The sequence below is a fragment of the Suncus etruscus genome, chromosome 3 (genome assembly GCF_024139225.1).
Source record: "Suncus etruscus isolate mSunEtr1 chromosome 3, mSunEtr1.pri.cur, whole genome shotgun sequence".
NCBI classification, from domain to species: domain Eukaryota; kingdom Metazoa; phylum Chordata; class Mammalia; order Eulipotyphla; family Soricidae; genus Suncus; species Suncus etruscus.
Genome location: NC_064850.1, coordinates 74,950,049 through 75,022,137, shown reverse-complemented (window position 1 = coordinate 75,022,137; position 72,089 = coordinate 74,950,049). Strand labels below are relative to the sequence as shown.

Sequence of the window (72,089 nt, the reverse complement as noted above, 5' to 3'; positions counted from 1 at the left end):
CTATGTATTACAAACTTAATATTGCCTGGTATGGGCAATGGAGGAAGAGAGCCAATATTAACTATCAATATATATTAACATAGATCAGGAGATGTATATTTCAGAGAACAGTCAACCAAGAGCTAATGTAGAGAAAATTTCAGGCCAAGAACAAAGAAAAAGACAAATGTCATGAAGATAAAAGATTGTGGTGATATCAAGATAAGTTCCCTTTGTTAATTTCTACTTGTCACTTATTTGCATAAAGGCTGAAATAGTATTGGATAATGTATTAAAAACACTTATTGCTCTAATCATCCATATAATTTATTCTGTCATTTTATCATATAAAATCTTGATTTCAATGATATATAATAATTTCATCTATTTACACAAGATTAAATAAAGAAGTATGCTAAATTTTCACTTTATTCTGTTGTATTATGTATAGTACCTGAGTACTATTAAAATGATTATTTATATTAGTTGTCATAACTCATATCAGATCAAGGCAAATAACTATGTTAACTAATTTGACAGGTAAGGAACAATGGATAGTTGGTGGACTATAGGTTTACAGCTAATTTGGCAATAAAATATCCCTTTATTGTTTTTATTTAAACACTGTGATTACAAACTTGTTCATGATTGAGTTTCAATCTTACTATGTACACCACCCTTCACCCATGAGCTTTTCCCACAACCAATGTACCTGATTTCCATCCTTCCTATCCTCCTGTCTGCCTTTTGGACAAGCATTTTGGTCCTCTTTGTCTTTTTCTTTCTCCCTTTCTTCCTTCTTTTTCCTTTTAGACACTGATATTTGAATTATAGTTAGTGAAAAAATACTGTGCATATCACTTTATCTCCATCTAACATCAAGTTATTGACCTGAGTGGTCAGTTCAAATTATCAGTGTCATATGGACCCTTCTCTGTCCTATATTTATGCTCCACTGTTTGTGGCAAGCTTCCTCCCATGGACAGGTCCTCATGGTCCACCTCTTTATTATCTCTGGATAGTATTATCACATTATCTTTTATGTTTTCTTATATCCCATAAATGAGTGATATGTTATATGTCTATCCCTCTCCCTCTGACTCATTTCCCTCAGCATAGTATTCTCCATATCCATCAATGTATAAAAAAATTTTATGACTTCATTCTTCCTAACAGCTGTATAGTATACCATTGTATAGATGTACCATAGTTTTTTCAGCCACTCATCTGGAATAGACTGGAATATTCTGAGAGATACAATAAATTCATCTTTGATAAAAGGGCAAGAAACACAAAGGGGAGCAAGGAAAGCTTCCAACAAGTTGTATTGGGAAAACTGATTAGCTACATGCAGAAAAGCGAGCTAAGATCACAAATTAATTCCCTGAATAAAAGCCAATTTAGAATGAATTAAAGACCTTGATATTAAACTTTAAACCGTAAGGTACATAGTGGAAACTGTAGGCAGAACATCTGTGACATTAAAACTAAAGAAATTATCTTCCAGAAGTATCTTCTAGAAATATAACAAATCTGGCCAATAAATTAAAAGCAAAAATAAACAGATGAGAAAACATTAAGCTGAAAAGATTCTTCACCTCAAAGAAAATGATGGCTAGAGTACAAATACTACCCACTATATCAAAGAAGCTATTAACCCAATACCCATCTGATAAGTAATCAATATCTAAGATGTACAATGAACTGGTAGAATTCAGTAAGAAAAAAAATATAACCCCACCCAAAAATGGTGAGAAGAAACAGACATTTTCTTAAAGAAAAAATATAGATGGTAAAAGGGTACTTTAAAAATGATCCACATCTCTAATCATCAGAGAAATGCAAATCTAAACAACAATGAGATATCATCTCACATCACACAGGCTCACATACATCACAAAGACCAATAACAACCAGTGTTGGTGTAGATGTAGGGAGAAAGGGGCCCTCACTGCTGGTGGAATGTTGATTTGTCCAGTTCTTTTGTAAAACAATATGGATATTTCTCAAAAACTAGAAATTGAGTTTGATCCGATCGAGCAATACCTCTTCTAGTTATTTACCCTAGAAACAAAAAAAATCACAATACAAAAATGTCATCTGCATCCTATGTTTTTCGCAACACTATTTACAATACTGAGAATTTGAAAACAACTCAAGAGCCCCCTAACAGATGAGTGGCTAAATGAAAAACCCTTTATGGTTTCTTTTCTGAGTCACTGTTTCCTAAACAAACCTCTGAACTAAGAACTAGATACCTATTATGCTTCTTCATCTTTCATGTGAGATGAAATTTTCAAATGAAAATACTATGCAATAAAAAATTCAGGAGCAATCCTTGAGAGAAAATGATGTAGTTTATACATATAAACGCACCTGTATATATGTATATACATGTATGTCTGTATGTGTATAAGAGAACCTTTCTCAGGTTACAGAAAACACTATTGGAGGAGGCAGTTTTTTAACTTGAGCACTTGATGTTTTGAAGATACTCCCTGAAAGAGCAACCCTGAATTTTTTTCAGTGCAGATCTGTCAAAATCCAACTCTGTTCTGGGGCTTTTCTGTTCTTTATGAAGAGTCATTCAGATTTTTTTGAACATAAATCAGTAAACATCACTTAATTCAGTTCTTTTCCCTTTAGTAATTGTTTTCCCTCCTTTTGAGAGAGTTCTTCAAAAGAGAAGCCAGAATTCAACAGTACACAAACCTTATTAATGCCCATTGTTAAAAGAGATACGTGAAACTGCTTTATTTACTTCAGAAATCTTTGCCAAGAAGAAAGTACTTTATTAAACTTTAGTTTCTGGATATTCGATTCATTATATAAAACCGACTTGGCCATACACCTGAGCTGATTCTTACCTGAATATGAATTATGACTTTTCAGTTTGTGACTTTAGGAATAGATATTACTTATAAAATCCTCCTATATGATTTCAGATTGTTTTGTTTCAATTATCATATCTTCAAACTTTTTTGGAGATTCAAAAAATTTATAACTGGCCGATAAGTTCATAAAAATTTTGTTTTATAAAACATTTGAATAAAATATATATTCTCCCTTTTGGGAGCATAAGAGAAGTGTGATACTATCTTAAGGGATAGGGATCAGCTATGCAGCTATATTCAAAGTATTTGTAAGCAGATAATGAAAACCAGCCTTATTCATTTATATTTATATTTCATACAAATTGCTCTAGTGCTTTTGTTGTGAATTTATGGTAAAACTTTCCATATTTTAACTAATCCTAACACTGTCTGTATAAGACATATGGATAAAGATTAGCATGATGGAGAGGGACCTATCTTCTAGGAATCAAAATCATAGCAAAACTAAGAAAAAGGATAGATAGAAACAGTGAGGAAAAAAGCAAGAATGTTATTGGGATTTTCCACTAGCCTAAACATTTATTATTTTCAGGTAAACCTAATTTATTTTTATTTTTCTTCTTCCTACCACATACTCCATTTTACTTTGTCAAAACTGTCAAGGTTTAAGGTTTAAGGGTCAGGTTTAAGTCTCAATGAAGTATGAGACCCTGATTTTTCCTGAGTACTGCATGGCTACCTCCCTTTATTCCTTTACTCAGTAATCTGAAGATATAAACACTGCTGAAAGCATATTTTTTCCTGGGGCTGGAGAAATAGTGCAGTGTTAGGGAATTTTCCTTACATGTAGCTGACCCGTGTCCAATTTCTAGCACCCCATATGGTCCTCTGAGAATCACTCGAGTGATCCCAGAGAGCAGAGCCAGGAGTAAGTCATAAATACTGCTAGGAGTGGCCCCCCAAACAAAACAAGCATATATTTTTCTTTTTTCTATTTTTTTAATGTCTGTTCTCTTTTTACTTTTATGAAACCATTGTCACTTACAAAGTCCTACATAGTTGGGTTTCAGACAGAAAATGAATTAGGACCAATTCCACCATCAGTGTTAGCCTCCCTAAATGCATTCCATGCTATCCTTAATCCCTGATGTCTAAGAACCTTTTGTTTTTCAAGCCCTTTCTCAATATTGTCCTCCTTACTCAAGAAATGTTCCCTCCCCTGCATAGAACACCATAGAAATTGATGTTTCACCGTTGTAACTAAGACTATTGCATTCTAGCTAACACGATACATTTTTGTGGCTTGTTTGGCCTTGTCCATAGTCTGTAGATTTCTTGTGGGTAGATCATAATTCATGTCCTTCATCCAAAGAGAATTTGGCATAGGTCCATACATACCATATTTTCCAGTCCAAAGAAAAAAAGATAAAAATTTATTTGTTAATTGAATCAAAGAAAATGTTTGATCCCAAAGGTATGTTTCTTTGCAGAAAAAATCTACAGCAAACATTTTCCTAATCTTTCCTCCTCATTTTTTAGTCAATTGTAATTTTCTACTCCTCTTTCCTATAGTTTACATTCCATTGTTTGTTTCTTTACTATTGTTTTATTTTAAATTTTCAGTATAGCCCACCTGCAATATTTTTTCCACTTTACTCTTTTTTCTATCATCTTCCTGTCCACTTCACTTTCCTATGTTTTAGATAATTACCTGCTACTAATATTAGTTGTCATTTTACTCCTACCTCAAAGGTAGATCATCCATGAAAACTTCCCTTTTTTCCCAACTTTTAATGGCAAGAACTTTTCTTTACTAGGTATTTATCTGTATATAATTTGGATTATATTCTAACCAGGATAATTCAACTTTTATTGGTTTTGAGGCCACAACCCAGTGGTGCTCAGGGATCACTCCTGAATCTGCACTCAGAAATTGTCCCTGGCATGCTGGGGGACCATATGGGATTCTAGGAATGGAACAGGGTCTCTCGGGTCGACTCCATGCAAGGGAAATGCCCTACTACTGTGCTATCTCTCCAGCCCCTGGGGTAATTATTTTATATATCATATTAAATTGTGCACTAAAGTTGTTATAATGTCCCAGTTACTATAAATATTACAATAATACTGTATATTCCAATGTTGTTAAAAATTAAATGAAAATACTTTGAAAAATTTTTATTGCCACTTTAAATTTTTGTCTATTTTTCAATTTGGGAAGATGCTAACAGACTAAGAAAGTATGGGAAAGTATGAAGGAGAGCAGAAGAGTTAATGCTGATATCCAAGATATTTTTGAAGTAGTTTCAAGCTATAATTAGAAATAAGTAAGGGAATAAGAGGAACAGGAATTAATTGAGTTGTCTTCCTTCACAAAAAAAAAATTAGCTGGCAGTAACCAGGGTGTAATGTAAATGAAAATAACAAAATAAAATAAAATATACATATAAAAATCTATCAAATGACAAAATTTAAGTGATTGAGAAACTAATGAAAACTATATTCATTCATTACTACCAATCATTATAGTATACAACTATATATTATATAAAAATACATATTGATATTGTATCACAATTATTAGTCCAATTAATCTGCTTTCAGAAATCCATTATGATATGAGTCATGGGTAAATAAATCTCCTAGCAATACTGAGATAATAAGCAATATATCCTCTCTTCATATTTCTGTCCTATCATTAATCCATGGGCTACATAATTAGTCTATAAGAATGAAATAGCAGAGACCGAGAACTGAATTTTCTTTGATATACAATCATGTTCCCAGTGTTTCAGTTGCTCTGCAAAAGGAATTTTATGTTCTTTCTTCTATGATTTATAATATATTTGTTTCATAAATTTTCTTAGTATTTTTATGAAACAAATAAAAGACATTTTATTTATCATACCTGGATAGATAAACTAAGAGGCACAATGTGAATTAAAGGAAAAGGGTCATATATTTTAGGTCATCTGAATCGACCTAGACATTGGGTATTTAATTGCAAGGAGTAAAGTTTACTTTCTTCATTCTGTATTTGAAGCTATACTTAGTACATATCTAAAATTTTATTGTTAAATATCAATGAGAATGTACTTCTATATATATAAACACACAGCCATACAAATATCATTACTGGCACATTATAAGTGTTCATTAAATGTACCTATGTTGCACCCCCAGTTTTACATCTCCAGTTCTCACCCCTGCTTAGCAGAGAGAATGTGATGTTAGTCCTGCATCTCTTGCCCCCATCCTTGCTCAGTAAAAGAATATGCTCTGATAAAACTTGACCATTATAAGGGAAAGGCAAAGTCTGTGTGTCTAATCCTGACATTTTCACAAAAACAGTATGTTAGCCAACTGCACCAACCGCTTAGAAAAAAAGGATACAGAAAGTATGCTATTCCCCTTAAAATATAGCAAGCTCAGCTGACATTGTCCTTTTATGGAATTACCCCTTTTGGCCAGCTTCAGCCACATGCACTCTATATAAACCCCTGATTTTCTCAATAAATATAGGACTGCTCTGACAGAACCCCTGTGGTGTCTTTGTGAGTTCTTTCACATTGAGGATCTTTCCCTCCTTCTAAGCTCTTTTAGGAGCAGTATTTCCAGAGAGGCTTTCGGGCCCCCTGAATTCCTGATCTCTCCTTGCTGGCCAAGTTGGTGTCAGAGCTCTCCAGGAAGGCAGTCTACATGCCTAGTGCTTTCATCATTATTTTTCTCTATTTTTCTTAGATTTTTTAATGTTGTAATGTCAAATTCTCTAAATTTCTTTAGCTGGTACTAGACTCCAGTACCTTTAAAACACAAAACACTGGACTATTATATATCTAACACCAACCTTTCAGATATAGCTTTAGCTTAATTATGTTTGTACTGTGGCCAAGTTTTTTTTGTTTCTTTGTTTGTTTTTGGCCAAAAACAACTATGCACCCAACTGTGCTCATGACTGACCTCTGGCTGTTGGATAACTATTCCAGAAGGATAACTTCTGGAAGAGTTCAGAAGACCATATTTGGTACCAGGCAAATCCTGTACTATTACTATTCAGATATAATCAAGATGTTCATAAGGAAGTTATAATCTAATATTTATTTCTAAACACACCCAATTTAGCTGTCAGGCCATTTTTTGTATGAAGAAAATTAAAACTGTAAAAAGTATCTGATGTACCATGAGCCCAATTAATTGCATCACCATTTTCAGAGCCTAATTAGCCTTTAATTTTTCCAATACATAAATGCATTTTTCATTATTATTATTTTATTATTTTTTGTTATTTTATAACATAATTCTAAAATTATAGAACAGATGCAAGGACAGTACAAAAAATCACCTATTAAAATCACTCAGCTTCTCCTTGCATCTCTATCTGTTCCTCTTCTCTGTGTGTGTGTGTGTATATATATATATATATATTGTTCACCTCAGAACATTTTCAGTACTGTAGCCAATTCCAGGATAAATGTAATACTATTGTACATAAATATGTTTATTTTATTTATTTTATTTTTTTTTTTGGTTTTTTTTTTTTTTTTTGGTTTTTGGGCCACACCCATTTGACGCTCAGGGGTTACTCCTGGCTATGCGCTCAGAAATCGCCCCTGGCTTGGGGGGACCATATGGGATGCCGGGGGATTGAACCGCGGTCTGTCCTACGCTAGCACTTGCAAGGCAGACACCTTACCTCTAGCGCCACCTTCCCGGCCCCACATAAATATGTTTATTAAAATTTCATGGGCTGGAGCCATAGCACAGTGGTAAGACATTTGCCTTGCCCATGGCCAATACAGGAAGGACCCTGGTTCCAACCCCAGCATCTCATATGGTCCCCCCAGCCTGCCAGGAGCGACTTCTGAGAGCAGATCTCGAAGTAACTCTTAAGCGCCACTGGGTGTGACCCAAAAAGCAAAACAAAAAAGTAATTTCAGTATTTCTAAACATATAATTATAGTATTTATTTTTCCTAATTCTATATCTAAGTCTTTAGTTTCCTGTGTTTTTTACTTTCTAACTAGAGTTCATCTTACTGTTCTGAGATCTTTGTGAAGGTTTAGTGCGAAAACGGAAGCAACTTTTATTTTACTTTCTCTCTATTGAAAAAAAATTTTTTTGTTATTAAGATAACATTACTTACAAATAATGCCAACACTTTTGCCTCAAGGTAAATTTTTGCAAAGCAAAATATTTTATAAAATAAAACAGAGACTTTGCAAATAATTTTAACCACCAAAATATACAAAAATACTGATATGCTTTAAGAAAACTTTATCAGGACTACTTAAGACTAATCCTGTTTTGATTTTTCTACAAGATTTAAATGCAATTGGAGTCCCTACTAAATGCCACTATGTAAACAGGGTTTACAATTTTATACATACATATACATACACATACCGATATATATATATATATATATATATATATATATATATATATATATATATATTTAAAACCACAACTACTTGTTATAAGGTATTGCTCTTATGAGGAATTTAGAGCTGGAAACACTATAGAAATAAAAAGCAGATTAGAAACTAATCAAAGCTGTAGGTTGGTGTTGAAAGAGGTATTGATTGCAATCACATTATTAGCATAGGATAATCTTTGGTAATAAAATATTTTGAAACTTTGGAGAGGTAGTAAAACTGTGTTTATAAAAATACAGAATTATACTATGAAAATAAGTGATAATTATGCTAAACTGTTCCTCAATGTAAAGGAATGGAAGGAAGGGACGGAAGGAAGGGAAGGAAGGAAGGAAAGAAGGAAGGAAGGAGGGGCCGGAGAGATAGCATGGAGGTAAGGCGTTTGCCTTTCATGCAGAAGGTCATCAGTTCGAATCCCGGCGTCCCATATGGTCCCCCGTGCCTGCCAGGAGCAATTTCTGAGCATGGAGCCAGGAATAACCCCTGAGCATCGCCGGGTGTGACCCAAAAACCAAAAAAAAAAAAAAAAAAAAGAGGGAGGGAAGGAAGGAAGGAAGGAAGGAAGGAAGGACGGAAGGACGGAAGGAGGGAAGGAAGGAAGGAAGGAAGGAAGGAAGGAAGGAAGGAAGGAGTCAAAATAAATCTGAAGACAGAAATACATTCAGAGAGCAGTGTAGGTAAGTTTCTAGGACTCAAGAACTCCTAGTAAAAGAGGAAAGAAGATACTAAATTTATTTGGCCACTTTCTTTACTTTCAGTATCTTTTGAGGAATGAACAAATCCTATGAATTACGAATTCTTGTTAGGTATAGAGAGAGCATTTAACGGAAAGTGAAAATTGAGACCTATACACTGTTTTTCTGTGTAAACTTTTCATGTAAAAATTTGAGCACAGGTTGATTCATAGTAAAAAAGAATTAAAGGGAAGATTTCATGAAATTTGAAATTTTCTGAAGAAAAAAGTCAATTTAATTAGCTAGACTTATCTTTCTGACAGATCTCTGAATAAAAATAGAGGAAACAGGTTCACATTCATGTCTTTATGTATAAATATATTTATGATGATATAGCTTGCCAAACAAAAGTATGTCATGCATGTTTCATTGAAGCAAAACTAAAATAATTAAGAGACTTTTGGTAATTTTTCTCCAAAAAATCAGACATCAACTCTCAGATAGTCTTCCTGTGTTCTGGATACCTATCTTCCATAAAAAGCATAAAATGAACTTCAATGAAGCAACAAAGCTGTAACACTGGGGGAAATTATTGGTTTCACATGAACAGCACTACCAACAAAAATGTTTAAAAACAGTTTCACGGCTCAACTTTCTCCTTCCTTTTTTTTCCTTCCTCTTATAGTTGGAATGTATTTTATCGTCTGTCAGTTTTGCCCTATGATATGTCCTCTTAAATTGGATCTGTAAGCCCTTCATAAAGTTTAATAAATCTTCAGCATTTCACCCTAAGGAAATTATATTAAAAATCTTCAAATGTGAAGTTGGGCCCGCAGACACACAGCGCTGGGAATTTTATCACCATAATCAGCGTGTAATGAAAGCCTCTGTCGCTGTTCCTTCCCAATCATAATCTGCCTGTCTTTATGAAAAAAGGGGGGTTTGTCTGGGTTCATCTGCAAGCTTTAATTGGAAGATGTCTTCATTTCATTCCAGCCTACTGGGATAATAACTCAGCCCCATGTTTAAACACAGGCCCTTGCCGCTGATATTTTTTCATTTAGTAAAGCATGTCTCTTTAAATGATTTAGCAAATCATCATGAATGCCAAGCCAGGGTGATTGGCAGCTCATTGCTGGTGCACCATTTGCATGACATTTGTTCTTCAGCTAAGAAAGCTGCGCAGGTAAACAAGCAGGCCCTGTAGTGACTCCCTTTGAGTCCCTTCCTGTTTATTTTCTCATAATCAAATGACATTTATGGAGAGGCAAATGCAGCTGCACATATATGAGGGAAATGCAATCAGGCTAAACATGATGACTTCATTCAGGTGATATTTTGATTAGGAAAAGGATATTTTTATGACATAGGGGGCTTTTTATTGAGAAATCTGGCAAATTCCCTTTTGTGTAACTAACAGTTTATATTTTATCTATATTTTAATGCAAATCTGGGACTCGGTTGGTTGAGCGAGAATTCACTGATAAGGATTATATTAAAACCTGGAGAGGCATCAAACAAGGAATGAAAAACAACCATTTTTGACCAACTCAGAAGAAAATAGCCTTTTCTTGCTTTAAATAAAAAGAAAAGAAAGAAAACAAGGCTACATGATAGAAAGCTATTTTATGGCATTAATGAATGTAGTTTTTACTATAAGAGATTTCAGAAAGAGAACTATTTTGGGATTTAGATTTCCACAAGTATTTTCTGACTCATCCTGCGAATGGGGTACAGGTAATAGAGAATCAGCTCTTTTGCTTAAAAATGAGTAATGATAACATGAATCTCTACATATAATTCTCTTGGATGCAAAGCAAAAACAAAGCTAAAGTTTAAGAGCCTTGTTAGAAATTCAGGCATATGGGGACTATTCCTTCATATCTAGAAAATGTATCTTTGGCAGCCAGGGTAGACATATTCTTCCAACTTCCTCAGTTTCTAGAGTTGGAAGCTCAGACCAGGATTGTGATACCATTTTAACTCTAAAACAAGGATGCATTTTCGCAATCAACTGCCAAATCCCTGATAAAGAATATATTTCTATCAAATAGAGACCCCAGATTGTCCATGATCTAGATTTAGCACTCTAGGAGAAACGTCTTTGTCCCTTGATTCTATCCAATAGTGAAATGAAGAAATATGCTTATTTTAATGATTAAAAATGGGTTTCTAATGAATCCAATTGTTTTCCTTATTGTGATGTGGGTTTTATTTCTTGAGGGTAGAAAATATCTGGCATCACTTTCTATCAGTTTAAAGGGACATGACCCTTAAGGATGCAAGATAATTCATTTGACTCATAAGACCTAAATCATAGAGTGACCCCAGTTCATCATGACTAAAAAGAAAAATGCAGCTTTAATACAGTACTTAGAACTGCACCCTATCCCCACCCATCCCACCTCACCCTAACCCCAACACCCTCCCCCAGCTGTTGTGGGAAAGTTTGGGAAGCTTTAAGAGCTCAGGAAGTGAGGGAAAGCTAGCAATCAGTTAAAGATGGAATTATAGCTGAAGCAAACGCGTCTAACATAGCTATAGTCCATACTGGGTTTTTATTTTTTATTATATTTGAATATATGAAACATTCTATCAGCAAACATCACCCAACCTCAAGATCAATCATGTCAAAAACTAACGATATGTAATGTACTTCTCTATAACTTCTAGAATGTTACAGCATCTGATAAATCATGTCTAACATAAGCTCTACATCAAGAAGATGATGAATGTTTACTGATTGAAGACGTTTTAGCATTATTCTTTCAATGCAGATGTTAATAAGTGACTTTTACTTTGACAGAGTAGATTGTGTACAATACAGGATATAATCCTGTGGATCTATTCATGTTCTTCTTATACAGTGTGTAGAAAATGGTGTTTTAGTCCCCTTTTTATTGTATTAATTAAAGCATTTCATGTCTTTTTTTAATGAATTCTTATGCTTTGCTTTATTCTAAAATTAAAACCTAAATATTATGCAAAAAAATCTGATGTAGATCAAGTGATAAAATAATTTAATGTTTATAATATATAGACTGCTTTTGATGAATGAAGATATTATCATGAAGTATTTCTGAATGATGTTATAGACAATATTATTGAAGGATCATCCTAAATCCATTTACTTTAATTGGTTTTTATGGAGGCTATTTACTCCTCACAAATCTCTGATCAATGAAATAAATTTGAAGGGAATGTTTGAGGTTGATCCTCACTCCCATTCTCCATATGGAAAGACTGAATTAGTATCTTTCTTGTATCTTTCTTTAGAAAGCTATATTATTATGTAATTTATATTATTATGTATTTGCCATATTATTGACTAATTGGCCACCAGTTGCCTGTGGTCCATGTTAACATAATAAGCAGAAATTTTGTTTTATTTACCTGCATGACCATGATCAATTTACCTTTTATTTATTTTTTTTTTTTCAAACTGCACAGCGACATTTATTGGTTCAGCCTGGAAAAACAACCCTTTTAAAATTTCACACAGTAAAGCAAGTTGAAAACTTCACTCATCAAATAAATGATAATTTAAACAAGAACTTGCTAAAGAAACCTCATCACAACAACGCTTTAGGGCCTGATCACTTTAAGTCCATGGGGCCATTAATGAACATTGACCAAGTGTCTCTTTATAATCTGCAAGCCGTTTTTCCTACAAGGAGTGACATGTTTCCTTGACTCAGGTGATACATTTAGAAAAGAAATCATGATTTTTCTGTTGCTGTAACAGGCAGACACTGCAGTTCTTGTTGTGATCAGGAAAGATGGAATGACTGCTGCCCTTCTCGTGCTGCTATCAACAGTTTCTCACGCATTATCTCAATGCTTGAATAGTCCGGCAACTTAAGATAGTTCACACAAGTCATTACAGAGGGCAGGAAGTCATCTGGGTTTTCTGTGGATTCAAATGTCTTCCGGACTATTGTCAAAGGTGGATTCAAACTCCGGAAGCCTCCAACAGGCAATCTTGGGCTACCTGTCACAAACTGGAGAAATAACCTCTGCTGTTCGTTATCAAAACTACTGAGAATCTCAAACAAGAACTTCACAGCCCGACTATCATGAGTATAACCGTGATCAGGCCTGCAGCATTCCATCAATGTCTTTGCATCCCATGTGTCTGCTTTGCTGCCACACAGCAGCTGATCCAGTTCTTCTGGGTAGAAGTACTGAAGATGACTGAGTGGGAAGACTGATTCAAATCCATCTCGGAATGAGTCAAATTGCCTGGAAACACCTTCATTTAGTGCCCAGAATATAACCAGTCTCAAATATTCCTCTAAGTTGTGGATTGTAACTGGTGTATCCTTTCCTCCTTTCTTCAGTTCAATGTTGGGAAATCCTGGTAGGGTAAAATCCAAGCCTAGATCTTCAACTGAGCAGCCATTCATAGTAAGGGTTTCTAATGCATACTGTAGACTCTCTTTGGTCTGGGATTTATCTTGTTCAAGTCTTTTCTTCTGTCGGACAATGTCTTCTAAGTGATACACTGATCTGGCTACAACTGGGTCAATGTCAAACAAATCGTGCGATGTCAGTGAAGTTTCTTGCCTCAACATCCACTTATAAAAGGGTAAGCCAAGGGGAAGATCCACCAATCTAAAATCCATGATAGCCTTAGCCATTAATTTTCCTAAAAAACGAAATTTCATCTTGACCTTTGCAATATGAGCTGGCTTAGCTGTCCTACCAAAAGGAAGTGCAAACAGGCCCTGGAGGTTTTGAATATACTTGGTCCCTTCTTGGCTTCCTTTTGGATTGCTAATAGTTACTTCTTCACCTCTCCAGAGACCCAAGTCAGCTCTCTGCAGTTCCTGAGATACAAGTGCATAAAACTCCAGTGTAGGCCCAAGACCGGTACCAACCTCATTTTCATACTGGATTTCCAACATGGCCCGGGAGCTGCCAAGATCCTGCATCACAGACTCATCTTGCTTCAATAGCTCCTCTCTGTTCACAGTGCGTTTTTTCCTATCCAATCTAGGTGCAACTCTGCTATCTTGAGAATCAGACTGGTTGATTTCTGGATTGGTATCAAGTAATCTTTGCATTGCTCGGTCTCGATCAAATGCAGTTACATAAAAAAGCATTTGTCGAGTATCAAAAGGGAAAAAAAAGGGGCAGGTTTTTCCTAGTTCAGTAAGCCATGTTGGGATGTTTCCTGTCATGATTACTAAAGGATCTTGAAGCTGCCTATTTGCCTTTGCTGTCAATTTACTATTAATAAATTCATTAGTTGGAATAATTTCCTTACATACTGCATTATCATACAAATAATACCAGTATCGACTGATGGCATGTAAAACTCTTAAGAGAAGAATCACATCTAATGATGGGTCTTCAAAAGTTATGTTTTCTGGTGGTGTGGGTATGAGATAAACTTCTAAAGGATTTGACACTGATGGACACACTCCATCATGCCAAAGTTCATCATGTTTTTTTGCATTTCTTGGGGAAGTTTTTGTGGGAGCTGTTTGGGCTCTTCCTCGTTTACCACCAACACAATCTTTATTACTTTCTTCATCCTCTCTCACGGGCTTGTACCATATCGTATGTGTCTTTGTCCAAATACCGGCTCTTCCGAGAGGATTGCTCTCATCATCTGTAGACTCCCTTTCATCCTCAGCCTGAATACTGAACTGCCGCACTGCCTGGTACACAGTCATATTGTATGGTAGCAAATGTTCTCCAATGTAAAACTGAAGCCTGTGTCTTACATTTCCTGAATTTAAGAACTGAGCAGCCAGAGACTCATCAATTTCTTCATCGTAGCCATTTACCTTTTAACTTCATATGCTTTATTCAACTTACCTTTTATTCAATTTACCTTTTAACTTCATATGCTTTATTCAACTTATATATTCCATGATAAAACACAAAAGTAAGAATTCAAAATGAACATGACCCTATATTTCCAAAGAAAACAGACTAAAAATAAAAAAAAACACTGAAGGAGGCAGAGAGCTCCTATAATTTCTGGTGCTAGAGTAAGAGAAGACACTCTTATCTCTACTGACAGATTCTGGGTCACCCCAATCATCCTACAATCTCTGTCTGCAGATTGTTTGTTCTGAACACTATTTTATAACCAATATCCTGTAATCAGTCTCAGGTAGCCGGCCTGTTCTGAACAGTTGTTGATGCTCTGTTTCCCACATGCATTTTGCTGTTGTCTAATTAATGTAGACCTATTCCTTCTTAGAAAATCAACCAAATTACACCTTTAATTGGATATCTATGTATGTTCTTCCTTGGTCCTTACTTAACCTCAGTGTACCATATATAGTCTTCTCATATATGCTATAGTTAATTATCCTTGTATTAAAATTCCCTTATAAAATCTGTTGTCTGAAGTCTAGCTCCTATTGCTACAATAGGGGTATTTCAGTGAAAAGTATTCTGGTTGACACCAAACAATATTCATTAAATATTTATAGAAAATAATGATTATAAATGACTAAGTATATAGATATATAGTGCAATGGGTAAATAAGAGGAGAAATGAGAAAATTAAGAAATTAACAACGTTTGCCTATTTTATCTCTAGCTAGCAAGCAAACATAAACTCTGTTTTAGATATCCTTAGTCATTCAGTAATCATAGTACTTGGGATTTTGGTGACCATAATTATTCATTTAGAGCCCTATTTTTATTAATTTTCAAATCCCAGAAAGGAAATAATATAGATTAATAAATAGGCATGAGATAAAAGAATGACAGAGAGCAAGAGAGGAGAGAATCATTATTTGGGAATGCGTACTGCTTTTCCTAACCGATAGTCTCAGATAATCTAAAGAAAGCTTTCTTGGTCTCCATAGGAATTTTTTTCTCAGACAGTCTTTCTTTTTTTATTATTTTATTTTGTTTTGTTTGTGACCACACCTGGCAGGGCTAAGTGTTACTCCTGAATCTGCACATAGAAATCACTTCTAGCAGGCTCTGAGAGTAAGGCTGAGGGGAATGGTGACTCTATGGGATGTCTGGGATCGAACACAGGTTAACTGCATGCTATGTAATGCCCTATCCACTGAATTATCTCTCCAGCCCCTGATTTGCTTATTTTCATAAAAATGTATCATTCCGTCTTAATGCTTCCTCAAACAGTGAAATAGGCACTTGAGTAAACTGTAAGTTATTCCAGTAAAAATGGACAAGTATTTTCAGATTTCTGAGATTTATTGCATGCCAATAAATAATCATTTAGTAGTCCCATCTTGAAGGAAAATTGATATGAATTATGATAATTTAATAGAATTAATGTTGTTTCTTCTATATCAAAAACTGTAAGTACTGACAACTATAGACAAGGATTTTATTCCCTCAGCTGATTTTTAGGCTATATTTCAAAAGAATAGACAAGATAATCCTTTTTTTCATTACTGCTAAGATACTAGTTATATTTAAAATTTTAGATTAGTCAAAATTCAACCTGTAACAAATATGTTTTGCAGGAAGTATTTCCAAGTCATTAAAATTTTGAAGTTGTATTAAAGAAAGAGATTGTTTGATCCTTTGTCTTTTTCTAACACTACAAGTAAAACATTTGTTCCTCAAGCCTATGCTGAAAATAAAATTGTGATTTATTTTAATACATTTTTTCTATTGTCAGTAAAATTCTGTTAAGTCTAATGTGGAACTAAATCACATCTATTTTGTATGTTTTTCCACTGTTTCCCAAATTTATATTGTGTCTGCCTATTCTTCTGTACCACTTTTTTATCAGCAAAATTAAAATGAGACAGAACTTGTATCATGAGAGCAATGTCAATTCTATATATAGCAACAAGAGAAGATAACCTTTGTAATGTATTAATTTAAATACATAATTTTACATTGATCAGCCATAAATTTCATCTAAATGAGACATTTTTCTGTTTATTTATTCTCTTTAAATCTAGAATTCCCTGCTCAAGTATTTCTGAATTAAGATAGTCAGTTTTTGAAGGATAATAATAATACAGTAGAGAATAAAAATCTTGATTTTATTATACAAATGCTTTTCTCCAGGACTATTTCTGTGATTCTTTTGATAAATTAAAATAAAAATTTTCTCAAAATTAAGTATTAATTTTAAAATTTTCTAGCAAATGTTTTCTGTAAAATAGATTAAAGAAGCTCTATGGACTTAATCCTCTGAGATCATCGTAAAGACACATTTTTCCATTAAAATTTAAAGATGCTCTTGTGGTGCTGAGGGCCTCCAGAGATGCACCAAAGATTCTCAGAGAACTGTTCTGCCAGGGATCTCGCCAGTTCCAATCACATGCGAAGTATGTAACTTAACCTTTTCTCTGACCCATGTCTTATGTCTTAATAGTTGTTCTGAAGCTGACAAAACACATACAAAATTTATGATCTCTGCCTTCATCATTACCAATTATTCAAATCTACCACTTTATTCCGTTTGCAATAACAATCAGTAACATACTTTAATTATCTTTTCTTTTTCATTATTCTATTGTTATACTTTTTGTTTCTATACTTTTCTTTCTATAATAGCTATTTCTGATTTTTACTTAAATTACCCTGAGATACTGAGCTAAAAGCTGTTGATAGTTGAGTTTTGATCAATGTTCCAACACTTATCCATTCAATTGTGTCCATTATCTGCCACCGATTTCCCGGTTACCTTCCTGTCATTCCATCCTCACCACCCCCTCCAGTTTGTTTCTATGGCAGACACTTTTCTTCAATCTCTTTCTCTGTATCGCTCTCTTTTCTTTTCCCTTTTAGGCACTGTAGTTTGCAATATTGTTACTGAAGAGGTATCATTCACATGACTTTACTTTCAGATGCCTTTTCTGAATTGACATTTTAGGACCCAATGGTATAATCCTAGGAAGTGAAGCTAGGTCAAATGGAGGCTCAATTAATACTTTTTTGAAGAAAGTCAATATTGTTTTCAAAAAAGTCTGGATCATTTTGCATCCTCACCAGTGAAAAAAAGTCTCTTTTCATCATATCATCACCAGCGCTGGTTATTCTTGTTTTTGATATATGACAGTCTCTGTGATATGAAGTGATATCACTTTGTTGTTTTGATTTGCATCTCCCTGATGCTTAATGATGTCGAGGATTTTTATGCCATTAGTATTTCTTCTTTGAGAAAATTTCAGTTCAACTCTTCCACCCATTTTTTGATGGAGTTGAATTGCTAAACTCTATCAGTAACATATCTTATATATTCACCCTGAATCTGATAGGCATTGCATAAATAATTTCTACCAATTCTTAGGCTGTCTTTATATCTTCATCATACTTTCCTTTGAGGTTCAAAAGCTTCTTAATTCTATATAGTACCATTTGTTTATCTTTGACCACTTGCTTAGTCAGTGGTGCTTCATCCTTGAAGATGCCTTTAACTTCAGTCTCATGAAGACATATGTAACTTAGGGTTTTAAGTTTCTTTTTATCAAAGCCTTTAATCCATTTTGATTTAACCTTTATGCATGTTGTTAGAAAGAGGTAACTTCATTTTCTTTTCTTACATGGAGCTGTTCTGTTTTCTTATTATCACTTGTTTAAGAAGCTTTCCTTGCTATAAGGAATATTTTATTCCCTTATCAAAAATTAACTTATTTTATACCTGGTATCTGCCAAAAGATAGTTAAGTCTATTCTGCTTATCTGAGTCAGTATTTATTCCAATATCATGCTATTTAATTACTACTGCTTTGTAGAACAATTTGAAGTTGAGAAAGATAATGTCTCCAATCTTCTTTCTCCCAAGAATTATTTTGCCTATTCATAAAATTTTACCATTCCATATGAATTTCAGAGGTGTTTTACCTATCTCTTTTTGGAAAACATGATAGGTATCTTTATAATAACTACATTGAATTTGTACAGTGCTTTACAGAATGTTGTCATTTAATGATGTGAATCCTCCCAATCCACGAGCAGGAGATGTGTTTCCATTTCCTTGTGTCTTGTCTTATTTCTTAAAGTAGTATGTTGTAGTTCTCTTTTCACATCTTCAGTTAAGTTGATTTTAAGGTAATTGATTTTCTGAGGCACAATTGTGAGTGAGACTGATTTTTTTTAATATCTCTTTATTCTTTTTCATATGTGAATACAGGAAAGCCATGGATTTGTGTATGAATTTTTTACCCTGCCACTATACACTAAAACCTATTGTATCTAGAAGCTTTTCTGTAGAGTCCTTAGGATTTTCTAATATATAATATCATATCACCTGCAAATAGTGAGAGCTTGATTTCTCCCCTTCATATCTGGATGACCTTGCTATAATTTTTTGGCTTAAATACTATGGCAAGTACTTTCAGTATTACATTGAATAGAAGAAGTAAGAGTAGGAAACCATATTGCGCCAGATCTAGAAGAAAGGATTTTAGTTTTTCCCTATTGAGCATAATGTTTGCTATAGGGTTATGGTAAATGGTTTTGACTATGTTGAGAAAAGTTCCTTCAATTCCCATTTTCTTGAGAGTTTTCATCAGGATATGGTTTTATATTTATTTTCTTTTATTAAAATCGTGTATTATATTGATTGGCTTGTCTATGTTAAACCATTGATGCATTCATGGGATAAGTCATATTTTGTTGTGGTGTATGATCATTCTAATACATTGTTGGATACAATTTGCTGGTATTTTGTTAAGCACATTTGCATTGTTAGTCTAGGATATTAGCCTGTATTTCTTTCTGTATTTTTTGATGATGTCTGCTTTAGTTTTAAAAGGGTGATATTCTCTCATAGATACATTTTGAAAGTTCTTCTGTTTCTTCAATTTTCTGGAAAATCCTGAAAAGAATTTGCAGTAGGTCCCCTTTAAAAGTTTGAAAGAAATCAATACTGAATCCATCTGGTCATGGATTTTGTTTTGGGAAGAATTTTGATTACCATTTCAATATCATCAATAGTGATGTCTGTTCTAGTACTCCAACTCAGCGTGGTTCTGCTTAAGAAGTTATGAGTCCAATAATTTAGCCATTTCTTTGTGAATGAGGTTCTCAAAGTATTTCCTGTTGATCCTTTGGATTTCTAAGGTGTCTTTTATGATTTAAACCCTTGCTAGTAATTTATTGATCTTGTTTATTTTTCCAAAGAGCCAACTCTTGGTTTCATTGATCCGCTGGTTTATTTTGGGGGACTACAGTTCAAAAAATTTTGATCTAAATTTTATTGTTTTCTTCCTCCTGTCTAATTTGTGGTCTTGTTGGTCATTTTCCGTTTCTTAACTTGTGGCATCAGGTTTTTTAGGGTGGCAATTTCTTCCTTTCTGATAAATGCTTGCAAATCTGTAAATATTCCTCTTAACATTGCTATTGCTATATCCCACAAGTTCTGGTATCTTGTTTCCTTTTACTCAATGATTTCCAGTAACCTATTGATTTTTCTCTCTTATCCACTGGTTATTCAGTAATCCAGTTGTTTGCATTATTTTTCTCTTCCTGTTTGTGATTAACATGTATTTTCATGCTTTATGGGCTAAGGAGGTGTTTGTTATGCATTTTTTTCTCTTTAGTCTGTAGAGGTATGAATTGTATTCCAATACATGCTGAATAATGAGAATGGCCCATGCACAAAAGAAAAATAATGTCCATTTGGCTTTGTGGTGATGAAAAGCCATGCCCTTCTCTCTCCCTCCCTCCCTCTCTCCTTCCTTCCCTCCCTCCCTCCCTCCCTCTCTCTCTTTATATATATATATATATATATATAAAGGAGCTTTCTTACATTTCTCCCTTTAAATCAAGTCATTTTTACTAAGCTTTGATTAATTGATCTAGTGACAGGTTGCATAGAAATTTCTGTGTTTCTTCTGACCCTTCAAATATGTTTCTTGTAGGCACCAGAAAATTTTGGGTTCAATTTTCTAATCCATCCTCCAATCTATGTCACTTAATTAGTGTGTATAGATTATTGCTATGGAGTTTTGTGTCTATCACTGCTTTTTGAAGAGGCTTTCCTTGGTCCACTTTGGATTTCTTATTCCTTTATCAAAAATTAATTGTTTGGAAACCTGTGGGTCTGAATCTGTATATTCAAGTCTATGCCATTGATCTGAGGTCTGTCTTTATTCCAATACCATGCTGTTTTAAGACTACTTCTTTATAGTACAGTTTAAAGTTAAGTAGAGTGATGTTTCAGATTTTTTGCCAAGTATTGCTTTAGTGATTTTGTGGATTACTCCATGTAAATTATATTAATCCATATGAATTTATTCCTTGTATGAATTTCAGGAGCATCTGATACACTTTGAAAAATGTCATGTGGATTTATTATAACAATTGCATTAAATCTGTACAATATTTTAGGAAGTATTGACAGTTTGATGATGTTATTCCTCACAATCCATGAGCAGGTTATGTGTCTCCTTGTGTCCACTTTTATTTTATAAATCAGTATTTTGTAGTTTTTTTCATATAGCTATTTCATTTCTTTAGTTAATTTGACTCCCAGGTACTTTATTTTCTGAGGCAAAATTTTGAACAAATTTTAAATAGCTTTTTTTCTATTTTGTAATTTGTGTATAGAAAGTCATAGATTATTGCATATTAACTTTGTAAACTGCCAGTTTCCTATAAAGACTATTGTTTCTGGGAGCTTTTTTGTGGAGTATTTAAGATTTTCTAGATAAAGTATCACGTCATCTGCAAACAACAACAGCTTCACTACTTCCTTTCCTAGGTGTCTTTATGTATTTTTCTTGGCAAATTGCTATGCTAACATTTCTATTACTATATTAAATAGAAGGAATTTATTTGTAATTGCCTTGTTCTGGATCTTAGTGAAAACACTATTAGTTTTTCTCCAGTGAGTAAAAGGTTTCAATGGGGTTGTGATAAATAGCTTTGACAATATTTAGGAAAGTTTCTTCAGTGAGCCTAATATTGAGAGTTTTTATTATGAATGGATGTGCTAGAACTTGTCAAATGGTTTCTCTGCATCTATTTATGTGATGATGTAGTTTTTATTTATTTTACTGATATGATGTATTATATTGATTTATTTAGGTAATTAACCCATCAGTGCATCTCTGGAATGAAACCTACTTGGTCATGGTGTACAAGCTTCTTGATGAGTCATTGAATTCTATTTGTTGAGAATCATTGCATCTGTGTACATTAATATATGGGCCTATAATTCTCATTTTTTGTGATATCTTTATCTGCTTTTGGTATTAGGGTGATGTTAGCTTCATAAATATATTTAGGAATGTATCTATTTCTTCAGCTTCCTTAATGAGCTTAAAGAGTATTGGCATAAATCTTGAAGGTTTAAAACCTCACTGAATCTATCCATGGGCATTTGATTTGGGGGAAAATTTTGATTACTGTTTTAATTTCTTCAATAGTGACCTGTGTGTTGTGGTATTGCAAATCATCTTTGATCATGCCTGAAGTGTTGTAGGATTCCAAAATTTTATTTATTTAGTTCAGGTTTTCTTGTTTTGTGGCTTAAAGATCCTCAAAGTAATCTCTGATTGCCCTTTCAGTTTTGATAGTACCTATAATGACAAACCTTTTCATTTCTCATCCTGCTTATTAAGTTTTTCTACTCATATTTTTTGTGAGTCTTGCTAATGATTTGTTGATCTTGTTTATTTTTTTAAATAACTTATTCTTGTTTTCACTGATATTTTCTATTTTTGGATGTCCAATTAATTAATTTCTGCCCCAAGTTTTAGTATGTTCTTATATCTGTCCATGTTCAGCTCATTTTGTTGCTCTATTTTCCAATTCCTCAAGCTGTGCCAGAAAGAAATTTATTAGACCTTTTCTGACTTTCTGATAAATGCTAGTAAAGCTGTAAAATTTCCTCTTAATACTGCTTTTGCTGTGTCCCACAGAATCTGATAATTTGTGTTTTCTTTCTAATTTCCTTCCAAGAATCTTTTGATTTGCTCTTTGATTTTGTCTCTAATCTGCTGGTTCTTCAGCAGTGAGCTGTTAATTTCCAGGTTTAAAGTTATTTGTCTATACCTGCTTGTAGTTCACCTCTATTTTCAGTGCATTAATGTTTGGGAAGATAACAGAAATTATTTGTATCCTCTTCACTTTATGGTCCATCATGTAGTATATATACAAAGACACTCTTCTCTATTTCTTTATTCAGAGTCAGTATATCATTTTTTAAGTATTTTTCCTAGAAAAGTGCAACTTTATTTGCAAATATTTCTTTTTTAAATTTTTTTAAATTTCTTTAAACACAGTGATTAAAACATGACTTTTGTTGGGTTTCAGTCATAAAAAAGAGTATTCTCCTTCACCAGTACAAGATTCCCATCACCAATGCCCTCATCTCCCACGCCCTGTATTCCAGACAGGCTTTCTACTTCCCTTACTCATTGACATTGTTATGATAGTTCTCAGTGTAGTTTTTTCTCTAATAGCACTCACCGTTCTTTGTAGTGAGGTTGGTGGACATATCAAGGTTGTGAAGGCAGTGTTAAATTCTCCCACTATTATCGTGATGTTACTGATGTCTTCAAATTTATCAACAGTTGTTTGAAGTATTTTGCTAGCCCCTCATTGGGTGCATATATTTTAGAAATAAAATTTCTTCTTGGTATACACATCTCTTGATTAGTTAGAAATGTATATCTATGATTCTTATAAACTTTTTATTCCTAAAATCAGTGTTATCCAATATTAGTATCACCATCCCAGCCTTTGTAAAGAATTGTTTGCTTGATCTCCAGTCTTTGACTTTGAGCCTCTGTTTGCTTTGCTTTATCAATTATGTTTCTTGCAGGCAGAAAAATGTTGGATTTGGTTTTTGATTCATTTTGTCATTCTGTTTCTCTTAATAGATGCATTTAGCCCATTGATATTGAAAGAGATGACTTTCATATAATTAGGTGTCACCATTTTGTAGGAGTTTGGTGTGTCTCTTGGGTCTTCCTTGCCTTAAAATAGACTTTTCAGGTCTTCTTTCTTCTCTGAAGTCCTTATCTGAGAGGCTATATATGTAGTTGGTTCTTGTTGGATCATCAGAGCTACCATTTTTCATTGTTTATGCATGGTTGAGGTCTGCATTGTTTCCCCATTGTTACCTTTTCAGTGTGGTAAATTTTATTTGTGCTGGGTTAATTGACCAGGAGAAGTACTAAAGCAGGAAGCAAAGCATATATCTCTGGTATTGTCCCTTCTTTCAGGGACATGCTCCCCTGCATATCAAGGCCCAAGTGACAAGTGGAAGCTCAGGATTTTCTCCAGTTCTGCCCCTCTGGGAGGAGCCATGCTTATCTGCACAGTGGAGTCTGAGCTCCAAGTTAAAAATAGCTAAGACCTGGAATCAACATAGATGCCCAACAATAGAAGAGTAGATCTTTAAAAATGTGGTACAATGGAATACTACGTAGCTGTAAGGATTGAAGCAATTTGCTGCAACATGGATGGAATTGGAAGATATTATATTAAATTAAATAATCCAGAATAGGAGGATAAGTACAGAATTATATCACTTATGAGATTTAGAATAACTACATTAAGAAATGCAGTGATTTAAATGGGAGTTGTTTCGAACAGCCTTGGCCCCTAATTATAGTTAGGAGAAGGAACAAAATTGAGTGGAACAGAAGAAGCACAAATATGAAAAGATGGTGGTGTTTAAAAAAAAGAGCACAACTAAATATCCAAGCCAAAGTCACAATCATGTAATCAGGATACCCAAACTTTAACAATCTAAACTTAAAATGGGCCTTTTATACTGTCATGCTAGGTGACTGGGTGTGGTGGTATGGAATGCACATTGGTAAAGGAAGGTTACTGTTGGTGATGGGATGACCTTGATTCATTGTTTGTCTGAAACCCATCAAAGAATGACTTTGTAAATCACTATAATTTCAATAAAATAAAATAAAATTTAATATATATATATTTAAAACTTTATCTTCTCTCCATTTATTTTTTATGGGAAATAAGATCCTTTCAAAATAATGATGGAGCTTGAAAAATGAATATTTGTTTCCTGGTTACTATAGATTACAATGTTATTAGATAATTTATATCAGGTATTCTCTTGCCACTCTAAAAATTACAAGTAAGCTTGAGAAAATATTTCTATTAAATAAAAGTTAAAGCTTTTACCAAGATTTATATATAAAAAAATCAACTCCCTGTTAGAATGGCTGGTAAGTCAATAACGAATCAATAGGACAATCAATAATGTAGTCATATTATCAGTTGGCAAGGCTAAAAGAGTAGATGACCTACATGACAAGAACTTTTTTTGTTTTTTTTTGGGGGGGGCACACCCGTTTGATGCTCAGGGGTTACTCCTGGCTAAGCGCTCAGAAATCGCCCCTGGCTTGGTTGGACCATATGGATGCCAGGGGATCGAACTGCGGTCCTTCCTTGGCTAGCGCTTGCAAGGCAGATACACTTTACCTCTAGTGCCACCTCTCCGGCCCCAGATAAGAACTTTTTTTTCTATTTCTTTTCCCATAAAATAGACACATGTCTCCAAAATGGAGAAGGGGAACAGAAGCCAATTTGGCACCTGCAAGATAAAAATGCTCTACAGTGACATTCCAACTGCTAATCCTCATTTTCCTTTCCACGCAGAAGAAAAATCTAAGAAAATCTAAGCCAAGAATTTTATCTCGTCTTGCTCTTTCACTAGATCTGGCAAAAGTTTTCTGGCTTATAGCTTATAGGTGCTTTTCAAAATGTTAATATCAGGTACACATTAAATTTTAATGATTTAGCACATAATATTGACTGTGTCCACCAATCAGAATCCAGAAGGATTTGATGGCTTAAGTTACCAGGCTATATTGATAGTTATTAACTGGTATTCCAATAAGTCCTATGAATTTCATGATAATTCTTTAAAATCCAAAATCAGAGGCAAAAGTGCAGTTTATTATACCACAGAGAAAGACTTCATGGATAGAAAATTTAGTATGCTCATAGCCTATAATTAATCTTATGCAAGGATGCTTCATGGGTAAGGTCTCCCTGTTTTTAGGCCAGAGTTTTACCTTTCTATTTTCTCCATATTTTTCTGTTCCTATGAAAAACAAAACAAAACAAAAACACCTGCCACATACACCTTATTTGTTAATATTTATTGTATTTTTTATCTCTTATCTTTTAAATTAGGGCTCCCGCCTTTTCCTTAGAATCAGGACACAGATTACTTTATATTACCACATATTACCACTTTTTTTTTTTATAAAAGTACCAAGAAAGGAATAAAGAAAGGCTGGGGGCCAGGGAACAAGTGGTCTCAGATGCATTGGTGGGGAAACAAATAAGGACAGAACTAAATATCCAAGCCAAAGTCAACAATAATAGAATCAAGGGACCTACTAAACTTTAACAATCTTAAACTCAAAAGGGCCTGTTACTCGAGCAGGCCACAGGGTAATGAGTGGTGGAATAGGATGCACTCTGGGTCTATTGGTGGAGGGAGATTGACTCTAGTGGGGGAAGCGCCCTGAATCATTGTATATCTTAAATTCAACTATGAAGAACTCTGTAGATCAGTTTCAATATAATAATTCTTTAAGAAAGTGCAGTTTAATAAGTAGTATTTTAGGTTCCACTTCACTCTTGGCTGCATTAATTTCAAAGAACTTCCAATTTTGTCCTGTTATCTTAATTCAGAGTTCAGATAATTTTTTGAAGGGAAGAAATTATGAACACACACAAACACAATAATTTTAGTAGCAACATCATTTAAACAACTTAATATTTCCTATAGAACTTAAATGGGTTTTGATGAGTATTGGTCATTCAGTGCCTCTGAGTCTGTGAAATTCCCATGATATATGGATCAAGGGACATTACTTTTTCCTTACAGGTATCCATTAATTCCTCTGTGGAACAATATTTCTCCAGGATTTAAGAATTAGAGAGAGAGAGAAAGAGAGACAGAGAGAGACAGATTGTGTGATAGTTCAATATTTCCCTTAGGAAAAACAATATTCTCAAATTTCCACTGGTTATCAGAAATACCTAGGAGTCAGTAAAAATAAATAAGAAACATAATTCCAACCCTAAACCTGTTCTTCTATGTCATTTATTATCTTTCCAGATGACACTGGTGCAAAATTCCTTTTGAGAGGAACTATTCTAAAGGAAAAGTTTTATTGATCATCCCTTTTTTGCTGATGTTGCCATATACCATAATCATCCTCGTTTGGTTGGATCTGAGGAAATAGTAGAGCTTTGTTAAAAAAAAAAGTATATATGGAAGAAAATATACATAAAATTATGAAACATCATTGGACAAACTTATAGTCAAGAACCAGATATAAAGTAGGATAAGCAAATTTTTATTTACTTTGAGAAAGCATCAACTACAACATTGTTAGTACTTATTATTGATTCTCTGAAGACATGTTTAATGATGGGATGTAGGGAAATTAACTATTACAGAACAATAAGTGACTGAAGATAATAGAGGCAGGGGCCACAGAAATAGCACAGTAAGTAGAATACTTGAGTTAGAACAGTTTGGGTTCAATCCCTGGCAACTCATATGGTAGCTGTTGAGTGAGTGTGCGACCTACTTAAGTTTTACTTTGTAATTCAAGAAATTCTTTATAATGTAAAATAATGTTCAAATTTGCTTTATAATTTTGATAGAATCAGAATATATGAAGTTTATGGTTATTTCTTGGTCAATATATCCTATATCATACTAGCATTATTAAAAATAAAATCTCGCATTTCCTATTTTAATTGTTTATTTATAATTTGCATATAATTTAAAGCACTTGAAATCTAGAAAAGTAATCATATAAAAATTATATTTCAGGGGCCTGAGAGATAGCATGGAGGTAAGGTATTTGCCTTGCATGCAGAAGGATGGTGGTTCGAATCCCAAACATCCCATATGGTCCCCTGAGCCTTCCAGGAGTGACTTCTAAGCATAGAGCCAGGAGTAGCTCCTGAGTGCTGCCAGGTGTGACCCCAAAACAAAAAAGCAAACAAAAAAACAAAATTATATTTCAAGTAAGTGTTGTTCCTCTATTTGTCAGTTTAGAAATTGCCTATTCTCTATGATAGTACATATTCTATTTTTGAAACAACTTTGGAGCCAAACCAAGTAGCTCACTATTGTAGTGATGAAATTGTGCCTAAAATATCACAATTATAACAAATTCATTCATATCTATCTGATGTTAACTAAAAGTATACTTCAAAATAAATTTTGAGATTATAGCAGTGCTTTAAATTTCAGGTGTGCTTTGGCAATAAGATACCATTATTAATTATAATGCCTGCATCAATAGCCTTTAGCCCTATTTCATGTTACCACCAACCACAGGTTTCCTTATCCCTTATGTGCCTATGGAAATGCAAATTTGACTTGAATAAAAATGCAAACAATGGAAGGATTAGTTATAGTATTAAGACTTAGACAAAAATCATTCTGAGTGCTCTTCTCTTCTAGTCTGAGTACTTTTTCATATTGCAACAAAGAAAATGGAGCCTAAAGATACAATACAGTGAAAAAGCCTTTGCTTGGCATGCAGCCTATCCAGGTTAAATGTTGACATTGACATCTTATGTCCTTTCCCCCATTACCTTGTCAAGAATGATCCCTGAGCACAGCCATGAGAAAACCTTGAGCACAGTTAGGTATCACACACACACACACACACACACACACACACACACAAATCAACAACAAAACATAAATTTGAATTTTTTGTAAATAAATTCTTAAATGAGTTTGAAGTATCAAATATTATGAAGTATACAAAGAATACAATTAATTGATTATCCTAACTAAATTAGAGCACATTTGAGTAGAGTTAATGAATGACTAGGCTTGAATCAAAAGACCTATATATACATATATATATATTTGTATATATATATATTTGTATATGTATATATATTTGTTTATGTATATCCCTATTTTTCTATTTATTATGTTACCTAAACAAGTAAGTAAGCCTTTTTTTGTATTGCTTATCTTCCTTCTTTGTAATTATTTCTATGTAAATATCCTTCATAGTTATTAGGAAGATCAAGTTATATAACATATGTGAAATCACTTAGCACATACTAGAAACCTTTTGAATTATTATCAAAAGTAAATTAATTTTACAGCAATTTATATAAAATAAAATATAACATCTTTCAAAAAGTTACATAGGAAATGAGAGATAATTTTTAATTATCTATTGTGAAAGAATGAAGCATAACTAACTTGCTTATTCAACAAATTTTTACTGTGCCTTTTATGTAACAGGAGTTTTTCTAAGTACTTAGACTTTGTAAATAATTTTTTTTAAATTCCTCCTGTAATCATAAACTTTATATTCTTATGAGAAGTAATATGGTCATCTTGAAAATCCATCTCAAGTCAATTCAGTATATACACATCACATACATTGTGATTATTTTCTCTTCATCTAACCAGAAAAAACAAGAGCCATATTCCACAAAATGTCAAATGCATTGAAATAATTTGAGTAATTTTCTTAAGTAAATCCTAATATATGCATTAAATACCATAGTGTTCTTCATAGACAGTTTTCCAAGTTTTTTGTTTTTGTTGATTGCCTATCAAGAATCTCTGAAGCTTATCCTAAAATGCTCCAGCCACTATATAATCCTGAAACCTTTATTTAGCGAAGACCACCCCCGTCAGTGATGAAGAGCCTCCAAAGTGAAAAACCCTCCAATACCTATGTACTGGCTCAATTCTTTAACTTATTTTTACCGTATTTACTTATTCGACTTTTTTTCTTCTCTCTTATCTTTTGTTTTTCCCTCCTTTCTCTCCTAAGCCATATCTTAACTAATTATTTATCTTTTCTTAACTCAATCATATCTTAAGAGCTCAGACCCAGCCTATGAGTTTCAGGCTTCCAACAACAGCCTAAGAATAGAATACTAATGTCTGTCTTTATGTGGGCAAGAGTTTGTAGACAGTGGACAAATTGCCAAACCTAAATTCTAAACAAGCCATGCCTAAATTGCATATAGCCCCTCTTATATATTAACCCTCCTCCTTGCTTCAGAAATCCTTTTAGCCTCTCATCCCTCAATCCTGATATTATCCTTCCTTATTTAATCCTATTTACCTTCAGTTATTAACCAGTAGGTTAATAACCTCCTGCTCCAATAAACTACCACCAAGCTTCCAAACCAAAAGGACACCCTCCCAGCCCCACATCACATGCCTCTGCAAGAAATTACAACCAACACACCTACTGACTCATGCTTTATGGCCTTCTCACCCTCCTAATCGTGGACTGTTGCATGCTACCCATTCAGCCCCAGAAGGACCCCAACCCAAGGACACTTCCCACATGGTTACAAATAATTTTGCAAACCCAACAAGACATGATGTGTGATGTAAAACTGCCCTGGATTCCACCCCCTCCACAAGAATATATCAAAAGACTCAATGGGAAGCCTATAATTTCTTTATGTGTTTAATACCTCTATAATAATACTTCCTAGTCTTGTTATTCCCAAAAGTAAGTTAGCCTTGTAAACAGCACTTTTTCTTTAATGCTTTTGAATTCTTTATTATAATAAATTCATTTAATCACAAATAGTATAATTAATGGTCATTACTATTTAATAAAATATATTTATTACATGCTATGCATGTAATAAATATGTTTTATTCAGAATGCTTCTCAACTAAAATATAATAAAACTTAAAACTATATATGTTACTGCTTCTTCTATAGTTTGTATTATTATTAAAGATTTTTATAAAGTAGTTTGTAAGATTCACATTTTTGGAATACTCAATAAGAAAAGGAAATATAGTCAAACTAAAATAAATACTTTGCAAAGAACAGCTTTTCTAAAGATATTTACTGTAGGTTAGTAATCTCTAAAAAAATTAGCAGTGCATATGGTTGATAGGTGAACAATGCTGACATTCTACCATAAGACTCCTCTGAGTCTTATTTTATCTTGAAAAGCTGGATATTATAGACTAATGAGAGTTGTGACATTACAGGCAAATGAACTGGGACATTCCCAAGAAATCTTTTCAACCGGAATGGAAGATAATATTCTTCCTGTATTTACTTCAATATATTTTATAAAATCTGGTACAATATAATGATCTTCAATCCATTTTTATTCATTTTTGTGTAAAGTATTTGATATAGATACAGTTTTATTTTTTGAATGTAGGTATTCAGTTTTCCAAACACCATTTATTGAAGAGAAAACTTTATGGATTTGGTTCTTTTGTCATAAATCTGCTGTCATGTATCTGAGGATATGAGTTCTCAATTCTAAACTATTAATATGACAGTCTTTATTATTATACCAAGCTGTATTGATGACTTTAACTTCATAGTATAGTGTAGTAAAACAAATTATTAAATGCTAGATGAACGTGGATGATGGTGAGATGGATGGAGGGTGAGGTCTTTCTCCTCCAGCTCAAACCATGCACCTGCAACTCCCTCCAGCCTGCTGGTCTTAGTGTGGCTGTGAGAAAAGACTCACAGCTATCAGGTTTCAGGAGACATCAGCTTTATTCAAGGCCCTAGCTACCTAGGCTAACCATTTAAGCAGCCTATTCCAGCTACCCTGTCATCTTAACATATTTCTTCTACCTCCATCCTGCCAGTCCTCCCATTTTCTTCTCTCTTAATCAATCCTCCAGATACTCTTCTTGCCCCTGAGGTAATCCTCTTGATACTTCCCAAAGACCCTCCCCAAAATGGGCAGGTTTTACTATCAGGTAAGATTACACAGGAAGAATGGAGGATGGGGTAACAGTATAGTTTCAAGCTAAGAAACACAATACCTCCAATTTCAGTTCTCCAAATGTCTTTGCTTTGGGAGAATTTTACACACAATTTTTATCAGGGACCCTTCTAAGTCATTGAAGAATGTTATTAAAATTTTGATGGGGATTTATTGAATCTATATAATAATGTTGGTAGGATGATCATTTTGAAATTATACCCAGTCTTTGAAGTCATTAACATATATTTTTTCTTTTAGCAAAATCCTTATCTATTTCTTTAAATGATTTGTAATTTTTCACATTATTTGCTTCTTATATCAATTTTTGGCAATTGACTTTTTACACTATTTCAAATGGAAGTCTTTTTAAAATTAATTTTCAATTTTTTATAAAGGAATAAAACAAACTTTGTGTTGATTGTGAAGTTTGCTGGTTTGTTATACTGGATTATTGTTTTCAAAAATATTTTAGTGGAATCCTTAGATCCTCTTTCTCTATATATACATATATGTATATATGTATGTATATTGCATGTAATCCTAAAACAATAACAATATTTCATCCTATTGCTCCAATTCCTAGTAGCTGAAGCAAGGAATTCCAGTAGTATCATGAAAAATAGTAGGCAAAGTGTATATTTCTGTCTTTTACCTGATTTTAGAGGGAGCTCTGTGCTGTGGTATACAGGTGTATCTGTGTATATCTAAAATGTAAGATCCAACACTATTGAAACTATGGGACACAGATGACAATTATTAAACTTAAAAATGTAAAACATATCTCTTTAATAGTATTGGGGAAGACTGGTGGAAGGAGTTGAAATTATAGTAAGATTGATGTTGAAATATTATTTGCTTAAAACTAAACTATAATTAACTTTGTAAATCACAGTTAGTTAATAAAAAAATTTAATGTGAAATAACAATCTGTCAGAGTCATGTTGAGAAAATTAAGGGAGCTTTGAGTCAGTGTATAGATGGGGTCCCAGAGAGGGAGAATCAAAGAAGACAATACAATACATCTAAATTTCTATTTTAAACAACTTTGAAAATCATGGAAACAAAAATAAATGTAAGTAAAAGGAAAATGCTAAGTATTAATGGTCAGTCACCTTGAGACAAGAATCAGGAATATGAAAAATAAAATAAGAAAATTTTTGTGAACTTTGTAAACCTAAAAGAAGCATATGTAGTTTAGTTTGGGACTAAACCAGAGGCTTACTCACAACTCTACACTCCTAAATAATTCCTGGCAGTGACTGGGGAACATGGGTGCCTATGTCTGCTGTGTGCAATTAAAACACTCTTCCTGCCTTATTGAAATATTTTGTATAAAGTCTGTATTTCAGAATACAATTAATGGGGCCAGAGAGACAGTACTGAAGTTAGGGCTATTTATAAACTACCTTTCATATGGAATCCTCTTTACAAGGATCTGCCATGTGATTAAATTGGTTTTTCTAGGTAATTATATTATTTCAGCATGTAGAAGACATAAAGAGGCTAAGTAATTGACAAACTGTTAAATATTTTAAACCAAAGCTCTTCATACTAATATAAAAATGCTGCATAGTACCTAATTGTGAGGGAAAGAGATTCCAGTTAGACTATTAAATTAATCCAGTCTTCTTGTAAAGAACTGTCTTTTAATTAATTTACTTAATTTTTGTAATTTGGGAGCCACTCCTAGTGGTGCTCAGGGATTCCCAGTTTAATGTTCAGAGTTTACTCTTGGTGGTGCTCAGGAGGACTGTATAATGCCTGGACTGAACCCAGGTCTCCGCAAAAAAATTATACACTCAATCTATTAAATTCTATCCAAACCAGAAACTGTCATTTAAAATAAGTTATGAAGACTTCCATTGGCCCCATGTGTCCAACTAGACATGCATAGACTGAAGAACCATGTACAGGTACAGGTCCAGTTCAGTGTGTTATTTCCTGTTAATACATGTTGGAAGTTAGTTGTTGTTGTTGTTGTTGTTTTCAAATCCTCCTCACAGAACTTTAAACCTAAGCCCCAAGACCTGATATGATACCCTGAGTTAATGACATAGCATAGTCATAGTCATAGTCCCTCTTTCCCATTCATTCCTCTCTTAACTTTAGGTTTGGAGGAGTAAGCCTCTCTCTCTCTCTTTTTCTCTCTCTCAATGGTTCAAAAATTGTTGAATTTAAAATTTGTTAGAATGAATTCTCTTCGTTGATTTTCTTTCTTTAAATTTTATATTTTCATCTAAACTCAGTACCCATTTACTAATTTGTTTCTGTTTGGGGGCCACACCTGGTAGTGCTTAGGGATTACTCCTGGTTCTGTACTCAAAATCACTCCTGACAGTGGTGAAGAGACCATATAGAATACCCAGGATCAAACCACGGTTGGCCACATGCATGGTAAGCACCCTCCCCACTGTGCTATTACTCCTGCGCCATTACTGATTATTTTCAAATCAAGATTACCATCTTGGAAAACCTAGGGCTCCAAATTTTAACCCTAGTTGTGGTTCTTTGACTAAAATTGAAATAAGGTAGCAACATCAGAACAAAATTTCAAATTATCTGATACTATGACTCTGTGTCCAATAAGTTGTTTTTTTTTGTTCTGTTTTTGTTTTGTTTTTTGGTTTTGGGGTCATACTAGGCAGCCCTCAGTGGTTACTCTTGGCTCTATGCTCAGAAATCGCTCCTGACATGCTCTGGGGACCATATGGGATGCCAGAATTCAAGCCACCATCCTTCTGCATTCAAGGCAAATGCCCTACCTTCATGCTATCTCTTTGGCCCAATAAGTTTATTTTTTAAAAATGATTAATTCACAAATTTTATTAAGGGTAGACTAGTATATTTTAAGATTTTGTGAGTGGAATTATGATCTAAGTGAAGGCTATCAAGCAATTTTGAAACGAGTTTTAAAAATATCCACTAAATCTTGGTTTTGTTAAATTTCAATTTAAAATACATTTCAAATAGTTGAATCTCAGGTAGCTTCCTGAAAATCTGAATAAAGTCTTCTAAAGAAGCGATTAAACGAAAGTAAATGATAACTTAGGGATAATATCTTATTGAATAAAATATCATGCAGATAATTCAAAGGCAAATTTTGAGATATTAAAATGCTTTATTCCATGGATCAAATTAAATTGAACACATTTCATTTTTGATAAAGAAAAAGTTCAGATTTTGTAGTGAATAGTTCTCTCTATATATGCAAAGCAACTGGAATCTTAAGGAAGGAAAATTGCAAATGTTTTAATTGAAAGAAAATTCCCCAAAGTTAAAATGCCATGAAAATTTGCTAGTTCAGCAAGGAGGTAATACATTGGATTGGCTATTTTTTACAACCACAAGGTGATAATTCTGCTTTTCCTGATAACCATGTGGGAAACAGATCATATTGAAACTAATGATAATTGCATTATCCCAGTACATTGGGATTGTTTTAATTTATTATTCAATTACTTTATTACTATTTATTACTAAATAAAGTAATATTGACAATTATTGAGATTTTTTAATTTTAGGAAATGGTTATAAAATGGGGACAATAGTCCCTTAATTTGAATTTATCTTCTTTAGATAAACATTGTTGTATTAAATAATTAACGAAGGTGGTGGATGGCGATGGATGGAGGTGGATTTCTCTCTGCCATCCCAGGCCACGTGGCTCCGCAACCCCCATCAACCAAACATGAATTATGCATAAATTATTTTATGACTTGTTGAAAGCAAAAATTGTCCAAATACAGGCATTATCATGATTAATTAACCTAGGCACTGGTCAATAAAAGAAGAAATTTAATGATATAGCTAAGATATTTAGAAAAAACAAATGTTCTTGTATGCTACCAACTTTCTCATTAATTGGGTTTTATTCTGTTTGTTAACTTCATAGAAATATCCTTTTCTTGTTACCCTTCAATAGCCCAGGTGTATCTCTGCTGAGAATATTGTGGTTCTCTTTAAACTAATTTCTTTTCTGCCATCACTTAGTGATAAATTAAAGAAATAAGATTACTCAAGATAAAACTATATTTTATGCAGTTTTAGAGAGTGACTAAGTCATCTTTGAATATCCAGAGTTTGAAATCCAGGTTAGCCTTTAACAATGTATAAACATCTATAATTGGAATTTATTATCTCAAACTTCTGTAGTATGGACATTGTAAATCAGGGATCCATGGGCAGGTTCCTGCTTGGAACTCTAATGATTTTTTCCTGCAGTCTTTGGCTTGCACCCAATCTGTTTTCCATCAGCACATGGTATCCTTACCACTTCTCATGCAGTGCTCCTTCTATACAAATCCTTTCATTTATATAAAGGTTAAAGACTCTAATCATGTGAGATTAGAGTTAACTCTTGAACTTCATTTTAAACTGAATACCTTGTAAAGACTCCATTTACAGATAAGGTCACAAATTAAAATATTGAGGACAGGACTTTATCTTATCTCTTTGCAGTAACAGAGGAACACAGTTTAAATCATAACAAAGAAAAGTGAACTAGACATGAACTGGAATATACAGGGTTAGACTAAAAACCAAATTAGTTTTCACAACCTCTGCCTCTGACTTATGTGTTGTAAAAATCTTCAAGGATTTCAAGGACAAAATGTTAAGCTTCATGAAACCAAGCACCCACCTGTCACAGTAAATAGAAAAAATGAAGAAAGGTTTAATGAATGGTCATCAGTTTTAAGACTGCCTGCCCATCATTGAAATGGTTGAGATGATACACAAGAATAGAAATATAGACCAAAAATGTTTCCTTTGGTTCAATCCACCAGTCTCTCAGGCGGCTTACTTTATTCAGAAAAGGAAATTCTGGGAAGTGTGGTTCAGTCTATCAACTTGTCTAATTAAAAAGTCTCCATATTAAATATTTCACATGCTCACTGCATTACACTTGATATGATTAAATGTTTTACATTAATACAAAAAATCATGGGAACACCACCATGCAGCTGAAACTGGAAATCTCAGGAGATGGAAGTCCAAACTCCTGCTTTTCTGGAATCATGCCTGCTGCATCCATCACCCATAATTGGCACTTTGCCTATGGCCCTGCTTCACCACTTCTCGATGATTATCTTTAGAGACACCAATCTGACTAAACTCCAGGAATGCCAGTATTTGGGCTGATATCACCAGGGCTTTTTTGGAATGAGTGAGGGGACCCTCCACCCATTCTTCTATTTTCAGGAGACCTGGCAACTGAAAACATGATCTACAAAAGCCTCAGTATCAGTGATAGTGCATTGAATTCCTGGACAATTTCTTTTGTTTGATGCTGTCATCCCTATAGGAGCACAACTATTTAGGTGCCAATGTGTAGGTGAGGTCACTTAATGTATGGAAACAAATGAAAAATAGGATAGTCAGCTAGCAACAAAAGTTTACTTCTGTAAATGTCCTAATGACCTCATTGGAGAGACAATAATTTTTATAAATTTGCTTCTCAGTGTAATTTCTTTTTCAATTTTCTTTCTTCTCTTCATTTTTATTTTTCCTTCTATTATTTAATAACAAATTTTCTCTCACTAATCTTGAAACAAATTATAACAAATTTTCTCTCACTTACCTTGAAACAAATTATGGCCACATGTGTCAGCTATGTGATGCATGTTCCTTAAATAAAGTAAATAAAAAATAAAATTATTCTTAAATTAGGAGGTAAAGATGTTAATTCCTAATTTCACTACTAATTAAAAAATATCTCACACAAAAAGTTTTAACTGGGTAACTAAAAATTAAACCACCATTTAATTTGCTTTTGTACCATCAAGTACAAAGCAACAGGGTGAAAAAAATTAAGTCTATCAAGATTTGAGGTTTTAAGTTTGTATTCAGTTGAATTAGGTAACTTTTGAAATTTAAAAATAAGTATTAGATAATTTCAATTAATATTTTTGTAAACAAAGGGATAATATGATGAATGTATCATTACAGATGTTTTGAAACAGATGGGCATTTCAAACATGATTCTGTACTTTAGTGACATGGACCATTTAAAATTTCTTAATTTATTTTTATTTTAGAATCTTGGTCAGTACCTTTCCAGAATAAGGTCAAAGTTACCTCAGTAAACTAAATATATGTTATATTAACTATGCAAATGTAGTGGGGAAATACATGTAAGAAGCCAAGCATGAAGGTGGACTAGTAAGTGTTAAAGTATATGTATTTTTTTTTATTTAAACACCTTGATTACATACATGATTGTGTTTGGGTTTCAGTCATGTAAAGAACGCCACCCATCACCAGTGCAACATTCCCACCACCAATGTCCCAAGTCTCCCTCCTCCCCACCTAACCCCTGCCTGTACTCTAAACAGGCTCTCCATTTCCCTCATATATTCTCATTATTAGGAAAGTTTAGGATGTAGTTATTTCTCTAACTAAACTCATCACTCTTTGTGGTGAGCTTCCTGAGGTGAGCTGGTACTTCCAGCTCTTTTCTCTTTAGTGTCTGAAAATTATTATTGCAAGAATGTCTTTCATTTTTCTTAAAGCCCATAGATGAGTGAGACCATTCTGCGTTTTTCTCTCTCTCTCTGACTTATTTCACTCAGCATAATAGATTCCGTGTACATCCATGTATAGGAAAATTTCATGACTTCATCTCTCCTGACAGCTGCATAATATTCCATTGTGTATATGTACCACAGTTTCTTTAGCCATTCATCTGTTGAAGGGCATCTTGGTTGTTTCCAGAGTCTTGCTATGGTAAATAGTGCTGCAATGAATATGGGTGTAAGGAAGGGGTTTTTGTACTATATTTTTGTGTTCTTAGGGTATATTCCTAGGAGTGGTATAGCTGGATCATATGGGAGCTCGATTTCAAGTTTTTGGAGGAATCTTCATATCGCTTTCCATAAAGGTTGAACTAGACGGCATTCCCACCAGCAGTGGATAAGAGTTCCTTTCTCTCCACATCCCCGCCAACACTGTTTATTCTCATTCTTTGTGATGTGTGCCATTCTCTACATGAAATCACGGGGATTCCCATCTCCCATTTGTCCTCCTTATACCTCCATCCCCATCCTACCTCCCATATCCTCCTCCCTCACCCCTGGGGCTGCTAGAATATGTGGTACCAAGACCAAACAGGTGTAAGACTACTAAGTAGTAAGCTAGGAACAGAGGGGACCACATATTCTAGTATATGGTTTCTAAAGTAGTATCTTTGTGAGAACAGTTGTAAATGAGAAGGCTTATTTCTAAAACGTCAGAATGGGAACAATGAATGTTCCAGTTAAAAATATCTGATGACAAGTAAACATGCTGAAAGTATTTTAGAGTTTTAAAGTTTCTTCAGAGATTTAATCAGCAAAATTAAACAGCAATAAATTTTTAGAAAGTGGAAATTTTGTTTCTCTTTGTATTCTCTATAAATTTAAAACCTACCCCTTAGCACAGCCTCTAAGCAAATCAATCAGTTCAATATCTGTGGCCAGTAAACATTTAAGTAAGCATGTACTGTGGTCATTATCAATGACCACTTTGGTTGCCAGTCTATCTTTCTTCTTATCCCATATAACACAAATGAAAGTAGAGACTTTATCAAGAAATTTAGTATAACAATATGCCTAAAATGTAAGGCATTTAATTATGTTGTGATAAAAAGCGAAATAGAATAGAAAAGGAATACTTAAAAAAGAAATAACTGATGGGAAGATATGAAACAGAGCAGAGAATAAACTCATAGAAAATCTGTGAAATCTATCCAAGTTTCATACTTCAAACAAAATATAAAGTCAAGAACATTGAAGATAGATGTGACAATTTCCCAATATTACTCCATTTCTAATATCATCAAGTACTTCTAAAATGAATTGGTTTCCTCATCAAATAATAGTGCTACATAAATTTGCTTTATTTATTTTATTGTTTGTCCTTCAGTCCTTCATAGTTTTATAAACATGTGTTCTTCCACTATGAAAAAATAGCTAATGTGTTCATGCAATAAAACCACACATATTATTAAGAAATATATTTTAAATAAAATGCTACTCTACATATAATTTATTTGTAAGATACTAAAAGAAATGCATGCACACTGAAAGATACTAAAAGAAATACATGTGGCCAGTCTTCTAAGTAATTACAAGATAAAAAACTAAAATACTAAGTTCATTACACTTTCTGAACAAGTTGGTTGTCTGAAGTCTTGGGTTGGAAGAAAAAGCCATACATTTTCAATAAATCTATTCTGAAAACTCTGTATTGCACTGGGACCTGTCGACAGAAGACTGTGTTTTTGGATTGCTATGATTTTAAAAGATGTCTTTGAAAGGAAAGGCATAGAGTTTCCTAGCAGCTGATTGTAGACAAAGAGTTGGTGGCAGTTATTTTACTGCAATCTAATTTAATGTCACAATGGTAGGTCTGATCTAACTTATTTATTTATTAACTAATTTAAAGATACTGCTATTATATTGAAGGAGGTAACATGCTTAGAAATGGATAATGTTAGCAAAGCATGGAAAAGTTATTTTTTTCCTGGAAACAATAACCTATATTTAATGGTAAGAAATCACCAGCAAATTCCATTATGTTTGTGGGCTTGACATGCGGTGCTTATTAAATGTAGGAACAAAGCCACTTTACACATCATAATGTTCACATTACAAATTCACTGCTCATAATGGTGCTGCAAGTGTATGTGCAATTTTTTGAACTTATGAAATATATTTCTGACACCTCAGGTATTGATGTATGCAAGCATGATATTGTCCCAGTGCAGTAGGGAGATTTAACTGATGTCTGCAAGATTTGATTTATTACAAGTAAATATGATTGCCTTCATAATCTGATTTTATTATGTTTGGGGCTCTCGCAGGTAAACTTTTAGTAGAAGGAAGAAGGCCAATTTTATTAAACCAGTGTGTTCCTGAAAAGCATAGTTTCTTGTCAAGTGGGGAAGGGAGACTGCTGATCTAAAAAACTGTATTGAAATACAAAAAAAAAAAATTACTGCCAACATTTCCCATATTTCTTCTCAATTCCCGCAATTACTTCAAACATGATTTTGCCATTTTGAACTCCATATTATTTTCCTTAAAATCATATACAAATAAAATTTATATAACTGAGGTCAGTGTAAAATATACCCAAGAGGTTGAGCGTTACTCTTAAAAACAATTGGCAAGAAGAATGTTTCTCTTTGGTGATGAGGAAAAAGAGACTGAGGAACTTAAAAAGGGGGGATGCTGTTGATATTTTTATACTTTTAGAATTATATTACTCCAAATGTCAAAATAAGAATTTTTATACACTTATACCTAAGTTAATTAATGATTTATATTCCCAAAATAAGAGATAAAGTTGACCTATGCTTTAAACAAGTGTTTTTCAGTCTTTTTCTTTCCATGGTTTTCTTTGTTTTTTTTTTTTTTGTAGCTTTTTCTTTGTTTTGTTTTATTTTGGGGTCACACCCCGCAATGCTCAGGTGTTATTCCTGGCTCTGCACTCAGAATTGCCCCTGGCAGGCTTGGGGGACTATATGGGATGTTGGGAATCAAACCTAAGGCAAACACTCTCTCTGGCCCTCTTTTTTGTGGCTTTTGTCCTTTTTGGTTGGTCCCTATTCTCAAACCATGTCTTTCATTTTATGCAATTTTTACCTATGGTCTTCTTGAAATATCTGAGTGGCTTAATGACTATAAAAATACTAGAAAAAGAAAGTGCCTGAATCAATTTAATATTCTTGTTGGCTGTCTCAACACTATTTATCATAATAAATAAACACTATTTATCAGCATCTAATAAAAACAATCAGTATATGGTCAAGATATTGTCACTTATTTTCTATGTTTTTGACATTTATTTAGTAAGGTATACAATTAGATAATTCAGCTACTACCAATGAAAGTGTTATGAAAATAATTTTTGAAAATGAAGATTCTTAATGGGAATGGTAATATAATCTTTTTACTTGTGAAGAGTATCAAACTATGGCTTCATAAAATTTTTTTCTTTGAACAATGCTTTATTATGAACCAAAGGCCATTGAAATCTGACATTCCCTGGATAGCTCAAACAGCAGGATATAGATTTTTTTAAAGAAGATTTGTAAAGAAAATTTTCATCACCAAAGTAAATTTTCATTTGTAACAGTGTCTTCTACTCCTATACTAGAAAGAAGAGGACTGAAAAATTCTAAAAGGTGAGTACATCAACGTAAATAGTTCTGTAAACTTCCAATACTTTTTTTTTGCCACTGAATAAACTATTTAGAACTAATTCTTTTACATTCCTTCATGCTCAATAAAATAAGAAGAATAAAACATTTGAGTTCTTTGTTTTGTTTCTAGTTACACAGAGGTTCTCAGGAGTTACTCCTGGCTATGCACTCAGGAATCATTCCTGTCAGTGCTAAGGGGCCCATATGGGATGCCAGGGATTGAACTCAAGGTGGCCGCATGCAAGGCAAATGCCCCACCTGCTGTATTATTGTTCTGACACCAGAGACCCATATTTTTGAGTCTCCATTATTCTCTTGTCTATGAGTGCAAGAATATAAAAAATTTCAATTTTGAGTATTTGATTTTCTTTTACATTGCTTATATTTGCCCATAATTTTCTACACTGCCACTCCTGCTCACTCTCCCATGATTAAGGTAGCATTTAATTACATTATCATTTTACTACACTTTTGATATCAAGCAGGTTGAGAGAAAGCAAAAGTATAATTTAGATTAATGCTGTGAGAGTATCCAAAAATCCCTGGCAGCTAAACATGGTGATGACCATATGATTCCAGAAGCTATATAAACCTCCAAGAGGTGATTGACACTTGGGTTTGGTAGGTAAAATGGGCGACATAATCAAGCTCCCATTCTCTACTTATAGAATCTTCTTCCTAAGTCCAAATCAATCAAGAAAATGTTTTGTATATTTATCAAGATAAGTCATGAATTTAAAATGCCTACAACATTCATTCATAACTATCATAATTCTGCTGGGGTTATCCACAAGACAAAGTAGCTAAGCTATTTTGTCTCCACCTTAACTCTCCAATTTGTACACACTGCCTTCACAAGCTGTCCTTTCTTTTGTTATGACAAATCAGCTGATTCATTTTTATACAATTTTACATAAACTTGGAACAAAATCTTGCAGGGAAAAATGGGGGAATGCACTGTCATCTCTCCCCATTAATAGCTTAAGTAAAGAGTTACTATCAAAATTTGCATAAATTTTATCTTCAAAGTCTATAGTCAAGACACATCTTATTTCAATCTATGAAATAAACTCTATCTGTTTTAATTAAAATGTATTGTGTGCTTGTATTATATCTAGTATTTCCTCCAGCAGGAGATCCCAGTTGGAGTTCTCTCTGTAAATACCGAGAGTATTGATAGCTTATGTATCAAAGGTTTCCATGTGAGCTTTTGTGTGCTTGGGAGGTTGAATGAACATCTAGAAAACAAACTCTGCTAAGTTGGACTGAAGAGCTTTACCTTCCTTGCTTTATTACACAGCCAAGAATGTAGTTTTCTCTACATGTGTAACTGTGACCAAATAGAATAAAATGAGCAAGAACACCCTATGTCAGTAAAGACTTTCATATTTAGTTAATAAGGCACTAATTAGAGCCACGTTTTGACTGGTTTTGAGATATAGTTATTTTCTTTCCTTTGTTGTAACATCTTTTATACATCAATATGTTTGATTGTCTGTTTATGTTTTGGTTTCTGGGGTACACTCTGCTTTAACAGAGTGCTGTACACACTCTGCTAGGCTTACTTCAGGCTCTGCTCTCAGAAATAACATCTGGGGGATTCAGGGATACATATGTGGTGTCAGGAATCTAACCTGGGTCAGCTGAGAGCAAAATAGTCACCTTACTTGTTGTGCTATCTCTCCGGCGCTAAAAAAATAAATTATAAAAAGATATATGTGTGTGGGATGAATATCCAGAAAAGATCACAAAAACTTTCTCCAAGGTGTCCAAAGTAAGCCTTTACTTTCCTTAGGAGGAGCTGTGGGCTTCAAAAGAATAGTTATCATTACTTATAGAATGCAGTTAAGATAGATTTAGAAAAATATCCACAATCAGCTTTTTAGAAAGTAGCTTCTCCCCAAATTGCTATGGATATCTGTGAGCTCTTTCTTGGGACACTTGGCTAGGTAAGATGGTGGGAAAGCTCAATGCTTGGAACTGGAAGCACTTTTCATTCTTCGCAGGACAGGGGCAGGACAGAGATCATGATCTCCAGGAATATCCAGCAGTGATAAGGGTCATTATTGACATGCATAACTAGGTGTGCTCTCCAGATCTTCTACTTAGTGTGTACTCCAAATCAAGTATTTTATTGAAGAAATCGATATTAAGGAAGGCAAATACCCCAAGAGGCAATTGAGATGCTGAGATATTTCACTCGCTGTCAGTTCTCCTGGCTACCATACTTACTTCCTTTTCTTATTTTTTTTTATAATTTTCTCTTGATGCCCATTATTATATTTGAAATAATATTTTATCTATGTTTAAACTCTCTTATTATAGAGCCCAATAATTATAAATATCACCTTGTAAATGCCAATAAGTATTTCATATTTGCTATTCATTTGTTCAAGATAATAATAAAATACTCCTTTAGTTAAGACACGAAGGCAAAATATTGGCATTTTCTTGATTAGTTGCTTTCTTTTCTTTTCTTATTTTTATAAAGGGGAGAGTGTGAATGCACTCCCCCACTACCACTAATTATGCAGTCGAGTTTCCCACATTTGAGAAAATTTCAGGGGTCAGCACATCTGGAGTACAATAGATAAGCCTCACCCTGGGAAGACCACACTCACGATCATGGTATCTTCCCTGCCAGGTAAGTGTTGCTTTCTTTTCTTAAAGAGATTGTGATTTCAAGGGGTAGAGTGGCAAATGTTAATATGTGGTGCCTAATGTGGAAAGTCAGTATTTATAATAAAACATATTTACCCATTTCTTTGTAAACTCTAACTTCTTAGGTAAAATCCATTTCTCCTTCATATGTGCAGAACTAATAAATACCAACATAATATTAGTTTAGCATCTTTTTGTATCTTCAAATTTTCTAAAACAAAGTTCTTATGAAGTCTGCATTATACTGCCAAAAAAAAGGGTTGAAAAGCAACCCACGTTCTCAAACAGAAAATCTTTCCAGCAAAACTAATCACAGGCTCAAGCACATTTGGAATGGTTAAGAGCTCAAAAGGAAAATTAAGCTCAATAGTATAACTAGTCCAAGACAATCAACTTTAATTGTCATAACACAGTCATGTTCCAAAGCAGCCTAAGAATAAAAAGGATTCTTAGAACTGTCCTTGAAAAAAAGACATGCATATAGAATGAGTTGATGTGGTTGAATGGTATGTCCGCATCATGTCTTTGTCTTAGGAAGATATAGCAAAGTGTATGGCCTTGAGGGATTTTGTAGATCATTATTGTAGATCATTACCATTTATTTTTCCACTGGTAATATACAATACTGAGATTAGATCGTGACATTTTTAGTCTCCCATTTCCTTTAATAATACTGCATTGCTTGAACTCATTTTCATTCTTTAAGATCTAACTCAAACGTCACCTTTTTCTAGGAGCTTTGCTAGATTTTTTCAAGGTTATTTTCCACCTTCAACTTCCAGTATGCATACATTTACAGTGTGTGTACCTATAAAGCTATATAATGTTATATACGTTTTGTCTGTTTTCCTCATTTAACTACAAGAATGTAGTGATTGCAGGTCAAGTTCAGACAAAGTAGATTTTCAGTTACTTTCCTAGTTGAATAAAATCAAATTATTAGATATAAATTTACTGATTACCTATGATATGTCAAGTGAATGAGTTTTGGCTAGTTGTCTATGCATAAACTAGTGACATTTCCTTTACTTAGCCCAGGTCAAGTTATAATGGTAATGAGTGCAAGTTGGTAATAAGAAAACTCAAATTTAGGAAACAGTAAGATATTTTTATACTCACCAGAATGATACAATTTAACTAATGCATATACTGGTGGAGGTTTATAGATCTAAGAAATTATAAGGCCGTCAAGGTTAAGAAAATATTTTTCCAACTGAGAAGAATAAGCTGAAACTATGCAATACAGCAAGACAAAGCATGTGAAGATATATATTCTGCTCTTATAAAACAAAGAAATTCTTATACAGAGGCATGATGCTGATTATGACAATTCAGTCATAGTGACAGAAACTTGGAAGCAACATGAATGTCCATCAAAATCGGGGATAGAATCAAAAGTGACTGTTTTATGCAATATAATACAATAGATTTGAGGGCAGTCACATTTATCTTTATACATTGAATAAATAATACAGAGATAGACTTTAAAAGAGTGGATTCTAAAAATATATGTATATGAATGATTTTGAAAACTAGTCAAAATTGTAAGCAACCAAATATTCCATTAAAAATGGTATTAGATTCATACAATGGAAAATTATTCAGAACTAAAATCAGTGAATGATCAAATAAAAAAGACTATAGATCGGGGCTGGGTGGTGGCACTGGAGGTAAGGTGCCTGCCTTGCCTGCACTAGCCTTGGACGAATCGCGGTTTGATCCCCCGGCGTCCCATATGGTCCCCCAAGCCAGGAGTGACTTCTGAGCGCATAGCCAGGAGTAACCTCTGAGCATCACCGGAGTGGCCCAAAAAACAAAAAAAGAGACTATAGATCAGATTATTTTAATCCTATGACATTCTGGAAATGGGAAAACTATGGAGATAGTAAAAATATTAGTTTTTCTAGGGACAGGGTGAAGGGATAGAGAAAATAACAGAGCACAAAAGAACTTCCCAAATAATATTCAGAAGGCTCAGGAGACACGATTGGCCCACTAGTTCAATGTGAGGACTTGATACAGTGGTGCTATTTTATCCAAGGGTATCAAGAAATTGAAACTATCAGAAGAAAGCATAAGGGATAATTTCGGCAATGACTACTTTGTCCAATACTGTAATGAGAAGCATAACATTAGTCATTTATTAAAACATGTAGAATTTACTAAGTGAATCTGTTCGCGGTATGAATAGAGGTTGGAGAGGGTGAATATAGATATTTGCTGTACTTCCCACTCACTCACTTTTTCTATAATAAAAATTGTGCAAATGTTTTTTGTAATAATTTTTATTGTGACCAAAGTGGATTACAAATCTTTCATAGTAATGTTTTAAGTACATAGTGGCATTGAATCCAGGGCATTCCCACCACCAGTGTTGTCCTCCCTCCAACCCTGTTTCCAGCATGCATCCCATTATCCCCCTCCTTCATCCCCAGGCTGCTAGTATAAGTGGTTCCCTCTGTATTCACAGATATCCACAGAGGGATAACAACAGAATGGGTATCGATTCTGTTGTATTTAAGACTGATCTTTTTTTTTCTACTCAATGTTCGTACAACTTCTTAGACTTGGTAACATTTATTTTTTCCCCTCAGTTTATGAGACAGAACAAGATGATTCAAGTTATGTGGTTCTGTTTGAAGGAAAAGAAAAACAAAAAGAAAACAAAACAAAAAAACAAACAAGAAAATACCCAAAAAGCAAGAAATAAACAAAAAAATTCGGGAGGGCTCCAGTGGTCCTCAAACTTTTTAAACAGTTGGCCAGTTCACTATCCCTAAGACTGTTGGAGGGTAGGACCATAATAAAAACAAAAACTATGAACAAATTCCAATGCACATTGCATATACCTTATTTTGAAGTGAAGAAACAAAACGGGAACAAATGTGGCCCGCGGGCCATAGTTTGAGGACCACTGAGAGGGTTATAAATATCATTTTAAGAGAAGAAAAACATCATAAAAAGACAAAAATATTACAATAGAAAAAACATACAAACAAGGAAAAAACTACAGTAAAACACAATCCAAAACACCATTACAATCTAGCCAACAACCAAGCAATAATCACGAGCCCAAAATAAAATGAAAAAAAAAAAAAAGAAAAAGAAAAAATATTGTGCTTCCTTTCCCCCCCCCTTTTGAAAAATCACAGTAAATATTGGGGAGAGTAGAAAGGGAATTCCCTTGGCCTAAGAGATACAGGGTTTCTCTGCCCTTGAAGCGTACTATAATGGGAATAACAACAGCAGGGGTCTCAAATTCGCAGCCTGCAGTTTGTGGCCCTCCGTACAACATTTTGTGGCCCGCAGCCAGCCTTCAAATATTGCAATATTCATGATTATTCGCTTACCAAATAATCGCAATAAAAATCGCATTAGTAAGAAAACAATCGCATTAAACATTTGCATACCCCGAGCAGTTCCGTTCAGGGTAGGCAAATGTTTAATGCGATTTTTTGTGATTTTTTCTTACTAATGCGATTTTCATTGCGAATATTTGGTAAGCGAAATCCCTTATGCTGTCCTGCCTCACCCCGACTTTGCCTCCTGCAACCCCAAGTAAATTGATTTTGAGACCCCTGAACTCCATACATGCTCTTTTACTCTGCCTTAGGTCTTTTTGTGGTGTCTGGGAACTTTTTGCTCAGTCATGGATAATAATTTCAGGCCTCTGTAACCAAAGATTGTGGCACAGGTCATATGATGGAGCCTAGGATAGAGTCTTTCTTTATGGTTTTAGAAGTTCTGTTCCAACACTGTTGTTGCAATCAGTCTTATGTAATTGGTGGTCTTGGTGTTTGCACCAATCCTAAGAAGAAGCCTAGGATAGTCTTTCATTATGTTTTCAGAAGTTCTGCTCAGCTGCAGTTGACACAGTCAGATCTCTGGAATTAGAGTTCTTGGTTGTTGTACAGATTGTAGGCCAAAGCCTAGGCTAGGGTCTTTTTTTATAAGTCCCAGGATAAGTTCTGCCCAATCATGGTTGTCACAGTCGGTCTTCTGTAGTCAGCGATCCTGCTTTTGTGTGAATGTTTTAATTCCATGATTAACTATGGTGAAAAATATTGAGTAAAGCCAAGAGTTTTATATACCAGACTATATTATTTACATAAAATTTTCTAGAAAATGGTACATTTCTAAGAAAAAAGTACTGAAATGTAATATTGCTTATTGAGTTAATAAAAATATTTTTTGTCCAATGGGAAGGAAGAAAAAAATTAGGATTGGTCAGAGGAAAGAAAAAATAGACAAGAAAAAGACTGCCTGTGTACATAATGAGTGTGAACTGTCAACTGGAGAATATTGATGAAGAAAGTCTGTAAGTGACATGGAATGAAAACAAAGACACATTGAAAATGGCAGGCATGTGAAAATGAAAAATCTGTATTCAAAGTTTGGACCCTGTTGAGTAGAACACTGGCTAAAGTTCCCGAGTATAGAAAATAGGCCAGCTCAGAGGTTTGCAGATCTAAACACTCTTTCCTAATCAATTTCTTTCTGATCAATTTCTCAGGAAGGCTGAGATGGTGGATATCTAGTTTTAAATTTAATATTGATTTTGAAGTGAGTTACAGATTATCTCTTTAGGACATTTTCTTTTAGCAAATTAGATATTGAAATCTGAATACTCTGATAACTAAGAATTTAGCAGGCCTCTCTTCCTAGCTTTTGGCTTTGCATTTGGCTTACAGTTGGGACAGGAAAAAATATATAGCATAGGATAATAGTTCTCTAAACAACAGTCATGCTCTCTCTTTATCTCTCTCTCTCCTTTTCACTTCTCTCATGAAGATGATAGTCTGTAAGTAATGAGACTGTTTTTGTGGAACTTTCTATATTCTCATTGCTATTCAGATAACATTTCTATGACCTCTTGAATGGCAGAACCTAGATCTTGGCAGTGAACTAATGATTTCTATGGATTTGAACCCCTGTCTTAGCTCCATTAGCAAACCACCCTCCCTAGGAGGAAAAAAATTCATACATAGAAGCACATTTTATGGTTTTATAATGAGTGCATGTAATTAGAAAGAGAAGAAAAAAGAGCAAGTGTAAAATGTCTCCTTTGCCATGAACCCTGGCCTAATATTCTAGAATATATAAATTAATGTTCACTATCCTCTCTACCTCCAGAAAATATTGATAGGTATGATGAGGGGAGTTTATTAATCTGTCTTTCTCTTTGGAAGACCATTTAAATGACTAAATTGTAGACATAAATTAGAATAATGGTGAGACCTACATGTAGGTCATGTGACACATATATTTGACTGTACAGATTAACTAAAAGAATAGAAAATGTTTCAAATAAAAGGGTACATATAATCTGAAAACTCTAAACAGAGAATCACAGTTATGTATCAGGGATTTTTCACTTCCTTATCTTTCTGCTGATCCTTTTGACAAAGGTACTATCCCTCTTCTTAGACTACTCTCCATCACTTTTCTTTCACATGGTTAATAATGGTTATTGTGTTATGATGGTTTCTCAAGCACATAATTTCAACACCATACCCATCATCAATATACTCACTTCCTTCCCCTTAAAGATCTCATACTCTCCCTCACTTTATTCTAGTGCATTCAAATACCATGCATTCAGAATGCACTTCAATCTATACAATTGATAGATATATACATATGTATGCATATATACATGCATATATATGCAGAACAACATTTTTTATCCTCTTAACAGAACCTGCTTAGTTTTTGAAAAAACATTTAACTCTTTGCATATTATGCTTTTTTATTTTAAATATGTCCCCTACCATCTAAGGTGTGAAATCTGTGACACTAAATCACCCATCATAGTAACAATGGTTGGGACATAGCAATCATTCAATAAACAATTGTGTGTCTCATATGAAATGTGCTTTAGTCCTATAACTTAATCACCCTGTAACTTAGTCACATGATGTCCCATTTCATTCTTAGTAAAATATGGGTAAAAACAAAAGTAAGTGAAGAGGATACCAAAAATCACTTCTTAGCATAGATCTAAGAAAAATGTCTTAGAACCATGAGGTATGGCCCATCACCAAAAAATAGAGGAATGGGTATGGGGCCCGAGCAATGGTGCAAAAGATAGGGCATTTGCCTTGCATGCACTAACCTAGGACGAACAGTGTTTCGATCCCCCGGCCTGTCATATGGTCCTCCATGCCAGGAGCGATTTCTGAGTGCATAGCCAGGAGTATCCCCTGAACGTCACCAGGATTGGCCCAAAAACAAACAAGCAAAAAAAAATAAATAGAGCAATGGATAGACTGAAGGAATCATAGTGATAGACAATTGTAGAGAATCATTGATGTGTTTGGTAGTGGGCACAAACATTAGCTCTATTGTAACCATGCTCCATAAGCTGTAATATAAACAGTGTTAAAAAGTTAAAAAAATTAAGTGTGAATGTTATAGGGATAAGTGATACCTCCATGGAATAGAATACATATATTTATTGTGCAGGTCCTAAGTATGCTCTACCTCAGCACAAGGTGTCTACCCAGCACAATGGGTCTACATAGCACATAGAATTAGATACTAGTCCTGAGATTATCGTCATTCAACCAACCCTATATGGACAAAGACTTGCCAGTGGAAGCCCTGTACCATATGAGCACTGATAGAGGGACTTCTATTATGAAAAGAGGTATATATATTCTGTGTGTGTATATATATATATATATGTATGTATATTCTGTGTATATATAAGAGGTGTGTATATTCTGTGCTTAATAATTTTACTGTGCATAGTGCTGACTCAGATTCCATTTCAAGTCCACAAAACCCCCTTGAAATGATCATTGAGCCAAAGATTATTAAACCAGAAGAAACTGATCACTGCCAGGTGTGACCCAAAAGCCTAAGTAAATAAATAAAAATATATAATATATGTATTCTTCCCTCCTTCTAAAAATGTTCTGATAGATACCACCACTTACCCAAAAAGAACACTGCTGTTTGTTATTAATAAAATTAAAATTTTGCTTTTCTCATGGAAATGATCATTCTATAGATATCATCATACGGTTTCTTATTTCTCAGAACAGGTCAGTTCTAGTCTAGTCAGAGTAGGAGGGGGTATATCAATTAGGTCATCAGTGATCTAATGGCAGGAATTGTGTCTTTTTAAGACATTCAAGAAGATATCATTAAGAAATGTCACTGATACCCAGAAATGAAAATCTGTTGAAACAAAATCTGTTTGTTTCAAATCTTGATTGCCCCACCTACGAAAACTTGTAATATACCACCTGAGAATGATAGAAATGAGTTTCTGATATAGACTCATGTTGTTTGGATAAAAGAGATAATACTGTCTTCTTAGTAGAGTAATGTACTCAAGGAATACAGGCTTCCATAGAAATGTTTATAATTAACTTGCTTTTACGTTTAAGAACCAAGTTAAAGAAGGAGTTACATAAATGTGACTTTCCCATGTTCATAACTCTTGTATATTTACTTGTGCATGTATTTGAATCATTCTGAGTAACACATAAGCTTTCTAAGGATCAGGGAGACAATTACAATTCTTCCTCTCTTAGTAGGCTAAACAAATGTTTCTCTGAATCTCTTATAGAACTCTCAAGTCAGAAACTCTGGTATGGGTCCTGAACATCATTATTAAAAACAAACAAACATTTATGGCTTTAATATGCATCAGGATTTCTTAATTCACTGGGCTAAATTAAATACAAACATTTGGGTAAAGAAATAGGATGGCAATTCTGAAGAAGGAGAACATTATATGTTCATAGAAGGTTAACTCTGAATGTAAAAAAATTGGATTCAGATTCTATTTATGCTTTTTATTATTGAAATTGCAGAGGGCAATGACCTACATTTACTAAGCTTACATATAACAAAGAAAATTGTAGTATTTACCCCACATGCTTGCCTAGGGAGTAAATTAAGAAGCTGAAGTGAAGGACCTTGTCTCTGTCCCAAAACAAAAATCATCAAAAAAATCCAGAATAAATTTATTGTTGAACCTTGAACAACACATTTGAAGTAGTTGTGTTCATATATTGTCAAATATTCATGTTAAGTGGCTTTACACAGCTATACTAATTGTCTGCTATTTCCTGGGTGCCATCTCAAAGCATACATAGTCTATTAACAAATATTTTGTTATCAATTTAATATAGCATATTCTTGAAATAAAGCAAATATAAACTATTGCACAAAAGAACACTGTTGTTATATAATTAATCTATTGGTATTAATAATAATTTAAGTCATTTCCCTTGGAAAAATCAGGTCAATTTCTAGCTTAGTTTATTCAGATCATCATAAGAAAGAGAAATACATTTACAGTACTGCACTATATCGATACTATAAGCTTGTCATTTTCTTATAAGAAAATACAACTAATAGGTCCCACACTCTTCACTATTAAAGTCCCTCACCCCTCCTCACTATTCAAGCTTCAGCCTATAGGTAACTCCCTTGTTTGTAAGCCTACTAACAGTAATATGACTACTCATAACATTATATATCTGTTTAAAATTTTGAGATTCCTATGCCCTTATTTGCTTACAAAACTTTTTTAGGAATACCATACAAAATTCCTTCCCCCATCCTGTACCTATTAACAATTAGAAAAATAAGAAAATAACTATACAACTATTAAATGGCAGAGAAAAACTAAATAAAAAAGATCTCCTGATGTCTATAACCTCTCTTTCTGGTCAGATCTATGCTGCCTCCTATTGGTTTGTGAAGGGCCAGATTTAGAGAATGGCCATAAAATAACTCATGTCTTTCATGAGCTACCTGTGAAAATGAAAGCATTTTTTTAACTGTCACCCTTCAAATAGGCAGAAACACAAAAATTTCAACAATTCTACATATCCTTAGTTCACGCTCTCAGATTTCTTTAGGAAGTTTCTCTTCCTTTGGAACAGATGGCAGACAATTTGCTCAGGTTTAAAGACTGACTCAGACTCCATGATGAAAATGGCAGCTGCATTCCTGATTTCCACATCCAAATCCCACGCACTGGACTCTGTTAATGTAAACTGACTCACAACCCAACTCTGTCTCGGCAGTGATATTGCCTTGAAAGCTGGCTCTGAAATGCATGTACACATATGCCTTCAGCTAGAAAGAACAAATTCTCTGCTTAAAAAAATTGTTTTTATCTTTTTTGATGTTTATCCTTATACCTAGGCAGATGTTCAAGAGGAAAAGTGCTTCCTTAGTGAGTTGGACGGGAGATTAAGAAGGAAGCTGAGTATTTACCTAAAAGGAACACTGCTGTGTGTTATTAATAAAATTAACCTTTTGCTGTTATTAATAACAAAGGTTATTTTCCTGGAAAACTTTAGGCTTGATTCTAGGTGTTTTGAATATGTGGGCTCTTATGTATTTCATTCATTTCCTGCTCTCTATCACTCTCTGTGTGTCTCTGTCACCTTGTCTCTGTGTCTGTCTGTCTGTCTGTCTGTCTCTCTCTCTCTCTCAGTAGGCTTTGGGGTTCTGACTGTAAACTATAATTCCTGTTTGCTAGATCATGGGTGTTTTAGGACATCCCCTGGCAGTTATAAAACTACTGACCAGTGAAGCCTTTTCTGCAAATGGAATTCATTCAGGATTTGTGCTATTATATTAATGGGTTTAATTTAAACAGGACTAGCCTCGCTGGTCAAATTACTGCCATTTAAATCAATTGGTTTAGGGGGAAAGACAGCCTGACCAGAGCTATTAGACTGCAATTTATTACTGTATCAGCTTTTAAACCAGGGAAGCAAGTTGGCTAATGTCTAGCCTCTGTCCTTGGAGCTCGAGTACAAAATACAGTCATGAGAATCTTGAGAGTTTAAGAAAGGAGAAAAAAATATTAATTTTGAAGCAACCTTTCATCAGAAAGACCAGGTAACCCTTGAGAAAATCTGAATGGCAGGATCCTGTGGGTGCCTTTGATGTCTTTTCATTAGATTGAGATTCAAATGATCTTACAGATGTATTAGTTTAAAAAGGCTTTTTTACTTGGATATTTCCCCTTCATAAAAAAAAAAAATAGCACTGCTTTCTTTCTCCATACATTTCAACCTGATTCAAATAGAAAAGCAAAAGAGAAGAAAATGCTTTAGATGTTCTCTTTTGATTTTTTCCAATCTTGCCTGAATAAAATGGAATGGGAGATCAAGAACACTCAATTAATTGCAACACTGGGTGTCACAAGGAGAGGGAGGGAGAGATGAAGGTGGGGGTTTAGGGACGCACAATCCTCACAAATGCATAGATTCAAAGGAGGAAGAAGAAGGGGGAATAAAAAAGCGTGTCTGTATTTTATGGCACTCGGTAAGCTTTTCGCTTGTATTTATAGCTGCAATTATATCTCAATGAGGTTTGTCTACAGTGTTGGCTTCACGCTAATTTTCCCCCTCACTGCATTCTTGGAATAGGCTCGGACTGTTTATGAACCAGACATATTGACCTCATTTACAGCTAGCAGTTTAAATCCATAATTTTTCCACCCACAATCCCTCTTTGACATTCCGGCGGTGCGGCCGGCTCAGCGAGACTGAACTAAAAGTCTCACACTTCATTGAACACCATTATGCGGCTTTATGCTTATAAGCCTGTTTCCCTCGGCTGCCTTTCAGCTTTGCTGGAGATCCTTTTGGCCACAGGCCGGCAGTGATTAACTGGAAGAATCCAATAAATCACCCTGTCAGCCAGCAGGCTCTCCTCACTATGTCTACACATCGACGTTTGGATTTGCACCACTCTCTCTCTCTCTCTCTCTCTCTCTCTCTCTCTTATTCTTTTGATTTTTCTCTCCCTCTTTTCTTTCTCCTCTCTCTTCCTACAGAGCCATTCAACACCTTTTTTTCTCTTCTCACAAGGTGAACTTGAACTGCTTTTGTGAGCATAACTGGGTCCCACCAGCAGCCCTCTGGGGAGATAAACCTCTTTTTGATTTGCACACTTTCCCTGGCACTGACTTTCCCGCCCACCCTCCTCTTTCAATTAATCCACCCCTTAACTCATGGCTGCGTCACTGAACCAGCTGCCCTGCAGGGGAAAGGACAGACAAGCAGATGGGGATGAGAGAGAGTGGCTGGGAGCCAGATGCTGAGGAGGAAATCCCACAAATTCCTGTCAACTCCAGGGCTTTCTATGAGGGGAGGGGAGAAATATGGGAAGGGAGGAACAGAACAAGGCATTGAGCCTTGCTTCTGAACTCTGTTTTCCCAGGAATCATACAACCTGACATACATCAGGTAATAACACCAGGATCCATTTCTTTAGGGGAGTCCATGTTAGGGGGGGTTGTGTGGGAGAAATATATATATTTGTTCACACATGTCCAGGAATATCGACAATACTCTTTGAGACTCCTTGCAAATGAGATAAGGAGGTGCAGCTAATGCTTTAGATAGAGAAAGTGCAGCCTTTCAAAGCAGATCACCAACCAGGGGTGCTGGGGCAATGCTCATAGCAGATTCTTGACAGCCTCAAACTTCTCTTGCACATGAGTGAACTGGGTGAGTAAAATCGTCTCTTCTTTGACTTGCTTGGTAATTTCCCACCCCAGCTCTTTCATATTCTTCACATGGCCATAGTCGTCTTTTGTCTGGAATTATTTCTGTACTGTGAGCACAATTTGTTTGATGTTGAGACATCAAATAGACTACGCTGTCTGAGTGGCCAAAGGAAGCAAGATTCTTGCTTTTAAAAACTCCATTGCAGAAATGACAAAAGACTGTCTGAGGTGCTCACACAAAAGATAAGAGAGAAGGGAAGGGATGGGACGGGTCAGGGGTGATTATGTTCCAACCCTCCCTGAAACACACCGTGGGTTCTGAAACTCTGAAGATGACGTGGAACAGCAGGAAACTGCTGTGAGGTGAGAGGAAAGGATACAGCCAGAAAGGGTGGCTTTTAAAGGGAGGGGCTTGCAGTTTGTGCCAGCTGAGAGGCATAACATTGCTCTATCCATGACTCCCCCTTCTGACTGATCTTTGCTATACATTTCTTATGAAACTTGCATTTTTGTAAACGACTTTTTCTCCTCGTTAGTTAGCTAAGTAGATCAGGCATTCATTAAAAGTTAGGCTGACAAAGAGGGACTAGGGAGAAGACCTGAAATCTCTTCTGTGTATGTGATAAATATAACAACGTATCTGATATCTATAAGGAAATTCAATTCTTCGATTTCTATACAGACTGATATGCATAAACAACAATCAGGAAAAATGAGTTGATTTTGGATGCATAATAATCCTCATTGCCTATTTGTGCTCCCACTGGTGTCCACTGAGTTCTTTCTTATCTCTATTTGCATCATCAATTCTCATTCTTGGTTCATTTACTCCACTGCACAACTATTAACCATAGGACCAATTTTACCCAAATATCTAAGTCATTATCTAAGAGATGAAACTCAATGGGTTAACATGACAAGTTCCAGTGCATTCTCACAGGACATACTGGAGCTACTGATGCAAAAGATATAACAAAGTTACCTTTGTTATATTTCTGTACATCACAGAAGGGGAAAATTATCCCTCAGCATATTTAAGTAAACATTTCTTGCATGCGTGTTTAATTATATAAAATATGAAGACTGCATAGACATTGTAAGTATAAAATAAGGAAGTAGGTTTTACTTGTTTTATTAGCATGAGATGGGTGGATTTTTTTTTATTTCAAAAAATAACGATTAGGAAGGAAACCTCCATGATGCTCACATAATTTTATTGTGAATGCGTTTAAAGTCCATCATCTCCAAAATGCATCAGCTATTTTATAAATAAAGTTACCTCAATATGAATTAGCTTCAAAAAGATGAGTAAAAACTTTTGCCACCATTCTGTAGAAAATGATTCTTTGGGGATAGTATAATCTGTGCAAAATACTTTGCACACCTTAGATGCAAGGTGATGTTGAGATTTATGTCAACATTATCATTAAAAATTTCCTTTGTGGAACTCAATATTTCAATATTATCTTATTGATTCTAGCAGCATTATAAACAAGAGGAAAAAGAATAGTTTCAAAGAATAGTTTCAGGAAGATAGTTAAAACAGAATCAAAAGTACTGGGTTTTCTTGTTCTCCAAACTACCTTTATAACCTCAGGGACACTTACATTTTTGTTTTCAGGGATACTTACTCTTTTTCCTACACAATGAAAGCACCAAGGAGATAATGTCAATGTTTTCCTATTCAACAATAAGGAGAGTTGAGTTCTAGTCTTTTGTACCATAATTTTGTACTCCTCTTGCTCCAGAGGCTTTATATATATAAGCTTAATAAAAAATATTCTCATCCCATTTAACCTTTGTTAAACTTCAAGTTGCATCCCTGTTTCTTTGTCCAATTTCTGGCTGTCGAGATTCTATTAGTTGACTTTTTCAGTCTATAGCTTCTGCCTTCACAGTTTCATCCACTGTTTTAGTTATTACTAACATGCTCAGTGAAAAAAGTCAGAGGGAGAGAGACAGATACAGAATAGTCTCACTCATCTATGGGATTTAAAAAAAATAAAAGACAGTATTGTAATCATTCCCAGAGACAATAGAGATGAAGGTTGAAAGGACTGGCCCATGATATGAAGCTTACCACAAAGAGTATTGAGTGTAGTTAGAGGAATAACTATATTAACAACTATCATGACAATGGTAATACATGTGAGAAATTGAATGCCTGTCTTGAATACAGGAATGGGGTAGGAGAGAAGGGGGATGGGTACATTGGTGGTGGGAAGGTTGCACTGATGAAGGGAGGTATTCTTCTCTATAACTGAAATCTTACTACAAACATAATTGTAATCAAGATACTTAAATATATTTTTAAAAATCAAAATAATAAAATAAAAACAAAGACAAAAAACATTTGTAATGTGGCAGATAGTTTTGTTCTCAAAAACCATCCCAATCATCATTCCAATTATTTGCAATATACATTCTAACCTGAATGTATCCAAAAAATCTCAAATAATACAGGCAAATTGAGAACACATTTCTACTTCTTCACATGACTAAATAAGAGTTCACACAGAAAACATACAATAAAGAGTGCAGAGCAACATGGGAATTAGATCTTCTACTCTTAGATATGACCTCTAAATTTCTAAAAAATTTAAAAAGAAAATTGAGTATTGTCAAGAACTATGGTAGACAAGAATGTATTAGACTCAGTATCAATCTCTCTTTGTTTCAATTTATGTCACGGGCCAAATGCAGGAAAAGTTGGAATCCTTCTGCATGTAATTATATTTGCATGTGAACAAGGCTTAAAATGTTGGAGGAGGAGCTATGTCAAAAGCAGGACTTAGTATGTTGGCAGATCAGTGGTAATATTCATGATTGAAAATTTCTGGTATTTTACCAAAATATTCAGAACATATCCTTTATTTCTGCTTTTCAGAGTTCACAGAAAATGTGTCCTGTGGCTCCCATTTACCCCAAATCATATAAGAAACAGAATTAATGGAGTAAAGCAGACAGTCCTTATTTTCTAATTTTTTGTGTGTCAATACGCCTACCTATGACTGAGATAAAAAAGAATGGAATTCCTTTGCTTCTACATCCAATAAGCTGCTCATATCAATTCATTATACCCTCACACAATAATTATCATAAATACAACCCAAATTTTCAATCCATCTACCACCTTTGTAAATTATTTCTTACCTAGACTGTTGCAATAGTTTCCAAAGAGAACTTACTATTTTCCTTACATTTATAAATACATTTATAAATTTTCCCCTGAAAATCCATTGTTATATACCTTCAGAGTTCAAAAACAAATGTGAACTCCAAGACCTAGATCTTTAAAATAAGAGAATTTTTTCTGCCATATTTTCCCATTGGGATTTTGGTAGACAGTTTCAATCACCATTTTGTTCCATACCTTCCCTAATTCATACTGTGTCTCCTGGCTATAATGCCTTTTCCTTGATCTCTTTCAAGATGTTTACAAGTCTTTATTAAGAGTCAATGCTTACCAAAATTACACTCCCAACCATCTGAGTAACTCTTACTCTGAAAATTCTAGAATGCTTTATTGAGACTCTTCTTAAGGTTTATGTATTATGACTAAACTGCATGTAAAATGACCTGAATTAGACCACAACTTTTTAAAAATATGGCCCCATTGCTCAGTGAATCTCTTCCAAGCCTTAGCACGTAATAGAAGAGGTGTGAGAACTTTCTTTCTAAGTGTACTGTTTCTGAGATTAGACTTTCCTAGGAAGGTAAAATAGTGGAACAAAAGCAAATTAAAGAACTAAACATCTTTAGTCATTTTTATTTTAGGAGGGTAGCATGGGTCATCTCCAGTTCTCATCAGGGCTTATTCCTAGCTCTGTACTTAGAAATAAGTCTTGGCAGTGTTCTTAAGATTATACGCAGTGCTAGGGATTAATCTGTGTCAATTGCGTATAAGTCAAACACTATTGCTATATTATTATACTGTTATTATTGCTATTATTGCTATATTATCTTTAGAATCTCAGTCATTTTTTAATTTAAAGTTAAACTTCAAAGTAAAATATTGAATAGAATTACAATAGTTAATATTCTTTTTATTCCCAGACCAAAATTTAAACTCAACACCAAAATTTCTTAAATTTTTTTTTTAAGAAATTACTGATTTGTATGATCAAAAGTTCAGAAGCAAAATAACTGTAAGTCTCAGGAGAGCTTATATTAGGACTTGGTCCTTTGTTATGGTTTGATCTTACTTACATAATATATTCAGTTTACTCAATCATCCCTGTTCCTCTTCCTGTACATGAAGTTCTGTTACTTACAGTTTCAACATAAGTGTTGGAGCTTTTTCTGTAGCTACTTGAGACACATGGCAATCCCTGAACAAATGAATTTGTCCCAGGATCAGAATTTTTGAGTAGTTTTGCTAACCTGTCATTTCATCACAAATCAGAATTGGAGATAGATAATCTCCCAAAGGAAACTCTCAAGGACCATCAGAACACACACACACACACACACACACACACACACACACACACACACACACACACAAATGTTCTCACAATAGGTTTAGGAAAGTGAAGACTGAAGACTCCCTGAAGACTCCTGCTTGTCTCTTTTATGTTTTTCTCATCTGTTTCTTTAATTCTTCCATTATTTTAGCTCACTATTTCTACAACCTGTTCATTTTTTAAATTCAAATATATTTTCAATTAATAATATGCTCCATATGTTTATGGTAATAAATCAAGACAATTTTCTTAAACATTGACACCTAAAAATGATTTGTATGTAAATCTAATACTACTAATTCTTACCACTTGTGTTATGCCTGTGTCTTCAAAACACTTCACAACATCATTAACTAATTAGTCTTCAAGATGCCTCTCTGGAGTTGGATAGGTATTAGCTGGAGGTGCAGACACAGAGGAAGCACTTAGATTATATACCCTGTAAGAAAACTACCAATGAACTCAAAATAATTTCCTTCTAGTTTTGTCTGTCAAATAAAAGTCTTCTTCTAGTTCACAAAGCAGAGAACTAGGAGTTCTGCAGGTATCAGCTACACTAAGTAAATGCATTCATCACTGAATATCTTTACTTGCATTATTAACTGCCTGAATAGAATACCACAGTTCAAATCGCAGGTAAGCATGGCTGCAGCGATATCTAGAAGGAAAGATGGATACCAGCGGAGAGAAAATGAGACTCAGTACTATAAATAAGGGCAAGCTGGATAAATAAAAAAGGAAAAGAAAACTAAACTCATTTGACTTCTATGGAAAGAATAATTCTCCAATGAATGTAGAAAGATCCAAAAAAGCACATATGGCGGTCGGAGTGACAGCACAGGTGGTAGGGCATTTGCCTTACACGCTCTAACCTAGAACCTCAGTTCGACCCCCCAGTGTCCTATTTGGTCCCCAAAGCCAGGGGCGATTTATGAGCACATAGTCAGGAGTAACCCTTGCATGCTATTGGGTGTGGCCCCCCCAAAAAACAAAAAGCAAACAAACCCATCTGGGGTTTTAAGGACTGCTCAAACAAAATTATCCCACTTTGTCAGCATCTAAGTGGCATCCAGCAGAAGCATATCATGTGGCAGGTGGCCAAGAGTCCCAGTTGGACACCAACATATTCTATTGCCCCTGAGTATTCTTTCTCTTATCTATCTATCTATCTATCTATCTATCTATCTATCTATCTATCTATCTATCATCTATCTATCTATGTATATCTCTCTACTTGTGTGTGTTTGTGTTTTCTTTTCCCCATTGCAATAAGACCACAGATCCAACTTGCCTCACAGAATCACACATAAATACCATGTTAAAGTCCTTTACAGAAGCCTAGTTCTTTGTATTTTGTAAAGTGTATATTTATGAATATAATAATTCCTTCCCTAACCAGCCCCACATCCTATACCTGGAGATCAGGTGAAGCTTCTAGATCCATGCACTTTGCTCAGTAATTCAATAAAGCAACACGTATACTTACTTGAGTGTTCATAATGTTTGAAAATGAAGTCCTGTGGGGAACTCCTTCTAATTGCCAGAGTCACTTACCTTTCCAAGCAAAGAGGTTTTTGTTGGTGACATTAGAGAGCAGGCACTTGTCTGCATTGTAACAGCTTAATTATAAGTATGGGTATAATCACACAATCTGTCATTATACCTTTTTCCACCCTGAGAATTTGTACTGTAATCACTATAACACTATAACAACATGAACAACAGACTGTGTAGCTTCCCTCTGATCATTTCCTTTGCCATGCCTGGTAGAGTTGAGCAGGAGGTTTTGGATAAAAGAACTGTCTCCTATCTAGCAGCAAAAAAACAAATTTGTGTCCTTCACAGAGTGTTCAGAGTTTCCTGCTCATTCAGCCCTCTCTAAAGGACAGTTGAGTCCCTCGCTTTCCTCTCAGCCTCAAGAACCCTCCCTCTGGTTTTATCTGTTTGAAAATTGCACAAGAAGAAACCATCCTTCTGCTATTTTATACCCTAACCAAGTGAAGTGGAAATTGCAGGAAGAAACCTATCCATCTGTTATCCCTCAGCTCAGCAGTGGTTGGAATTTATTTCACTATGCATACTACCCCCTGCCTCTGCCAGGCAGCCTGTGGGGTGAAGTATGGTTGAGGAGGAAGCTTGCCTCTCAGAGAGAAGGTGATTGCCTTTGCAACTTCATCAGCAGAAGTAGCAAACCTATTCATTATCAAACAGCACTGGGCAGTCATAGAGAGCAGCGGATGGGAGGAGAAAAGATGTTGCTGTTGAACTGAAAGTAACCTTGCATTCCACAAGCCACAGACTGCATCATTTCACACTACACTGCCACACCTTTGCCTGCAGTTTCACTTTCCAATGTTTCAGTTACCCCTAATCAACCACAGTCTAAACAGATTACATGAAATGAGATGTTTTGAAAGAGAGACTACACTCACATAACTGTTACAGTCCATTATTATTTTATTAAAGTATACTACATTATAGTACATGCTTCAAGTTCCTTATTTTACTATTACTGTTACTAATCTCTTACTGTGTTTAATTTATAAATCAAAATTTACCATGGGTTTGTAAGTATGGGGGAGAACATAAACACAGTGTTGGTATTATCTGCAATTTTTCACATCTATTGGAAATATTCCAATGTTTCCATTGCAGGAAAAATAATAGTAAGTGGAAGGGATGTGTTTAACACGTCAGCCAAGATGAAACTATGTCAGAACTAGAATCACATTTTTGGACTAAAAAGATTTTGGAGTTAAGTTTTATTGGTAAATGAACTATTGTACTTTATCAATGACTTGTTCTTAAGAAAATGGGCCCCGAGCAAGACAAGCAATACCTGATCACCCACTTCTTTCTAGGATCTGGGAGATTTGTTGTGCCATTCTTCACATCAACCTCTGATGAATGGCTGTGAAATAACATTTGACTTGCTGATGATTGATATACCATTGATCCCTGTCAGCAATCACAATCTTTTGATCAAAACAGATAGCTGATTATTTCTAGAGTTGTCATGAGTGAAAATAGAAACTAAACCTAGTACTTCAAAATCTCCTTTACCAAGTAAGTTTATGGACCTCTCGATTCCTTAAAAATATATGGTTATTTGTTCATGGTGTTTGTGTTTTGTGAATTTTTTTTTGATTATTATTAATTTTTTTATTTTGGGGCTACCCTCGGTGATGCTCAGGGGTTACTCCTGGATATGCACTCAGAAATTGCTCCTGGCTTGGGGAATGATATGGGATGCTGGGGGATCAAACTATGGTCCGTCCTAGGTTAGCACATGCAAGGCAAATGCTCTACGGCTTGCACCACTGCTTTGGTCCCATATTTTGTAAATTTTCTTTGATCCCTAATGGAATATTGCAGGCACCAAGAAAACATAGGAGATCTGAGTCTTAATCACTAATGATATCCCTCACAGATCATCAAATATAGTCTAATCCTTTAATGTTGTTTTACATTTGCCCTCAGGCCTGAACTGATAAGGCAATTAGTGAAAAACTTCCCCCTTTTTAAAATCAAAATGGAACTTAAACTGCATCATCAAAACTGTCAATACCACCTTAAAACAAAACTTACTAAGAACTAACAGTCTATGAAAGCAACATGCAGTGATCATGACAAATGCTTTGCCACAGCCAGTTTCTATGTGGTTTGAGGACAGACTGATGTTACATATTGTGTAAATTTAATATTTTTTTTGTCTTGGAGGTTCAATACCCAATGTTTTTCAGAGTTTCCACCTTGCTATGCTCAGGAATCACTAGGTGAGAGTCTGAGGGGTCTTATCAGGTGCCTCGGATCAATCTCAGGTCAATCCAATTAAAGGCCACATAAAGTTAATTATCACAGGTAGTTAACAACTTAGCAAAGACTTTGTTAGGTCATGTTAATGAATTGAATGTAGATCCCAAGAGTTATCTGAGATATAGTTAAGGTCATTTCATAGGAATGAAAATTATTCACAGTAGAATAATAATATCATCTGTATCGGGAAAAAACTCTGGGAATGACAGAAAATAATACTAGAGTTAGAGGTCTAAACTGCAGACCAGGAACCAGAGAAATTTCTGCTGTTAAAATTTGGTGAAAAAAAGATAATTTTATTATCTAAAGTAGTATCACTAAGAATACAAAATTAGGGGCTGGAGCAGTGGCGCAAATGGTAGGGCATTTGCCTTTTATGCACTGACCTAGGAGAGACCTCAATTCGATCCCTGGGCGTGGTTCCCCAAGCTAGGACTGATTTCTGAGTATAAATAGAAGTATCTTCTGAACGTCACCGGATATGGCCCTAAAACAAACAAAAAGAAGAATACAAACTTAGATTTAATAAATTTATTTTTTCTATTTTAGGAGAAGGAATAGACTCCTTCCTGGAATCTTATGAATTATAACTTTATAACAAGGAAGCAGGGAAAGTGTTTCATTTGTGGCCGAAAGCAAAATGAGTAGGTAGGTCTCTTGCTCAAAATGTGTATATTTTTTTCCCATAAAGTGCCTCTAACATATCATAGTGTGTTTTATCTGCTTTATAATGTTTTTATCTTTCATGAAGGACTAAAGAGCTTTGAGCATATGCAATGGTCTACATTTTTGACACTCTCCAGATCACTTCATTGTCCTTTATATTTATCTTTCAAATTGAACTTCAAAGAAAAAAATAGTAAGAATGTTATAATAGCACCAAACCCCAAGGAAGATCCCTTTTCTGAGCACAGAGCCCTGTAAAACTAACTGCATATTCCCATAAAACTGACCTTCCATGAAAGATATAATGGGTGGTCTAGGTACAAGAAAAAGATAAGAGCAGTATCAGTTTATTTTGAAATAGTTGGGGAGGAACAACAGTATTAGAAAGATCAATTGCAAGTTTAGGCTGAATCAGGAATAGATGCTTACAAGCTTAAAGTTGTTGAAAATACGAAAAAGAACTCCGTGGGTCACTAGACAGATATTTTTGAAACTCACAAATAATTAGAGATAATTCAAGATATAAAGTTGAAGAACAGCAGCTAGCACTTTTATACTAGACGCTATAAAAGTTTCGTGCCCACTTTTCTCACACTCTCCCCTATGTACCACATACTTTTTTTAAGAAGTGATCTGAGAGATCCAAAGCAGTTGGGAAGTTAGAAAACCACTTTCTGTCAGTATTGGGAGATAAATTTTCTTCCAACTTGCAGTAAATCAAAATAAGATCATGGGAGGGGGGGGGGGGCTAGAGCAATAGCACAGCAGGTAGAATATTTGCCAGAACATGAAAATAATTCCTAGCTTCCTAAATAATCCACAGAGCCTCCAAGAAGTAATTTTTTAGCACAGAGGAGTAACTTCTGAGCTGGGTATGACCCAAAAAAAAACACCCAAAATACCATAAAGTCTTTTTCTTTTTTTGGGGGGGTGGAGTCTCTGTACTCAGTGATCACTCCTGGTAGAGATTAGGGATTATAAGGAGTGTCAGAGATTGAACCTGAGTTGGCCAGTGCTCCCTCTGTCTGCTATATAATATTTTTCTGGCCCCAGAAAGACCTTAGTTTTGAATTCAGTAGAATCTGACTGGAATTCTAATATTATCGTGCTGTGTGACCTTGCAAAAACCATTTTTACTCAACTTGTAAAATTCCTTATTTAACATATAATTAAATATCTGATACTTTATTATGCAGCTGAGAAAATAATGGATATGAATTTTCATCTGGGAATGACATGGCCTCCACCGTGCAAGCAGGGGAGTCAGGCAAGAGGCCTCCAGTCCCAGGGCCTTCAGCTGGCAGATGGGTCACCATTTCATCCCAGCCCATGTTCACAGAGGTGGGTTGGGGGAGGAGGAAGGGAACACTAATCAGTGACCCCACCCACCGGGTGGGACGGAGCAGCCAAGGCAGCCTTACAAAAGAGCTTTCCCCTCCTTCTCATCAGTCTTTCTTTTTATGAACCCGCGTGGGCGTATCCGTGCTCCAACTGCTTTTAGTCTATCTTTATTCCATAATGCCATAATTATAGTTTGCCTCTAGGAAAGGAAACAGAATGTGCAAAATCACTGGATAATAAATAATACAGTATATACTCCACATACAGTGCTCATTGTCATATTACATATTTGCTCTAATACTCTATACATAATCTATTCCAGGTAGCCTTTCCCCAGTAAAGTAAAGATTACCCTCACCAAATAGGCTCTGACCAGAAAATGGAAAAACTTTGCTTGCTTTAATTATTTCTTCTTTCTCTCTTTCTCCCCATTTTTATTTTATTTTATTGTATTATTTTATGTTCCATTTTACCTGGGTCTGTTTTTTAACTGTAACCCATGGATCAATCCCATATGTTCGCCATACCAATGGCTGTCTAATGTTCATCTGTAATAGATATAATATCAATTTCATGGTATAGTCTTCCCATACAGTGCTCATTACCATGTCACTTGGTTATTTAGACTTGAAAATTATGATTGTTCTTAAAAGTGCACCACACATAACTTAAGCTAGGAAGCTTTTCTTCAATCTAGTTCACCCTTAACAATCATGATTGGACTGAAAAAGAAAAATAGCGGGGGGAACCTTTTACTGTAAACTTGCCAGCTTTACTTTCTCTCTTTTTTTCTTTTTTTCTTTTTCCCTTCTTTCAGTGTTCTTTCCCATATCACCTGGGAAAGCTTTTCAAATGTAACCAATGAACCTATCCTCTGGCTGCCGATGTAGGCACACCAATGTCAGTCTAATATCCATCTGCAATAGACATGCCTATGTAGTGCAGTGTCCTCCCCTCTATTATAGATAACCCTCCCCCCCCTTTTTCTCTTTTCGCTTACCACCTTACAAACCCTTTGCAAGCCCTTCGTGTTACTTTTAACTTTTAACCTTTTTTTTTTTTTTTTTTTTTAATTCTCAGTCCTTAACTCCTCACGAACCAGATCGTTCTCCCCAGGCTAACCAGATGCCAACCAGCTCCCAAAGAGAAAAAAGATAGATTCTCAGCATGAAAAGGAACTAACAGTCTGCTGCTATCGATTTGCTCTTGGTGGCCCCTCTCCCTTCCCTTCACCGTGCACTTTTGCTTGCTACCAGATTTGGTTCCTGAGAAACCCTCCGCTTGAGAACAATTCCTGATTTGGGACTGTTGAGAGCCATTTTCCCTAGACTCCTCAAAACTAAATCACGGGCACCCTGGATCTTACCCCTTCCCTGCCTATTTCAAAAGATTTAAAGAGGACATATAAATGTCCTTTGAATATATTTCTTTTTTATATACTCCTTTAATAGGCATAACTATTATCAAATATCTTCTTTTGTAGTGGCAACTTCCCCTATCCTCGTGATCCGTTCACTACAAAATACTAGTAGATAAGTCTCTGTTCAAAGTTCATATAAGTAAAAGGTTTCGGGGACTGTTGGTCTCAGCAAGTTGGCCCCCCACTAGAAATACCTTGTGGCAATGCCCCTTTTTGCATAGGCACAATAAAAAGGGAAAGGTCAATAGATGCAAACAAGTTATTATCTAATAGAGATAGGGACACAAAATATTTTATAATGCAGAGGGACCTTACACCCTAAACACTTGGCATAGTGACTTGGCTTAGACTCCAGTTGATAGGACATTGACTATTCACCCCTTGAACCAAGAATACCACCTACGGAAACAAACATGGTTTCCTACATCAGCACCAGGAACATAAATTCTACCAAGGAAGGCCACACAACTGCCATGGCACTGACTTACTCCAAAGTTAGTTCTTATGTCACCCTGACAACCAGACAACAGCAGCAGCCTGCTTTTAGGGCAGGATTCTCTGCAGTATTAACATAGTGAGATGGAACCAGAAGACACTAAATACCACCCAGACTTCGACACAGGACCTATACAGAGACCAGAATCTATAACTACAGTTACCTGACAGCAACAACTGTGATGATGAAGAGCTGACCACCAAGAATGACTATGGGGTTGGAAAACCTAGTATTCCTGGACTTTGAGTTGGTGTTATGCCAAAATACTTTGGGGGTAATATCCCTGTTTTTAAAGCCAAAGGTCTTTCTTCCCAATTTCTTCCATATTTTTCTATGCCTATGCAAATGGCATCTGCCACACACACACACACACCACACACACACACACACACACACACACACATCTTATTTTTTGGTATCTCCCATCTCTAAAGAAAAAAGAAGGAGCATACTAAATCTTCAGCTATTGTAATAACTTTATTGGTGATACAATAATTTTCACAAATGTAACTGCTAATGAACTCTCTCCCCTTCTTTTTCCATACTTTTTTAAAATTTCTCTATTTTCTTTCCATTTTTAATAAATCTTTATTTAAGCACCATGATTACACCATGATCACGTTTGTAGCTGGGTTTCAGTCACAAACAGAATCCCCCTCTTAACAATGCAACATTCCCACCACCAGTAAGTCCCTCTTCCCCCACTCATCTGCATTTGCAACAGACATTCTGTCATCCTGAAGCAAATGTAATGATAGTTATGTCAACAATGTGATACATTTTATTTTAATAAATTAAAAATGAAAATAGTGGATATGAGTACCCTTTATGTCCTATAAAATTAAAATTATATTATTGGATAAGTAATTTGGTGACATGTAAACTTAACTTTTTTATGCCATCAGATATAAAAAGACATGTGAAAAGTGAAAAATTCTGAATACATTCAAAAGCCATTAGAGTTTGTGGTCATAAAGAGTAACTTCTGGTTCAAGTTTCTATATTATAGTCACTTTCCTTGGAGCCAATGCAAGATTGTCATAGATACCTCGTATTTCTTCTTTGCACTCTAACTTTATAATGGACCCATGGTACCCTCTGCTTAATGATTGCATTGTCTTTTTGGTTTCTGCTTCTACACCCAGCTCCTGGCATGCACAATCCATGATCTCATTTATTAAAACCATCCCTCATGATCCTTTCTATGCTTTATGTTCCTTGCAAGAGGGACAGGATTGAGGAAAAATAATTAGTAATCCAGGCACTGGAGTTTTGATGAGACACCTGCAGCATAATCATCCAAGTCAAATATTTGACTCATCTTTCTCAAATGATATATCTCTTCCCTGCAACTGCAGAATGGCAGCTTAGCCATGCTTGTACTGAAAATGAAGAACAGATTGGAGAAAGAAGAAATTCTTCCTGCTCTATTTTGTGACAGTCTGTCCCAGTATAGCCATCTCCAATGTACAAACCTTGTGATACATTGTCTGATCATTACAATCCCATTGGCCAAAAGGGAGAACTGTGGAGGAATGGGAAGAGACAATTTAACTTACTCAGAAGATTTGGGAATGAATAGTAGCATCACTAGGGAAACACCCAATTGCATTCTCTAAGAATTATCAGTTCTTGACATAGAGTTAATGACTTTCTGAGTCTTTGGGAGGATATTTGAGTTTCCAGTGTCACAATTTATCCTCATTATTCCAAGATAGAGAAAATTTAGTTCCAATCCTCACAGTTTTTATAGGTTATAAACTAAGAACTGGGCTTCCTACTGTTTGTTCAGTCCTTTGCCAACTAAGTCATTCTAAAACATAGATAAAATATAGAGATAGATGACATTCCTACAGTAAAGAATTGTGTAGAATAGTTTTGTGCTCTCTTTGTTTTTGTTTTAGGGTATACCTTATGGTGATTGTAGCTTGATCTTGTCAGTATTCAAGGAAAATTTCTAAAAATACTGTTGATTAATATGTGGTGTCTTGGGGGCCGGGAAGGTGGCGCTAGAGGTAAGGTGTCTGCCTTGCAAGCGCTAGCGTAGGACGGACCGCGGTTCGATCCCCCAGCGTCCCATATGGTCCCCCCAAGCCAGGAGCAACTTCTGAGCGCATAGCCAGGAGTAACCCCTGAGCATCAAACGGGTGTGGCCCAAAATCCAAAAAAAAAAAAAATATGTGGTGTCTTGGATCTTACTCAGGTCAGATATATTATCTCTCTGGCCTTATTTCTGCCATTATCTCATTTAATCAACAGAGCTTCTATTTTTTTTATTTAAAGATATTTTTATTTAAAATATATTTTAGAATTAAAAGCCAGGGAAAGGATTATTTATTTATTTTGTATTTTGTGCCACACCCAGTGATGCTCAGGAATTGCTTTCAATCTGCAGTCAGGAATTACTATTATGGTGCTTGGGGAAAATGGGATAGCAGAGATCAACCTGGGTCATCCGAATGCAAGGCAAGCTCTCTACCTGTTATATTCTTTCTCCAGCCCCAATGGAGAATATTCTTGTCCATGCCATTCCTACAACCTACCAGTTCATTTGGTGTTTAAATAAAGTAATTTTTAAAAATAAAATTGTGTCTGTTAAAGAGTCAGGTTGGGGGTCATAGCATTGTTGAAGGGATGTGGTCACTTGTGGTGGGACTGAATATGCAAGCATTGCATACCTGAAATACTGTTGCCCACAAATCTGTAATTGTGTGTCTAAATAAATTTTAAAAATTTGGGGGCTAGAGTAGTGGTATGGAGTGGTAAGTCATCTGCCTTGTGGCTCTAGCTTAGGACAGACCACAACATCCCATATGGTCCCCCAAGCTTGTAGTGATTTCTGAGCACATAGCCAGGAATAACCCCTGAGCATCATTGGATGTGGCAAAACAAAAAAAAAAAATGAGAGTCAATAAAGTTTAACTTTCCTCTGCAAAAGAAAAAGAAACAGTCTAAAAACCATTATACATAAAAAGTTAAAATTTCTCTTTGGTTTGGGCCAATACATTATTGATGCAAACCATGTAAGAGATTGAGATTTTTAACTAGATTAACTTCTAGTTTAAATAAGATACATCTCTTACCATTTTAATAGATCTAACAAAATTCAAATCACATATGTCTGTTTAAGGATTTTTTTTCATGTTTTTCCCACCATATTAAAAAGACCTGACCATGATCTAGCCCATTATAATAGGACTAGTACACAATTTTTGTTTTATAAATATTTACAGGAATTTGGAATAATTTAGAGAGATATGGAAAACATTAAACTTAGTGAAGGGGAGAGGACTTGGTATCCATATTTTCACCTTTTTAATAGATGAATAAACAGACTGAAGTTTTGATTTAATAAATCCATCACAGTTAGTTGAGCCATTTGTTGTCACAGATTCACCTTTATTTGGATAAGTATTTGTGATATATTAGTAAAATAACCATCAGAGTTCTTCAGTATCACAGGTTTTTATTTCACAGCTCATGAAACACCAACAGCAACTTTTTATTTTTATTAATTTTTTGTAATTTTTGATTTTGGGCCATACCTGGTAATACTCAGGAGTTACTTCTACCTCTGCATTCAGGAATCATTCTGGCAGGCTTGAGAAACCATATGGGATGTTGGGGACTGAACTCAGGTCTTTTGCCTTCAAGGCAAACATCCTACCCATTGTGCTATTTCCCTGGCTCCCAACCACCAACAGCAACTTAGCATCTAAAACATTAGCAACTACATCAGAACACCAGAAGACACCCCCCCCCATGTGTTGTGATCTCTGCTATATAGGTTATACATCCACCCGCTATATGATTGATGTTAATTAGTATTTGTGAAACTGTGCATTTATCCTATGCAAATAAGGATTATAGTGGCCAGAGAGCATATGTAAACAAGAGACTAACCAGAGATTTAGATTACTGGCCCCTTCTTTCCGATTTCTTCTGTAA

The 72,089-nt window shown here is 34.8% G+C and overlaps 1 protein-coding gene and 1 non-coding gene across 2 annotated transcripts; both read right to left on the bottom strand.

Moving 5' to 3' along the window:
* Positions 1 to 12,339: 12,339 nt before the first annotated feature.
* Positions 12,340 to 66,215, bottom strand: LOC126004365 (E3 ubiquitin-protein ligase TRIP12-like). Its single transcript, XM_049770809.1, has 2 exons — positions 66,069 to 66,215; positions 12,340 to 14,717 (listed from the first exon to the last, which is right to left on the bottom strand). Exons 1-2 carry the CDS (start codon positions 66,213 to 66,215, stop codon positions 12,693 to 12,695), a joined length of 2,172 nt encoding a protein of 723 aa, XP_049626766.1. The 3' UTR covers positions 12,340 to 12,692.
* On the bottom strand, positions 44,270 to 44,433 carry LOC126005347 (U1 spliceosomal RNA). Its single transcript, XR_007494475.1, has one exon. It is a non-coding gene; the product is annotated as a U1 spliceosomal RNA (small nuclear RNA).
* Positions 66,216 to 72,089: the final 5,874 nt, after the last annotated feature.

Excerpts from the sequence above, each read along its gene's own strand:
- LOC126004365 (XM_049770809.1), bottom strand. The coding sequence starts at position 66,215 with ATGGGCTGGGATGAAATGGTGACCCATCTGCCAGCTGAAGGCCCTGGG. Across the intron at positions 14,718-66,068 it reads TTTCTCAGCTGCATAATAAA|GTAAATGGCTACGATGAAGA; the intron begins GTATCAGATATT and ends TGAAGTTAAAAG.